Below are 72,089 nucleotides of genomic sequence, written 5' to 3'. Positions count from 1 at the left end.
ACCAGGCAGGGAAGCCCATGGGGAGGAGGCTGTGTGGACACCTGGGACTATGTGTGTGGGAAATTGATCCTACCAGCTCCGTGCTTTAGGGAGAACACAGTACACAGAGGGGCAGGTCCGGGTCTTGGCAGCAGGGGGCGTTGTGACCTGTCCCTGAGGCCTGAACTTTTGTCCCAGTTGGGAGCCCCACGTGGCCTTGTCTGAGCCCTCTGCCCTTTGCTCACTGGGCCAGCAACTGTGTCCTCACAGGCCTCTGGAGCACCAAACAACAGGCCCACCTAGGCCCACCCCTACCAGGATCAGCTTTCCAGACAGTGGTCAGAGGCAGAGCCTGGGGTGAGCTGGGACATCCCAGAGGGAGGCTGGTTTACATTAAAGGTCCTTCCCGCTGCTTGGTTTCCAGATGGACTAAGAGGGGCTGGGGGCTCCAGTGCTGCTCCTTAGGATGCAGAGCTCTGTGGGGGCTCCAGCATGGGTGGCCCCTCTCCTCTCCCCTCTTGATTGTCCAGGCATCAGGCTGGGGATGAAAGGACCAGGGACCCTGACTGTGTCTCTGTTCACTGACCCAGCCCTTTCCCTCTGTGTCCTAAGCTCAGGGTCCTGGGCCCAGTCTGTTAGTCTGTGCTGACTCAAACCCCTGCAGCCACTGAGCCTGGGGGAAGGTGGCCTCCATGTCCTCCTGGAAGCAGCAGTGATGCTGGGTGAGACTTTTTCTATGGGACCAGCAGCTCCCAGGCTGTGCTGACTTGAAAGGCTGTTGTCAACAACCTCCTGTTCTGAGGGAACTGGCTGTGCTCTGACGGCCCATCTGGAGTAATGTCAGGGGGGTTCAGTGACCATCCAAGCCTTCACCCCAATCAGTGCCAACAAGGCTGATCAGGGCAGTGCTCGTGGGAGCTCCTTATACCCCAATCCCTCTGCCTTATTGTGGGGGGCTCTGTGTGGAGCTGAAAATCAACCCCATTTCCAACAATGTGATAAAGAGGGACACGGCCAGTTGTTCACCCCTACAGGACGCCCACATTGACTTTGACTGTGGGGACCTTGGAAGCCAGTGAGGAGCTGAGCACTGAGTCCCACCTGGTGATGAGAGCACTGGACAGGGGAACAGAGTCAGGGTCTCTGTCACTCAGCCGACCCGTCCTCTCCCTGGTTTCACTGAGACACAACAGAGTCCTGTGGGTAGCTAATCTCACATCCCCTCATGAAGAGGTCAACATCTGTGCAAATCACTGCTCCCCTTTCCCCAGGAAGGTGTCAGCAGCCCTGGGAGAAAGAAATGCTACTGGCTCCCACCCAGTCACCAGGATCCCTCCTAGGGTTGGAGCTGTCCTGTCCCTCTCAGGCCCCAGCCAGAGGACGTGGTACTACTGCTCACTACACCACAGAGGTGTTCAGTGAGTGACCCAGATGGGGATCAAGACACGAGCCTGCTCTTAACTGAGCCTGGGTGCAGATATGATCATAACATACCTGGATTACAGGACCAGATGCCTGAACTCTCAGGACAGCCCAAATTGTGACCATCCAAAGAAAAAAAAAAGGTGAGGGGACATGTCTGAACTGAATCCTATGTGTCTTTGAGGCTTAGAGTTGAGGAAATGATGGATGATTTGTGAAGAACTGGTCCAGAAAGCACGGAATCTGGTGTGCTGTAATTCCAACCTGCCTCAGAGTGAGGGGTTGGAGTCAATGTCCATGATAATGGTCTTTGCTGGCCATGTACAAAGGGAAGGGGACTTTCTTTAAAATATCATTAACTTTACATTTTGTTGCATTTTGAAGCAATACAAGTTCATTGCACAAAAGTATTAAAAAATAAGTTGTTGAGAAGTGTTCTTCTTAAATAATACACGTAAATCTTATTTCAGAATTTGAGTGTATTTCTTTCACATTTCTTTTCATATTTCCAACTCCTCTAATCAAATCACATCAAAAACATAGTTAACATAGGCTAGTCTCACTGGAGTTAGATGATATCTCAAAGTAGTTTTGATTCGCATTTCTCTGGTGATTAAAGATGAGCATTTTTTCATAAGTCTGAAGGCCGTGTGCCTGTCTTCTTCAGAGAAGTTTCTCTTCAAGTCCCTTGCCCAGCCTGCGATGGGATCCCCTGTTCTTTTCTTGCTAATGCGTTTGAGTTCTCTGTGGATTCTGGTTATGAAACCTTTGTCGGAGACATAACCTGCAAATATCTTCTCCCATTCTGAGGGCTGTTTGCTTGCTTTACCTACTGTGTTCTTGGCTGTGCAGAAGCTTTTTAGTTTGATCAAGTCCCAATAGTGTATTTTTGAAGCAGCTTCAATTGCCCAGGGGGTCCTTCTCATAAAAAACTCACCCAACCCAATTTCTTCAAGGGTTTTCTCTACAATCTCTTCTAGTATTTTTATAGTTTCATGTCTTAGGTTTAAATCTTTCATCCAGTGAGAGTCTATCTTGGTTAATTGTGAGAGGTGTGGGTCCAGTTTCAGTCTTCTACAGGTTGCCAGCCAGTTCACCCAGCACCATTTGTTAAATAGGGAATCTTTATTACAAAATCCCAAGACCAGAGATGTTGGCTTGGATGTGGAGAAAAGGGAACACTTTTACACTGCAAATTAATACATTCCTTTTTGAAAGAGATAGCAGAACACTTAGAGATCTAAAAATAGATCTGCCATTCAATCCTGTAATCCCTCTACTGGGCATATACCCAGAAGACCAAAAATCACACCATAACAAAGATATTTGTATCAGAATCTTTATTGCAGCCCTATAATTGCTAAGTCAGGGAAAAAGCCCAAGTGCCCATAGATCCATGAATGGATTAATAAATTGTGGTATATGTACACCATGGAATATTATACAGCCTTAAAAAACGATGGAAACTTTACCTCTTTCATGTTTACATGGATGGAGCTGGAACATATTCTTCTTAGTAAAGTGTCTCAAGAATGGAAGAAAAAGTACCCAATGTACTCACCCTTATTATGAAACTAATGTAGGACCTTCACATGAAAGTTATATCCCAGTTACAGTTTAAGAATAGGGAGAAGGGGGAAAGGGAGGGGACGGAGGGGGATTAATGGGATTACACCTGCGGTGCATCCTACAAGGGTATATGTGAATCCTAGTAAATATGGAATGTAAAGGTCTTAGCAAAATAACTAAGGAAATGCTACAAAAGCTATGTTAACTAGTGTGATGAAAATGTGTCAAATGATCTATGAACCAAGTGTATGGTGCCCCATGATCATACTAATGTACACAGCTATGATTTAATAAAAATAAATAAATAAATAAATAAAAGTAAAAATAAAAAAAACAGTTAACCTTCTATTCACTTCTATATTCAGTCAAGATTCACATAAATAATTTTCTGTTTTTTAAAAAGCATATTGTTGACTGTTTTATATTGTCTTATTCTAACTGATAATAATGTATTATAGTGTTCGTCTAACTGTATGTTTTCAAGGACCAATAATGAAGTGGTGATATTGTTAGTATTATTATTATTGAGACTCACTAAAGCTGGGCGTGGTGGCTCATGCCTGTAATCCCAGCGCTGTGGGAGGCTGAGGAGGGAGAATCGCTTGAGCTCAGGAGTTCGAGACTCGCCTGAGTGACAGTGAGACCCCGACTCGTGAAAAAAATGGAAAAACCCAGCCGGGCGCCGTGGCGAGTGCCTGTAATCCCAGGGGCTTCCGGAGGCTGAGGCAGCGGGGTGCCCACAGCCCGAATCTGAGGTTGTGATGAGCTACCACGCGCACTGCACTCTGCTCAGGGGCATAGGGTGGGACCCTGTCTCAACAACAACAACAACAAAAAAGTAAAGAGACTCACTATTATTAACTTATTTTTACTAGCACACTTCTGGTTATTTCTGTGCATTTTGTGTAGTGAAGGGGTGATTTTTGCCATTTTTTTTTCATTCTTACAACTTTTATTTTTTTATTTTTTATTTTTTCCTTTTTTTATTTTTATTAAATCATAGATATGTACATTAATATGATCATGGGGCACCATACACTTGGTTCATAGATCGTTTGACTAATGTAGGACCTTCACATGAAAGATTTTTGCCATTTTGAATGGAGGCAAATGGAGAAACCAGATGTGAGTCTGCGGGGTCTCTGTCTGTGAGGACAGATTGCATCTCAAGGAACAAATCAGAAGCAAATCTATGCTTGCAAACTTTAAAACAATAATCTCGAAATTTAATAAGCACATGACTCTCCTAGGAATCTTTTAAAAGGTGCATTTTGACTCATTGGTTCTTGAGTGTCCTGAGATTTTTAATTTCAAGTAAACTCCCTGACACACAAAATCCACATACATGTTTCCATGTAAACAAAACCATGAGAACAGGATAAAAGAAGGAGGCAGAGAAGATCCAGAAAGAAACTCAAGGAAGGGACCTAATGTCCAGAGCAGTCACACTGTATTACACATTGTATTTTTAGATCTCTGGTTTTCGGTTATTTTTTGAAGTTTTTGGCCAGGGCTGTGTTTGAACCCACCACCTCCAGCATATGGGACGGGCGCCCTACCCCTTTGAGACACAGGTGCCGCCCTAGATCTCTGCTTTTCTTTTTCTTTTTCTTTTTTTTTTCCATTCTCGTGATATTTTACTAAGAAGAATATTTCAGCTCTATCCATGTTAATACAAAAGATGTGAAGTCTCCATCTCTTTTATAGCTATATAGTACTCCATACATATGCCACAGATTGTTAATCCAGTCATAAGCTCATGGGCACTTGGGTTGCTTCCATGTCTTGAGGATTGTGAATTGAGCTGCTGCAAACTTTCTTTTTTTTTTTTATTAAATCATAACTGTATACATTGATATGATCATGGGGCATCATACACTCGCTTCATAGACCATTTGACACATTTTCATCACAATGGTTAACATAGCCTTCCTGGCATTATCTCAGTTACTGTGCCAAAAGATTTACATTCTACATTTACCAAGTTTCGCAAATACCCCTGTAAGATGCACCACAGGTATGATCCCACCGATCCCCCTCCCTCTACCCACCACCCCCCTCCCTCCCCTCCCTTTCCCACTTCCCCTATTGTTAGGTTGTAACTGGGTTATAGCTTTCATGTGTAGATCTCTGTTTTTCAAAGGGTACTTATGACCAGAAGGAAAAGGAAAATGGTTCCCACTCACAGGGAAAAAAGCAAACAAAACTATGCAACAGCAATTTAGGAAAACACAAAAACACACACACATAGACACACACAGTGGAAACTGTCCCCAGAGAAGCACATGCATTAAGGTCACTAGACAAAAACATCAAATCAGATATTATAAATATACTAAGAAAAAAAAAAAAAAGAAAGCCACCTTTAAATTTATAGGAAAACTATGGGAAGAACATCTCATCTAAAAGAGAATATTGGTAAACAGTCCTTGACCTAAATACAGAGAGATTGACATTATCCTCTTTGAGGGGGAGGACAGAATAAGATTCTTAAAAGTGCAGAACCTGAGAGACTTCTGTGATACCAAAGTGCACAAACTTACATATAAAGAAAGTTCCAGAAGGAAAGGAGTGGAAAAAGAGAGAGAAAAATGTACTTGAAAAATGATAAAGATGGGGGAGGCGGAGCAAGATGGCATCCGAGTAACAGCTTCCTTGCATCTGGGCATCATGAGTCCAGGGAGATAGGACTCCAGGCATCTCTGGCTGGTGGGATATGCCTATCATCACTCCTGTGAGGATACAGGGAGTCATCGAGAAACTTCTGGACCCCAAGAAGAAGACTAAAACAGTGGAAAAATGGCAAGTGGTCACATGTGTTCAATCCATCTAAACCCGCCCGCAACTGTAAGTTCAGTAGCAGTGAGACTGCAAACCAGAAAGGCCTTACCTGTGAACTGTTTTGGTGTCTTTGGACTTGGCACTCAGTTGAACTGCCTTGGGGAGAGCCTGAGCGGGAGTGCGGAGAACTTTGGCCATTGTGTAGGGCCCCAGTATGAGCCGCTGAGCCAGACGGAGCTAATAGTGTTTGGCTGTGGGTCACAGGGAGCCATTGTGAGCGATCTGCCCCAGCAAGCTCCGCCCTCAGGGTAGCAGTGCTAGAATCGGGTGGGAGCTGGAAACATAGCGACCAAGTAGCCTAAGGGTGGGGTCTGAGCCTCCTTGCAGCCCTAACGCTCAGGGGCCGAGTGAGACCGGTTTTGGCACACTGGGTAAGTGGATAGCCACTTTAGCAGTGATTCCAACGACAAGCACTTTCCTGGGAAAGCTTCTGCTCAGCAATTTTCAAGTTCAAAGTGCTGTTTAAGTGGGCTGAAGAGAGATTTAGGGTGTCTACCTGCTGGGGCTTGAGAAATTAGCAGCCTCCAGTAGTATCAGAACTGTGATTAACATCTCATACCCCAGAAGACCACATGTTGCTCAGACAATATTCAATAACATATACATACTGCTTTTTTTTTATTTTGATGTTGTTGATGTTGTTTTCTTTTTTAATTTCAACCTTTTCCATACAGATCCTTTTTCTTTCTCAATTTTTCTAGTTTAATTATAATTTCCCATTGCTGCCTTTTTCAATAACTAGAACTTCATTTTTGCTAGTGTTTCTACTGCTATTATTTGATTTTTCATGCAATTTCATCCAGTAAGGTTTTCTGTTTGCTTGTTTTGCTTTGATTTATAGCATTTTTGTCTTTCCTCTCTACTTGGTGGAGGTGGGGTACTGTGTCTGATCAGGTTAGCAAAGAGCTGCTGACCTCAAGAGAACCACCCAACTGGGCACCCCAAGAAGGTGGGGTATTTTTAAGGTTGTGTCAAAGTACCCTACTGCACACCTATATTGCTCTGTCTCCCTCTTTCTGTGCCTCTCTTCTTTTCGTCAATATTCCTTTTACCCACCCCCTCTCCTTTCTCTATTTTTCTTTTCACTCCTTCCTCCTTTATTTCATCCCTTTCTTGCTCTTCAACTTTCTCACAATTCTGGTCCTGTAACCCTTAGTACACAGGTACGAGAACTTAAAGAGCAAGAGGAAGTAAAAGGAAAATTAGGGCAAGGAAACAGATAAAAGAAATCACTCATGAGGAAGAATCAGCAGAAAACTACAGGCAACATGAAGAACCAGTCCAGAACAACCCCACCAAGGGACCATGAGGTAGCTACTGCAGATGATTCCACCCATAAAGAAATGTTAGGAATGACAGAAAGGGAATTTACAATACACATGTTGAAAACAATGAAAGAAATGATGGAAACAATGAAGGAAACTGTAATAAAGTGAAAAATAACCAAAAGGAAATCCAAAAACAGAATCGAATAAGAGATGAACCATATGAAGAATATAAAAAGGACATAGCAGAGCTGAAGGAACTGAAACAGTTAATTAGGGAACTTAAAGATGCAATGGAAAGTATCAGCAATAGGTTAGACCATGAAGAAGAAAGAATTTCAGAAGTAGAAGACAAAGTTCTTGAGATAACTCAGACAGTAAAAGAGGCAGAAAAGAAGAGAGAGAAAGCAGAACGTTCATTGTGGAATTATGGGACTTTATGAAGCGTTCCAACATACGAGTTATAGGAATTCCAGAAGGGGAAGAAGAATGCCCCAGAGGAATGGAAGCCATACTAGAGAATATTATAAAAGAAAATTTCCCAAATATCACCAAAGATTCTGACACACTGCTTTCAGAGGGCTATCGGACCCCAGGTCGCCTCAACTCTAACTCTAACTCTCCAAGACACATTGTGATGAACCTGTCCAAAGTCAAGACAAAAGAAAAGATTCTGCAAGCTGCCAGGAGTAAGCACCAATTGACCTACAGGGGCAAATCCATCAGAGTGACCGCAGACTTCTCTAATGAAACTTTCCGAGCACGAAGACAATGGTCATCTACCTTTCATCTACTTAAACAGAACAATTTCCAGCCCAGAATTCTGTACCCTGCTAAGCTAAGCTTCAAAACTGACGGAGAAATTAAATCATTTACGGATATACAAACATTGAGGAAATTCGCCACAACAAGACCAGCTCTACAGGTAATACTTCAACCTGTTCTGCACACTGACCACCGCAATGGATCAGCAGCAAAGTAAGAACTCAGAAATTAAAGGACAGAACCTAACCTACACACTGATGCAAGAGATGAAACTAAGCAATGGACTCTCACCATATAAGATGAATAGAATACTACCACACTTATAAATTATCTCAATAAATGTTAATGGCTTGAATTCCCCACTGAAGAGACAGAGATTGACTGACTGGATTAAAAAACACAAGCCATCCATTTGCTGTCTGCAAGAAACACCTGGCTTCAAAAGACAAATTAAGTCTCCGAGTCAAGGGTTGGAAAACAATTTTTCAGGCAAATGGACTTCAGAAAAAAAGAGGAGTTGCAATCTTTTTTTCAGATACATGTGGATTTAAAGCAACTGAAGTCAAAAAAGACAAAGATGGTCACTTTATATTGGTCAAGGGAAAAATACAACAAGAAGACATTTCAATTCTAAATATTTATGCACCCAATTTAAATGCTCCCAGATTCTTGAAACAGAAGTTACTCAGTTTGAGCAATATGATAACTGATAATACCATCATAACAGGGGACTTTAACTCCCCTCTTACAGAGCTGGACAGATCCTCTAAAAAGAAATTAAACAGAGATATAAGAGATTTAAATGAGACCCTAGAGCAACTATGCTTGATAGACGCATATAGAACACTCCACCCCAAAGATAAAGAATATACATTCTTCTCATCACCCCATGGAACATTCTCCAAAACTGATCATATCCTGGGACACAAAACAAATAACAACAGAATGAAAAGAATTGAAGTTTTACCTTGTATCTTCTCAGACCCTAAGGCACTAAAGGTGGAACTCAACTCTAACAAAAACGTTCAACCCCACCCAAAGGCATGGAAATTAAACAATCTTCCGTTGAATAACAGATGGGTGCAGGAAGAAATAAAACAAGAAATCATTAACTTCCTTGAGCATAACAACAATGAAGACACAAGTTACCAAAACCTGTGGGATACTGCAAAAGCAGTTTTGAGAGGAAAATTCATCACTTTAGATGCCTAAATTCAAAAAACAGAAAGAGAGCACATCAACAATCTCACAAGAGATATTATGGAATTGGAAAAAGAAGAAAAATCTAAGCCTAAACGCAGTAGAAGAAAAAAAAATCCAAAATCAAATCAGAGATCAATGAAGTTGAAAACAAAAGAATCATTCAGTAAATTAATGAAACAAGAAGTTGGTTTTTTTAAAAAATAAATAAAATAGATAAACTATTGGCCAGACTAACGAGGAATAGAAAAGTAAAATCTCTAGTAACCTCAATCAGAAATGATAAAGAAGAAATAACAACTGATCCCACAGAGATACAAGAGATCATCTCTGAATACTACCAGAAACTCTATGCCCAGAAATTTGACAATGCGAAGGAAATGGATCAATACTTGGAATCACACCCTCTCCCTAGACTTAGCCAGGAAGAAATAGAGCTCCTGAACAGACCAATTTCAAGCACTGAGATCAAAAAAACAATAAAAAATCTTCCAACCAAAAAATGCCCTGCTCCAGATGGCTTCACTCCAGAATTCTATCAAACCTTCAAGGAAGAGCTTATTCCTGTACTGCAGAAATTATTCCAAAAAACTGAGGAAGAAGGAATCTTCCCCAACACATTCTGTGAAGCACACATCAACCTGATATCAAAACCAGGAAAAGACCCAAACAAAAAGGAGAATTTCAGACCAATCTCACTCATGAATATAGATGCAAAAATTCTCAACAAAATCCTAGCCAATAGATTACAGCTTATCATCAAAAGAGTCATTCATCATGATCAAGTAGGTGTCATCCCAGGGATGCAAGGCTGGTTTAACGTATGCAAGTCCATAAACATTATCCACCATATTAACAGAGGCAAAAATAAAGATCACATGATCCTCTCAATAGATGCAGAAAAAGCATTTGATAAAATCCAGCATCCTTTTCTAATTAGAACACTGAAGAGCATAGCCATAGGTGACACATTTCTAAAACTGATTGAAGCTCTCTATGACAAACCCACAGCCAATAGTTTACTGATTGGAGTAAAACTGAAAGCTTTTCCTCTTAGAACTGGAACCAGACAAGGTTGTCCTCTGTCACCTTTACTATTCAACGTAGTGCTGGAAGTTCTACCCAATACAATTAGGCAATTAGGCAATACAAGGAAATAAAGGGAATCCAAATGGGAGCAGAGGAGGTCAAACTCTCCCTCTTTGCTGACGACATGATCTTATACTTAGAGAACCCCAAAGACTCAACCACAAGACTCCTAGAAGTCTTCAAAAAATACAGTAATGTTTCAGGATATAAAATCAATGTCTACAAGTCAGTAGCCTTTGTATACACCAATAACAGTCAAGATGAGAAGCTAATTAAGGACACAACTGCCTTCACCATAGTTTCAAAGAAAATGAAATACCTAGGAATATACCTAACGAAGGAGGTGAAGGACCTCTATAAAGAAAACTATGAAATCCTCAGAAAGGAAATAGCAGAGGATATTAACAAATGGAAGAACATACCATGCTCATGGACAGGAATAATCAAAATTGTAAAAATGTCTATACTTCACAAAGCGATCTACCTATTCAATGCCATTCCTATCAAAATACTAACATTGTACTTTCAAGATTTGGAAAAAATGATTCTGCGTTTTGTATGGAACTGGAAAAAAACCCATATAGCTAAGGCAATTCTTAGTAATAAAAATAAAGCTGGGAGCATCTGCATACCAGATTTTAGGCTGTACTACAAAGCCATAGTGCTCAAGACAGCATGGTACTGGCACAAAAACAGAGACATAGACACTTGGAATCGAATTGAAAACCAAGACATGAAGCTAACATCTTACAACCACATAATCTTCGATAAACCAAACAAGAACATACCTTGGGGGAAAGACTCCCTATTCAATAAATGGTGTTGGGAGAACTGGATGTCTACATGTAAAGACTGAAACTGGACTCACACCTTTCCCCACTCACAAAAAGTGATTCAAGATGGATAAAGGACTTAAATTTAAGGCATGAAACAATAAAAATCCTCAAAGAAAGCATAGGAAAAACACTGGAAGATGTTGGCCTGGGGAAAGACTTCATGAAGTAGACTGCCATGGCAATTGCAACAACAACAAAAATAAACAAATGGGACTTCATTAAACTGAAAAGCTTCTGTACAGCTAAGGAGACAATAACCAAAGCAAAGAGACAACCTACACAATGGAAAAGCATATTTGCATATTTTCAATCAGACAAAAGCTTGATAACTAGGATCTATAGAGAACTCAATTAATCCACATGAAAAAAGCCAACAATCCCATATATCAATGGGCAAGAGACATGAATAGAACTTTCTCTAAAGATGACAGGCGAATGGCTAACAAACACATGAAAAAATGTTCATCATCTCTATATATTAGAGAAATGCAAATCAAACCAACCCTGAGATATCATCTAACCCCAGTGGGAATGGCCCACATCACAAAATCTCAAAACTGCAAATGCTGGCGTGGATGTGGAGAGAAGGGAACACTTTTACACTGCTGGTGGGACTGCAAACTAGTACAACCTTTCTGGAAGGAAGTATGGAGAAACCTCAAAGCACTCAACCTAGACCTCCCATTTGATCCTGCAATCCCATTACTGGGCATCTACCCAGAAGGAAAAAAATCCTTTTATCATAAGGACACTTGTACTAGACTGTTTATTGCAGCTCAATTTACAATCACCAAAATGTGGAAACAGCCTAAGTGCCCACCAACCCAGGAATGGATTAACAAGCTGTGGTATATGTATACCATGGAATACTATTCAGCCATTAAAAAAATGGAGACTTTACATCCTTCGTATTAACCTGGATGGAAGTGGAAGACATTATTCTTAGTAAAGCATCACAAGAATGGAGAAGCATGAATCCTATGTACTCAATTTTGATATGAGGACAATTAATGACAATTAAGGTTATGGGGGGGAAGCAGAAAGAGGGACGGAGGTAGGGGGTGGGGTCTTGGTGTGTGTCACACTTTATGGGGGCAAGACATGATTGCAAGAGGGACTTTACCTAACAATTGCAATCAGTGTAACCTGGCTTATTGTACCCTCAATGAATCCCCAACTATAAAAAAAAATAAAAATGATAAAGATTTCCCAAATTTGATGAAAATGTGTGCACATCTCAGAATCTCAGTGAACTCTGGCACGTGTTGTTCAGCTTATGTCTGCACAACAGGGCCAATAGGAAATGTCATAAAATGATAATAGGTGTTGAATTGGGATAAGACAAAGAAAGACTGTTATGCTTCAATCCATAAGGTAACAAGTGACCACACATCCAGCCCATAAACAGTGGGCGGACACAGCCTGAACCAAATACCTTAGACGAAGCTTTGCAGCTGTGCCACCCAAACACAGGTCAGAACCAGAGTCTGTGACCTCAGAGTAGGGGACTGTGTGTGCACACGGTGGTATAGACACACAGACATACATAGACACAAACACACAGGCCCCCACGGACACACTCATGGGGAGCCCAGCAATGGGCACACTTCTTTCTTAAGCAGATTCTGGGTTATTGGACTGTGCTCCTTAAGCCTTGGGATGGGCCCACAGAGCATCCACAGGGGGGTGTTGCTCCTGTGCAGGAAACACTCGCTGTCATCAGGGAACACGGTGACGTTCAGCACAAGAGGTGACAGCTGCTCTGAGTTACTGTCATAAATGGCCTAGGCCTGGGAAGTTCCACCAGGATAAATGAGGGTGGGTAGGATGACAGAAGAGTTCTTGTGGGGTTGTCAGGGCCACGTTCAGGCCCCACCATCTGTAGGACACTCAGAGGAGGCCAGGGTGTTACAGAAAGTCCCCATGTCAGTGTGGTGTGTACAGTGACAGAGAGCAGCTCTGTGTTACAATAAATCCCCTATCCTCCCTCTGTGAGGACCCCACAGTCAAGGGTCTTACAGGGATCCATGAACACCAGGAAATTTTATCTGAACATTGCACAATATTGGGATTTGGACTGGGCCATCGATTCCAGTTGACATTTTTGATTATCTCTTGAACACAGGAAGGCTGTGTTTAAACCATTTATCCAGGAGGAGACTAAACTCTCCTTCATCACGGTTTAAAATGGAATGACTTTGAGGAAGAGCCCTTGGGTCTCTGTGCATCATGTTCCTCTGATGACCCTCATTAAAGACAACCTTGAATTCAAATGCCACAGACCCTCCAGTCATCCTGAAACCTGGCCAGATGCCCAGGTGACTCTTCATCTCTGCTCCTCGGATGCTCTGTCATCATTCTGGGAAAGGTGAAATGTTTAGGAAAAATGAACAGCACAATATACAGCATGCTCTGGGGAGGCCGAGCCAAGAGGGAAACACGTGTTGACAACAGGGATCACAATTCTGCGTCTCCATTAGTGTCTTTATCATCAGACTGTACTTGGGGAGCTGTCCACAGAGGGCCATGAAGTTTTACCTGCATAGGTTTCCTTGTACATTATGCACAATGAAATAAACATCCCCGTGGGTCAGTGGAACAGGATATGCAGGAGAAGCAGCAGTGAGGAAAGGGCAGGGGTCCAGGGTTAGGAGCCATGTTTCCATGGGAACATCACATGCTTTTGTCCAGGCACAGGAGGGGGAGGTGAGGCCAGAGTCTGGGAAGGAAGGAGGGAGGGAAAAGCTAAATGTGTTGCAGTTTCTTCATGGGGAAGAACATGTGGTATATTTGTAAACAGATAGGGGCATTCACCAGACTCTTCATATGTGGGTTTGAAGTGTCCCTCTCTTTTATAAAGGGATGAACATAATGTGAGGACAAATTGGTGAACAAGTCACACAGAGGGGTTGTGCAGGGCCTAGGTGAGCAGTGACCGGGAGCTGCACTCAGCACCGGGGGCAGAGCAGGCAGAGGACAGAAGGAGGGAGCTGTGCAGACAGTGTGGAACTTAGCACAAGGGGCTCTCAGCTACCCGGAGCAGGGTCCACAGGCCCACAGTGTTAGTGGGGGCCGTGTCTGTTCTCTGTGGGGTTTCCCCACAGGAATTGGAGATGCAGGGGAACACGACATGGGGTTCTTGCTATTTCTCTGCTTTCTCATTTCTGTTTCCATGGAAATCAAAGCACTGCCTGGCACCAAACTCAGCCCATCTGACAAATGTGCAGGTGAGTTCACCTAAATCACAATCCCAGGAAGAGGCACAAGTCTGAGTCCAAGATGACAATTTCTTCTTTGTGGAAATTTTAGTGCAAGATTTGAGTTGATTCAAAGAACTTTTCAATAACAGCTTTGACCTCACAGGCTAGACAACAGAAGATAAACCTTGACTTGAGTCCTGGGGAAGGTGACCAGTACGATGGACTGGACCCCCTGGACTCCTGCACAGACAGTGCAGAAGGACCTGACTGCCCTCCAGGTATCAAGTAAAAAAACACCATAGGGAGCAAGTGGATGGAGGAGCAGGTTCAGGGGACAGAAGTCAGCTGACATGAGCTGGGGTGAATGTCACTTAATATTCTGTTGAACTAAAAACTTGTGTAATACTCATTGTAATCAAAATATTAAATATCAGGCTCAAAATTCACTGCATGGTTCCTGAATGTCATATATTCCACTGTTCAATGCCAAATTCCTCAAAGAACCTCCTGAGAAAACTGGTGAGGAAAATAATGATGGGTTCATGGGCTCTGAATCTATAGGGGTGTTGATTCTGAATGGGTGGGGCAGTTGGAGGATGCTGAGGAAAGTGTGTCTGAGGATGGAGCGAAAGCCGGACTTTATTTGAGTGCAACATGGCACCATGTGAGCTCCCTGGCTGCAAACATCAGGGTCCACTGTGCTTCTCTTTGCTGTGTCAATCAGCACAGCAATTACCACAGCACAAATCTGAAAATCAAAACACCAGTGCACTCATATCAGTTGAGATGGAATATATTTCCTATAAGAACCATGGTCCTGAAAAAGTACATATATATGTATATATTAAATAACATACCAAGGAAGGAATTTTATATTTGTAGCATCTTCTGAGGAGGCTAACAAATTAAGTTGTCATTTATATACAGTTTTTCACCTCTCATAGTCCAGGATTCCTTTTGCCAGTGAGAATGACATTAATTACACACAAAGTGTCAGAATTGACAGACTGTGCCTTATAAAAAGACAGTGACTTGAGAAGTAGCAGAGACAAGCATGGGGCACTGGGGGACTTCCCTGTGGTCCCTACACACCTGATCAGGGAGGACCAGTCACTCCAAGGAGCCTGGGCCTTTGGCCTGGGCCCTATGTTCAGAGATGGGGACTAAGCAGCTGTGTCCTCTCTGGCCTGGCACAGTCCCCTGAGCAGCGACCTTTGTATGGTCTCAGCAGATGCCTCTTTCCAGGGTTCTCCCAAGGGGCAAAGCCAATCCACCCTTCCTCAGTCTGCAGGGAGAGCTAAGTCCCATCCCAGGGTCATGGAGGGGCTGGGCAGTCGGTGCATGGAAACACGTTTGCATGAGCAGCCCCTTCTGTGCAGAGGATGGGGAGAAAAGGGGGCCTGGAGTAGCCCAGCCCCACTGTGGCGACCATGGCTGTGTCCACTATGGCCTGGGCTCCTGTCCTTCTCCTGGTCCTGTCTCACTGCTCAGGTAGGGACAGGCCTCAGAGGCCAGAAAGAGCCCCTACCCTAATTCTGGATCTTCTCGCAAAGATCTCTGAAAAACATTACCCTGGTCCCTACACCAGCACCACTGAGCATTTGTTTTTCCAGGTTCCCTCTCCCAGCCTGTGCTGACTCAGCTGCCCTCCCTTTCTACATCTCCTGGATCATCCGCCAGATTAACCTGCACCCTGAGAAGTGGCATCAATGTTGGTAGCTACAGGATATACTGGCACCAACAAAATCCAGGGAGCCTTCCCCGGTATCTCCTGAGATTCAAGTCAGACTCAGATAAGCACCAGGGCTCTGGGGTCCCCAGCCACTTCTCTGGATCCAAAGACCCCTCGGCCAATGCAGGGATCCTGCACATCTCTAGGCTGCAGGCTGAGGACGAGACTGACTATTACTGTGCCATATGGTACAACAATGCTTCTCACAGTGACACAAGCAAATGGAGAGGTGAGACAAAAACCTTCTTCTGCTCAGGGCCCCATCCTATCACAATTTTTAAACTTTGAAATAAATAATATATATACATACACACACACACACACACACACACACTCTAATTGGAAGGACCATCAGGCACATAAAGGCTGTACCTTCAATTTTCCATTCATTATTCTGAATTTTGAGAAATGCAAAAAGCAAAAATAGAGCCCTCATGATAACACTGAATTATCACCTGTGCAGCCAAGTTTGCTCAGAAGGTCTCTATCTTAGAGCCTTCTTTCCTCTAGAAAGAAGAAAAATTATTCATTTCTATCTTACCTCTAGATCAGAACCTGAGGATCATCCCATAAAGTCAACAGGCCTCACTGCTTAGGGCAACAACCAGCATCAGTGGTGAAATCTCCAGCCATTTAGGGTCCACAGTGAGAGTCTGTGGCCTTTCCAGGGAGCCCCCACTCCTCTTATAGGATGTCTGCACCATCACTAACAGGACACTCTGAGTCATCTCTATGAGAACAGTTATTCCTTGCTTAGGACACAGAATCCTTCCAAGGAAAGAAGAGTTTTGACTGTTTCCGAGTACGGTTAGTTAATTTTCAAAACTTAGTCTGTATATGACACAAATATGGCTGAGAGTATTAATTAGGGATCCTGCAGAAAATGCCAGCATACTGCAATAAGGTAAATTGACATGAAGTTAATAAAGAGGTACATTATAATAGTGTGAGCAGAGTGTCTGGAAAGCCTAAGTGAGAGCTGAAACCAAGGCCTACCACAGTGGGGTCAACTGGAGTCCCTGCAGGAAGTGGAAAGTGCAGGGGTGGGGGATTCAGAAGAACAAATGTGGTTTCCTGCAGTCCCAAGAGACTCTCCATGATGGCACCTGGGGGCAAAAAATCCTACAATACCACACTTCTTCCTCCAGTTGAAAAAAGTCATCAAAGGCAGGTGAACCTGCTAGGACAGTCAGCTGTGTAATGTATAGAAGAGGGATGTGATTCTGTGGCCAGCAGGGGGCATGGCTGGTCTGACTGAGAGAAAGAGAGATTGAGGGAGAGAGAGAACACCAATGTGTCCCCTCTAGTGCAATGGCTGAGCGTCCCCTTGCGGGACTGGGTGTGATGACTCTCCTGCAGGTGAGACTGCTCCAGCCCCATTAAGGTACCTGGTGCATGGACATCCCTTAGCCCATGGGGATGACTCAGAGTTTCTCTTCCTTCTCCACACAATGGATCCTTTCCAACCAAGGTATGGAAAGGAAAGGAATAGGTTGATATTTGCATGAAATTACTCCAAGTATCAGGAATTAAGAAGGACAGGACAGACTCATGTGCCCTGTCAACACTATGGAATTCAGCAGGCTGTGCTGGGCATCCCCAAATGGCTCCATGAGCATTTATTTGTCATCCACACTCCACAGAAGGCCCTGTGAACTATGTGAGCACAGCTCAGAGGCAAGTTCCTGCCCCCACCACCAATGGGCTGACCACTCTTCCCCCCACCCCCAGCCTGTGTGGAACTCCTGAGAGGCTACCTGCTCTTACTGTGGTGACCTGAGGAACAGCAGCAGCAGTAGCAGCAGCAGCAAAGTCAGTCAGCACAATTCATGTCCCTGCCCAGAGTCACCAGAGCACTGAGGAGGGAAGATGAGGACATGGACCTTTTCATGTAAAGGGAGTTGTAGGGTGCCCAGAGAAGAGACCAGACAGATTACAGATAAAAAGCATGTGAGCCCACAGAGCTGCCACTGGACAACACTGAGCTGAGACTGGACTGCCTTTGACCAGGTCAGTCTTCCCACAGATTCTCTGAGTCTATCCAGCTGCCTCCCACCCTCATCCATTCATCCCACCACCTTCTGCAAGTTCCTTAGGCCTCCCCAGGAGGGCAGGGCTCTCTATGCAGACCCCGTGATGGCTTCTCCTCTGCCAAGATCACCCCTCCCTCTCCTGGTATCCTCCCCATGTCACCTTTTCTGCTTCCCCAAGGGACCTGAAATCTCCGCGCTCTTACCCCCTCAGTGTCATTCACCAGCTCCTCCCAGCACTGACACCCCTGTAATTCTCGGGCACATGAGGAGCATCCTGACTTCCCCTGGGGACATTAAAGATGTAAGGCTAAGTTTCCTAGGAGCAGTGGACAGAGCGTTCACACAGTTATGGAGGGCAGTGAAACCAGTGCTCAGAATAAATCTTATACCTATAAATGCCAACATTAGAAACAATATGGATCTGAAATTAACAATCTAACTTTTCACCTTTAAGAAATAAAAACAGACAATTTTACAGCAACAATCTAGTTAAACTACAGGCAATAGACAAATTCCTACACATACTGAAGCTACCATACCTGATTCAATGTAAAATAAAACATCTAGAAAGATGTAAACAGATACGTTAAATGGAATTAGTTGTTAATACATTATATCCCAACAGGGGAAAGCCTAAGACCAGACAGCTTTCCTGGTGAACTCTATGACACAGTTAAAGAGCAACATCCAATCCTTCTCAATCTCTTCCAGGATACAGTGAAGATGATGATATATCCTAACTGATTCCATTAATCCAGCATTACCCTGATACAAAGGGGAGACCAAGATACTGCAAGAAAAATAATTCCAAAGCCAATATCCCTTATGAATGAAGATGCAAAACCTCAAGAAAATAGTAGCAAACTGAATCCAGCAACGTATTAAAAGGATCGTGTGCTATAAACAAGCAGGATGTGACCAGGAATACAAGGCTGGTTCAATACAAGAACATCCGACATCATAATATACATCCATGGAATGATGACTTGGGGAATAGATCATACGAGTGGATGGAGAAAAGAAACTGACAATAATAAACACCCTTTTTATGATACCCCCCCTTGATAGACTAGGGACAGAAAGTAACTTACACAACATTATAATTCCACAATATTATATAAACAAACAAACAAACAAACAAAAACTTTAGTTGGAACTCAGGCAGCTAAAATTATACTCAGTGGTGAATGACTGAAACGGTTTCCCACTGATATTCAGTAGAAAGATAAAAATATTTTTTTTTACCATTTTGATTGAACATGGTATTGAAAGTCATATCCAGAAAAATTAGGCAAGAATATCAAATAAAAGTGACTCATGGTGGAAAGAAAGACATAAAAACATTTCCATCCAAAGATGACAGTTACATATTCCTGCAAAATTCATTTAAAATTAGAGTTAAATGAATTCAGGGAACTCTCAGGTTAATGAACAAACATGCAGAATTGACTTGTATTTCTACATATTAACAAAAAATAATTCAAATGAAGGATTAAGAAAACATTTCTATTATGATACCATTATATAATCCTTAAAAATAATTTTAAGGAAGGAAGATGAAGTCATGCTCCTTGAAAAATATCTGTTAAAGAAATTAAAGATCACTTAAACAAATGGAATTCATGGGTTATATATCTTATTATTGTTAAGTTGTTCCCCTGTATCCATGGGACCTTGTTTCCAGGACTACATGTAAATAGCAAAATCCACAAGTGCTCAAGGGAGAGTATTTACCTATAACCTAAGCACATTCTTTCATATGCTTAAAATCATCTCCAGACGGGTGGCACCCATAGCTCAGTGGGTAGTGCACCGGCCACATACACCAAGACTGATGGGTTCGTACCCAGCCTTGGCCAGCTGAACAACAATGACAACTGCAACAACAACAACAACAACAAAGAAATAGCCAACTGTGTGGCGGGCACCTGTAGTCCCAGCTACTATGGAGACTGAGGCAAGCGAATTGCTTAAGACCATGAGTTTGAGGTTGCTGTGAGCTGTGATGCTGCAGCACTCTACCTAGGGCTATAAAGTGAGACTATCTCAAAAAAAAAAGTCATCTCCAGACTATAATACCTTACCCAGTGTAGAATCTATGGTCACAGGTATGCTGTATTTCATGTGTAGTATTGTGCATTGTTGTGCATCTTCACTGTTTCTTCAAACTCTTTCTGACTGTGGCTGGTTGGATCCATAGATGTGGAGACCTGGACATGGAGGGCTGATTGTGCACCAAAGGCAACCACAGACTCACCAGCGTCTCTACAAGCTCCATGTGCTGTTGTGGTTGCTGCTCCACAGATAAACAGAAAGTGACCTAAAATTGACATGGAATAGCAAGGATCCCAGTTACCATTGTCTTATAGAAGAAGAACAAAATTGCACTTCAGAATTTCAAAATTTAGTATAACCCTACATTAATCAAAATGGTGCAGTACAGGCATAAGGATAGCTGTGTAATTAATTAGGTATTATTGAGAGCTCAGAAATTATACATCTCTAGACAATTGAACATACAGGATGAAATAATAGGTTCTCCAGCTTCTCTGGAAATTCTGCTGAAAGAACTGGATATATACATGAAAAATAATAACTATGGCCTTCCACCTTAGAAAACATTCAAAAACAAACTCAAAGTGTAGTAAAGATCTAAATGCAATAGTTGTAAGTATAAAACACTTTGAACAAACATAAAACTATAAAAGCTTAATAAATATGGATATTGGAATGGGTTATGAGATATGACACCAAAAGTATAACCTACAAAACTTTTGAATTTGATTTGATGATTTTTTTTTTGACAGTGTTTCACTATGTCACCCTCCATAGAGTGACATGGCATCACAGCTCATAGCAACGGGCTTAAGCAATTCTGTTGCCTTAGCCTTCCAAGAGGCTGGGACCACAAGTGGCCACCACAATGCCTGGCTATTTATTTGTTGCAGTTGTCATTGTTGCTTAGCTGGCCCAGGCAGGTTCAAACCCGCCACCCTTGATGCATATAGCTGGTGCGGTAACCACTTTGCTACAAGCGCTGAGCCTTGATGAAAATTTTTAAGTGTTTGTCAATGGACATGATCAAAGAGATAGAAAGTCAAACACCAACAGAAGAAACACATGCTGATCACATATCTGAGAAGGCTCTAATATCTCACCTATAATAGAAAGTCTCACAACTGAACATGAAAAGGCAACCACCCTGTCATGGCGCAGCATGGGCAGAGGGAAAGCAAAGCCAGCATCCTAGGCCTTTCCAACTAACAGGTCTTGGCTGGGCTGTCACTGTCCTTTGTGGTTCTGGTGAGCTGACCCCACAACAAATCCACAGTGGAAGAAATGGCCACAGAGTAAACTACCGAGGAGGCCCCATCACTGAAGTCAGGGCTTAGCCAAGGTCAGCAGCTGTCCTGTGGAGGAGGCACCAGCCAGTGAACAGGTCCCTCTGCCTGAAGAGGGCAGCAGACAAGAGGTGGGGAGCCCAGTGCTCTCCCCAGGGTCCTCTGTTTGGCATCCCAGACCTGAGCAAATCCATACCTGGGACAGCAGGGGGCGCTATGGGGCTGCCCGACTGGAAACCAGCCACCTGCTCTCTGCTGGAGGCCTGGTGCTCACTGTCCCGGGGGACAGACTGGCTGCTTAATCTCAGCGCCAGTCCTGGGGAGGCTCAGGCCAGGCCCTGCCAGCCTCATGCACAGAAGCTTCCGTGCCCAGGGATTGGGAGGCCATTTGAAGGGAAGGGAATGATTTGCATGAAAAGCCCTCTCAGTCCCCACAGTGGGGAAGTAGGTACAAGAGACAGGGGAAGCTCTGAGGCAGCTTTGGGCCCTCAAGAATCAGAGCTGGCAGGAATCTCCACCATGGCCTGGGCCCCTCTCCTGCTCACCTTTCTCACTCTCTGCCAGGTGACAGGCCCTTGGAAGCAGAAGTGCCTGGGTGGGGAGGACACCTGCGGTGATTTCTCCCTTTCATTTTGAGAGCATGTGGTGGACACTGACTCCAGACTCATCTCTCTGTGTCTCCACCTCTTCTGTTCCAGGGTCCTGGGTACAGTCCAGACTGACACAGGAAGCTTTGGTGTCAGGGTCTATGAGACAGGTGATCACTCTGTCCTGCTCTGGAAACAGCAACAATGTTGGAAGGTATGGTGTGAGATGGCACTAGCAGATTTCTCGTGGTGCCCCCAAAACTGTGATGCTCAGCACTTCTTTGCCCTCAGGTATCCCTGATCACTTCTCTGGTTCCAAGTCTGGAAACATGGCCTCCCTGACCATCTCGGGCCTTCAGGCTGAGGACGAGGCTGATTATTACTATTTCACATGGGACAGCAGTCTGAATGTTGACACAGTGCTCCAGACTCATGGGGAACTGAGACAAAAACCTGCCCCTGCTCCCCGGTGATCACCCTCACGACTGCCTGTGACAAACCCCAGCCTAGAGCCTGACTGTGACCAGCCCTGAAGTGTCCACATCTGGGGATCTGATTCTCAGATCACAGACATGTTTAGAGGGTCAGCGACCTTCCCATGTCAGTGACTTGCTGTCTTTCTTATTGTTTTTCTGAAAACATCTTTTAAAGCACATCACAAATAGCATACATTTATAAGCTTCAATTTCTTTAGTATGTACAGTGTTGTACAACCAATGACCATAATATAAATGTGAATATTTCCATTATTCTACAAAGAAACAATTATTATGGTAATAGCCAGTATTATTATAACTTTGAGCTAAAAATCCAATTTTTGTTTTTTCCATAATTTAAGGAAATAATGCATTAAAATGTTTATTGGTCCACTTGTTTGGAATTGTACTTCATAAAATTTTAATTTAGTGGTATCAGCACTTCATTCCTTTTTATTGCCAAAAAACACTCCACAGTATGGATATTCTAAGGTGGTTTAACTATTTATCATTTGGGGATTTGGGTGCTAAGCCTTTTGATTTTATGAGCAATGTCACTGTAAATACTGGTATACATATGTCTTCATTTATCTTGGGTGTCTAGTAGGGGTGAAATTTCAGAGTGACATAGTAACTCTTTTTAGGAAAATGTTTGCTTTCCAAAGAGGCTGCACCAGTTTACATCTCCATGACTAACAAGTGAGTGTTTCAATTTCTCCACATTCTCAGCAACATCTGCTATTATCTGTAATTTTGTTTATAGCCACCCTGATGGGACTGCAGTGGAACCTCATTCTAAAACTTATTGCATTTCCCAGTAGCTGATGGTGTCAGGAATCTTTTCATAATCTTGATTCTAATTATGAATAAGCCAGGAAGGTCTGAGGCTCTTCTTGAGTCCCTGACTTCAAAACACGTTAGATTGAGGTATTGTTGAAATTACACACTGAGCCTGCTCACCTCCATGAGCATAAAATTCATGTTCAAGAACAGATCTCCTTCTAGAGACAATAGAGTGGACAGAACGAGGCCCATCCACCCAGGCCAGGCTCAGGAGACACAGCATCTTGTAGACTTCACCTGTGCCAGTCACAATGCCCCAGGGCTACACTGGGTTCCAGGTCTGTTCTAGAGCCTGTCACTCAGTCACCACAGGGGACACACGCAGGTCCAGAGATGTCCCCTGTAGCCTCTGCAGACAATGTTCCAGTGGAACCAGGATTTGTGGAGGGACTTGCTGTAATGCACACAGGAAATCATCATTATTAACCACAGGCCCACACAATGCCTCTACTGAATCATGTGGCAAAGAGTACAAAACAATATTCCGTGAAAAATTAAAATTCCTTTAAGTGGAATAAAATGAGACAAAATGAATGTAAACAGTTAGCACTATTGCTAGAACACATAGAAGAAACTTTCATTAACAGTTCGGAAAGAACTTGATATTGAGCAGCCTTAGAACAGCTGTCAGGTACCAAGTTGCAAACCCAGTAGGCTCCAGGTCCCAGCAAAAGCATGTGTCGTGCAGAATTGCCTCTAAGTTCTATACATAGTGAGATTCCAGATAAGGAAACTATTTTCATATAAATTTAAAACAACAAACAGCCCAGAACTGACAGCATAGTACAGAAAGCTTTTAACCTCTCATGAACAATCTGAGAACTGGATAACAGCTTTTTAAAACTACTTCAGTCCTTAGGTGTCAAGTGGTGCAAGGCTGGGATCTTTGACAGAAAATAGAAGGTGACATCAGTCTTGTTCTCTGTGACTCTTATTGGAAACGGGACAAGCCAGGGAACCTCCCTGGTATCACCTGAGATGCAGGTGAGTTCCAGGGCTGAGGGTCCCTGACTCTCCCCTGGATCCGGGGAAGCCTAGGCCACTACTGGATGCAGCTCATCTCAGGGCTTCGACGTGGGGATGAGGCTGTAATGAAACAAGCCTGTTTCTCACAGTTTCCTAAGTGAGGTTTTATCTGCAAACTAAAATATTTTGAGTATGGAGCCAGTGATAAGCAGGTGACAGTGAGGGACTGGACAGAGATTTATTCTGTGTGGGGAGGGGAATGGGTGAAAGACAAATGGGCAAGGGAGCTGGCAGAGGAGGGAACTTCAGACCAGAGACCTGATCTGTGAAAGGAGAAGGGGGAGGATGGGCAGGGCGGGGCTCCGACCACCTTGCTGCTCCCTGCAGCTTCTCCTAGGGGGAGGTCTCAGGGGCACCAGCCTCTGCTGCTGTGTCCACCCTCAGGATGGGGCTGTGTCCTCCTCCCCTGCCTGCTCCTCCACTGGAGCCTGAGTGAACTCAACGTTGAGGTGTCTCGAGGCTTTGGAGCCTTTGCCACCCACAGGCCCTGCAGCCACTGAGACACCCCTCTACTGAGCTGTCTGCTGGGAGGCAGGGTCTGTGGAAGACTTGACTCCTTGCACCCCACTTCTCTTGGGTCACACTGAAGTCTTCTGGCCTGGGGCATCCTCTGGAACCATCTCCAACCTTCTTCAATGCTGGATTCTCCTGCTCCAGGGATCTAGGCCTTGTCCCTAAACTGTTCCAACCCTGGCATCTAACACGTGATAGGCCTTCCTAAATATTTGTGTAAAGAATGAATAATTCACCCTACATTCCTCCAAGATCATTTTTTTTTCTGAGTCAGAGTCCCACTCTGTCGCCCTCAGTAGAGTGCTGTGGTGTCACAGCTCACAGCAACCTCAAGGTCTTGGGCTCAAGCGATGCTCTTGCCTCTGCATCCCAAGTAGCTGTGACTACAGGTACCCACCACCAGGCCCGACTAGTTTGAGATGATTATTTTAATACCCACATTATCTATAGGAAAGTAAATGAGTTTCTGTAGCCTTGATTGTTTCAGAATTGTGCTGGGGACAAACTTAGGAGATGCAGTAGCTTGGAAAACTCTGCTTGAGTAAGTTTTCACCATTGTTTTACCTGTGCCTAGGAGTCTTTGGGAACTCAGAAAACTTCCTTGTACTGACACTTGTTCTCAGAATTAACCCAAGGGGGGGCATTTGAAACATGCAGGGACTCAGGCTGAGACAGTTAGGGGCTTTTAGGGGTCCTTATGCTGGTTATTACATTCTCACTTGTCTTCTTGGGAGTCAAATCCTTGATTCATCTGTGTTGCTGTGAAGGGGCTGATATTTAGGGCTGGGCAGGGAACACTTATTTTTTTCAGGCTCAGGTGAGCTTAGATGTCAGATTTTTACTTTCAGGCACAAACTCTCTGAGCCTCAGCAAGGTCATGAACAAAGCAGTTTTAACCATTTTGGATGGCTCCACTCTGGCTAAGGAGCACACACCTCATTTTCCTCTCTAGACAAAAAACTGCAGTAAAGACTTTATAACCTTGTTTAAGGCGAGGGTTTGTATTTAGAACACTTTTTTAGTTTGTAAAGGTATTTTTTTTTTTTATCTACCAAGTTCTGATTAAAATATCTTTTAGGGCCAATTATTTACCCTTAGAAAAAGGAAACTTTTTTTTATTTTTATTTTTTATTAAATCATAGCTGTGTACATTGATATAATCATGGGGCATCATTCACTAGCTTCACAGACCATTTACCAAGTTTCACATATACCCTTGTAAGATGCACCGCTGGTGTAATCCCACCGAATACGGGTAGAAACACTAGCAAAAATGAAGTTCTAATTGTTGAATAAGGCAACAATGGGAAATTATATTGACACTATAAAAATGAAGAAAGAAAAGAAAAATCTATAGAGAAATAGTTGAAATGAAAAACAAAACATCAACAACAATAATAACAACCGATAAAAATGCAGTATATATCTCTTGATGAATATTGTCTGGGCAATAGGCGATCTACTGGGGTATGAGCTGTTAATCACAATGGTGATATGCCTGTATGAGATGGAGCCTGGAGGCCTCTGCTGATTCTCAAACCCTGCAGGGTTGAGAGCCTAAAGTGGAGACCCTAAATTTCTCCTCATCCCAAGTCAAAGGCACTTTCAACTGCTAAACTTAGCTAAGCAGAAGCTTTCCCAGGAAAGTGATTGTCACTGGGATCACTCCTGAAGTGGCTATCCACTTACCCAGTGTGCCAAAACCAATCTCACTTATGCCCCTGAGGGCTAAGGCTGCAAGGCATCTCAGTCCCTGCCTTTAGGCTGCTCAGTCACTAGATTACTAGCTCCCACCTGAACCTTTCTCTGCAACCCTGAGGGAAGAACTTGATGGGGTACTTCTCTCACAATGGCGCCATTTGGACCACAGATGAACACTATTAGCTCAGTCTGAGGCCCTAGACAATGCTCAAAGTCCTCCACACTTTCGTCTAAGTTCTCCCAAAGTAATTCAATTGAGTTCCAAGTCCAAAAAAAACAAAGCAGCTTACAGTTAAGGCCTTCCCTGTTTGCAATCTCACTGCCGCTTTACTTACAGCTGCCAGTAGGATTAGACCGAATGAACACACACAATCACTTGCCAGTTTTCCACTGCTTTTGTGCTCCTCCTGTGGTCCAGAAGGCTCTTGCTGACTCCTTGTGTCCTCGAAGGGATGTTTATGGTCAGATCCCACAAGCCAGAGATGCCTGGAGTCTTGTCTCCCCAGACTCATCATGCCCGGTTGCAAGGAAGCTGTTACTTGGCCGCCATCTTGCTCCTCTTCCCCAGTTTTTATTTTTTTTCCCAAACAGATAGAAATGTTTGATGAAACGTTTCTTTTTTTCCCTTGGTGTACAGCCCTTCACCTTTCTGAGCCTATTCTGCAGTTCACTGTGACCAGGAGACTGAGCTCTGGCCAATGGAATGTGGGTAGAAAGTGGGAACTCCATTTAGACCTGATGCATAAAAGCCTCATGCTGCCATCCTCACTGATCTTTCCCCTTGTGTTTGGTGCAGATGACCATGCACTGGGAAAGCCTGTTTTAAAGGTGGGGCTATGATAGAAGAAACTGTGATCCCCAAATCACTGCCAATCAGGAAAAAAACACCCATTTAGGTTTTGGAGAGAGAGAAATGATCTCCTATTTATGGTGTTAAAACACTGAGGCTATAGATACCAGGTTACCTGAACTAATCTAAGAGAAGATTTTTCCAACATTATTTACTGAAAATTCATCCAGTCACCACTAATTGCAAATGCTTTATTTATGTATGTATTTATTCATTGATTTGTTTTAGACAGAGTGTCACTCTCTTTCCCAGGCTGCAGTGCCATGTTACCACCAGCTGTGGGGGGAGCTTACGTCAGAAAAGGCTGGGCTCACCCATCCAGACAAGTGAGGTCTTCGAGGTGCCCAACCCACCTGTCAAGAAACCTGCACGTGGAGCCACCTCAAGGCCAGGCACACCCATCCAGACAAGCGAGGTCTTCAAGGTGCTCAGCCCGCCTGTCAAGAAACCTGCACATGGAGCCAGGCACACCCATCCAGACAAGCGAGGTCTTCAAGGTGCCCAGCCCGCCTGTCAAGAAACCTGCACATGGAGCCACCCCCAGTGCCACCTTCCATCAGAACACCACCACCACTGGAGTGGGCACAACCGGCAGCAGCATCTCCATTAGAGCATCCTCAACACCCACCCAAGGCTTTGTGGGAGGTGGGCTTGTCGTGTCTCCAGCCCCTGTATTGCCCATTAATGCAGGATTCAAGAATACAGGTGCTTGGCTGCAAATGAAGGTCAGAAGGAGGCTCACCTCTAAAAAGTTGCCTTTGTCCCTTGACTCTGGTCCCCCAGCACCTTTCCCAAATCTGGACCATGGCACCTATTAGAAAGAGCCTTTTACCCTTTGATTTATGTGAAGGAAATCTGCTTCAGATCTTTGGATTCAGCCACCAGCAGGGCAGTGGCATCCCTGGTGCCCTTTGCCTTCTCCTGGGGGAAATACCTGCCTTGGGGGAAGGGAAGGCTGGTTATAGCAGGGCAGAGCCAGGGACCTTTACTTAGACAATCTCACTGGTGAGGCTGCAGAACATTCTGTACATTCAGTTCACTCACTTCCCTAACTCTTGCTTAGTGTGTAACCTTACTCAGGTGGCCTCCATGCCCACCTTTGCCGTGACAGCCATCTTTGCTGGCAGCTGCAAGGTGCAGCCCACTTGGATGTCTGTGCATTTGATAGGATTGGGAAAGACTTCTTATTTCTAAAACATTTCCTTACTTGGCTTGGCTATCAGAAGTGGCTCTCTTCCCTGAGTTCCCTTAGGGCAGTGGTTCTCAACCTTCCTAAAGCCGTGGCCCTTTAATACAGTTCTTGTAGGTCACGACGCACAGGTTGAGAACCACTGCCTTAGAGGACTCTTTCTCCATTTCCTGCTGCTTTGTCCCTTGTAGGATATAATCACAGTGTGTGCTGCCTTTGTCATTTTTTATCCTTTATATTCTGAGTCAATGCCTCATCTCCCAACCTCTCTGCCACCTGGCCCCTAAAGGCTTGCTGGCAAAAATCTGTTAGCATGGCAGAGCCAGGGTGAGCCACTTCCCTCCATGAGGGCAAAGCTCTCATCTTAGAGCAGACAGGACACCCACGCCTGCTGTCAGCTGCCTCCTACCCCACCTCCCTGGTGGCCTCATGGGGCCGTTGTCTGCCTCTCCAAGATGATATGTAGGAGGCCTTGTCCTGTTACTTGTCTGATGCTCCTGCCTATGTTTGAGGAGAAATTGAATTGTATGAGTGGCGGCATTTTGGGACTTAACTGCTTCAAGTTTTCTGGGGCCGAGCTATCTGAAGGTGGACAGTACAACCACTTTCTGGCTGCAAGTGCTGACCCTGAATTTCAAAAGGTTTTTGCCTTTAAGGGCTGGCAGACCTGGACCGTGGGGGTGGGGAGGCGGGGAGTACATACTTTCCAGTGACAGCTGGGTGCCCATAAATTTGAAGCAGGTAAGCCTGACACTTTCAACATGCCAAAACAAATACAATTCAATTCTTCCCCAAACATTCATAGGCATGAGCGTCACACAAATATCACAGGACAAGGCCACCCACATATAATCTCGGAGAGGCAGACAATGGCCCCATGAGGCCACCAGGGAGGTGGGGCGAGGAGGCAGCAGACAGAGGGCCTGGGTGTCCTGCCGGCTCTAAGAGCTTTGCCTTCCTGGAGGGAAGTAGCTCACATCTGGCTCTGCCATGCTAACAGTCTTTTGCCACCAAGCTCTTAGGGGCCAAACTTCCAGAGAGGGCTGGAGATGAGACATTGATTGAGAAATGGCAGGAGGAAAATGGCAAAGGCAGCACATACTGTGGTCTCCAAGATAAAGCTGAACTTCAAGATCATTTTCAAACAATGAAATCCTACAAGGGATGAGGGAGTGTTACCCTCCACTTATGAGACCTCACTGGGGGCTACCTCACCCACACTCTAAGTTACAAAATCTACCCTAATGAGCCATACTTTCAGGCTGTATCTTAGTGATTTCCCCTCCAAGAGCCCTGTCCAGACATTTCCCCTTTCCTGCTTTATACTACAACCAGATGCTTAGGCCCAGGAGCCCCACTGTCATGCCCACCCTCTTTGGGACAAGAGTGAATATGAGTGTCATGCCAACTTTTCTGAAGATGGTTCTACAGTTGGGATTTTGCCCATCACCTGTTAAGAAGACCAACATTTGGGGTCACATACTAATTTAGAGTATAGTTTGTTAACACTATTTTCATTGTTTTAAGGTGTTTACTATATTTCTTTGAAAGCTGAGGATGCTGAATGATCTTAAGTGAAATGTTAATACCTTTTATTTTGATGTATTAGAATTTAGGGTTATAAAATCATAATAGCTGTTGTTAAAACAACAAGAAAAATACCTGTGTTTAGGTTGTCACAATAAACATTTAAGGAGTTTACATTTTTACTACCAAGTGAAAATAGACATTAAAAGTAAATTTGCCACCTTCACAATTTGCCTAGTTTTAGTTCCATTCATTAACATTTACTTCCTTCAAATATTAATGGCAACCCATTACCAATAATGTATTTTCTCTATTCCTTCCCCACTTGCATTCTAGTCTTCCTATTCTTACTCCCACTTCGGTTGGATGATAGTTTAGTGGAAACCCTGACTATTAATTATCCCTTGTCAAAATCATGGAATATATCACAGGCTTTCCCCTTAACATATAATCTTAAGAATTCCTTAGTACTTAAAAAAAAGTTTACCAATATCCTGGATCTTTTATGTGCCATACCCTGAGTTTTGAGAATAAATCACCTATTAAATACATGTTTAATTTTTTAGTCTTTCTCATTTTTTAAAAGTTTGAAATGACTTTTAAAATCATTTTTATTTTTCGCTAAAGGTTTTCTTTTTTTTTGTTTCCTACACAATGTATCTGTCAAAGAATCAAAGCTGTTTGGGTTTCCCACAATCTAAATTTTGCTCACTGAATATTCTTGGTGTAATTCACGAGTTTGCTCCTTTGACCTTGGCATTTCCTACAAACAGGCAGCTGGATCCTGAGGACTGACCAGACAAAGGTTTGATTCCTTTGACAAGGCCATAGTCTAGAGTATACTAAGTTATTTCATCAGGGGGCATGTAAAGTTTTCTTTCTCTCTATTTAGTATTAGCAACTATCGATGTTCAATGTTTAGATATATTAACTAATTAGGGATTACAAGAAGGTCATATTTTAACTTTTTAAACTTTTTTAAGCTGGATTACACCTCCCCTTACCTATGATGAGATAAACCACTGGCACAAGAGTTCATATCAGAAAGGTAAGATAAATGATTGTTTTCTTCATATGATTAATTTTTTTTTAAGAAACAATTCTCATTATGTTGCCCAGGCTGGCCTCACAATCCCAGACTCACGGTATCTTCCTGCCTCAGCCTCTCGAGTAGCTGAGACTACCGCACATCCCATTGTGGCTGGCCATCTGCCTAATTTTTAAGATAATGAACTGGTTATCATCCTTGGATAAGGATAAATTAATTTTAAAAATTATCATTATAAGCTGATGAATTCAAACATTTTTGAGGGGTTTTAAACCATGGTAATTTATATCTTATCAAAGCCTACACTGTCCCATCTTTGACCAAGATAAAATAGCTTAAAATTGTATCCTAAGGCCTTCTGACAAGAATTCATATTAGTCTTTGATAGCTTCACTGAAATATGGAATGATAAATATTCCAAGCTCATTTTATATATTTCCTGCCCCAGACTTGGAATCATCACCTTCTAAGAAGGCATAGTTTTAGTAGAAAACATTTTAAGATCATTATCTCTCTGGGTGCAATCGCTCACAACTACTGTTTTGGAAAACCAAGGCAGGAGGATTACTTGAGGCCAGCAGTTTGAGATCAGCCTATATAACATAGCAAGACTTCATTTCTACAAAAAAATTAAAAACAAAAAAGCAATAAGGTTAAACGTTAACAATACGGAAATCTGGGTAAAGGATACATAGATGTTAGTACCCTGTTTTCCCGAAAATAAGACAGTGTCTTATTTTAAGGTGTGCTCCCAAAGACGCGCTAGGTCTTATTTTCAGGGGACATCTTATCTTTCCTGTAAGTAGGTCTTATTTTCGGAGGATGTCTTATTTTCGGGGAAAGGGGTATTATTTATTTTTCTAACTTTTTGTGTGTTTGAAATTAACTTCTGATGAGATAAATAATATATACAAATACGTAAAATTTTCTTGCTCTGTTTACTGAAAATATCTAAAAGCAATGACTTAAGACAATAGTAATAACCACTACTAGTTTGCAGGTTATGATTTTTCTTTTTTGGGAGACAAGACCTTGCTCTATTGCTCAGGCTCAAGTACAGTGCATGACAATAGTTCACAGCAGCTGCTAACTCCTGAGCTCAAGCAATCCTCCCATTTCAGCCTCTGGTGTAGCTGGGACCACAGGCTACTGATGCACAAAAAGAAAAATAAACAATACTAACATCTATATATCTGTTACCCAGAGTTGCTCATTGCTAATGTTTAACCTCCTTCTTATAATAAGCTTTCTCTCTATAGATAATACACATGTGTATATATACATTTTTCCTGAAGTATATGAGGATAAATTACATGTAGTATGGTCCTATAACCTGAAGTATACTTCAGCATTGTCTAATAAGTATTTCTTAAGACACAAGGATACACTCTTCTGTTACCATGGTACAACTGTCAATTTCATAAATTTACATTTACATTGAAATTTACACTAATCTACTGTGTATATTCCTTGTTAAATGATCTAATAATGGCCTTTATAATCATTTCTCCCTTCCAGTACAGGATCCAGTCCAGAAGCAGGTACTACCTTCATTATCTCTTTAGATTGTCTCAAAAAAAAAAAAAAAGACTGAGTCTCACTCTATCGCCCTGGGTAGAGTGCTGTGGCGTCACAGCTCACAGCAACCTCCAACTCCTGGGCTTATGCAATTCTCTTGCCTCAGCCTCCCGAGTAGTTGGGACCACAGGCGCCTGCCACAATGCCTGGCTATTTTTTTGTTGCAGTTTGCCCGGGGCCAGGTTTAAACCAGCCACCCTTGGTATATGGGGCTGGCGCCCTACTCACTGAGCCACAGGTGCCGCCCACTCTTTAGACAGTCTTAAACATTTCTACCAGCTTTACTTGTCTCTCAACACATGACCATTTCTTAATCTTTCATGACATTTGATTTTAAAAAAAAATTCCTCATGATTATTTACTCTCAGCTGGAATAACACAAAGTGAGATGTCATATCCTTCTCAGGATCACACCTAGGCATACCATGAGCCTTTCTCCCTCCTTTGATAATGCTGATACTGACCATACAGTCTATGTGCCACTACAATTATCTACTAGAGAAATACTGGTTATTCCCCTCACTTTTGATATGAGAAAGCCATATAAATATCTTGGCTTTATAACCAGTATTTTACACTGGTCATAGTAGGATGATTAGGATCCATCATCATCAGGCCTGTTGTTTAGCAGGCCTGGGCTGGGTTTGAACTCACCAGCCAAGGTATATGTGGCTGGCGCCCTAACCACATCATCCTACTATGACTGGTGTAAAATATAATCAGTAGTAGGCGCCAGAATTGACTAGAAAGAGGCATGAAGGCACTCTCTGGAGTGATGGAGATATTCTGTATCTTGATGAGGTTGGATTATACAGGTCTAGCCCTTTAATAAAACTCATAGAATGTCATATTTAAGAATTATGGGGGGCGGCACCTGTGGCTCAGTGAATAGGGTGCCGGCCCCATATGCCAAGGGTGGCAGGTTCAAACCCAGCCCCGGCCAAACTGCAGAAAAGTACAGAACAAGTGGGCATTTGAGCTTAACTAATGGGCATACATCATTTTTTTTTTTTTTTTGAAAATTGCGAAACTTGGTAAAGGTAGAATGTAAATGTTTTGGCACAGTAACTGAGATAACGCCGGAAAGGCTATGTTAACCACTGTGATAAAAATGTGTCAAATGGTTTATGAAGCGAGTGTATGATACCCCATGATCATATCAATGTATACAGTTATGATTTAACAAAAAAAAAAAGAAAATGAGGAAGTAGTTTATTAAATGATAACTTTGTACATTGATGCATTTATGGGGTTTAGGGTACTGCTTCGATATACAATGTGAAATGCTTACATTAAACTAAGTAACACATCAAAAAAAAAAATAAATAAATAACCGGGCGTTGTGGCGGGCGCCTGTAGTCCCAGCTGCTCGGGAGGCTGAGGCAAGAGAATCGCGTAAGCCCAAGAGTTAGAAGTTGCTGTGAGCCGTGTGACGCCACAGGGCGGTACAGTGAGACTCTGTCTCTACAAAAAAAAAGAATTATGGGCAAGGTGGTTCATGCCTGTAATCGTAGCACTCTGGGAGGCCAAGGCAGTTGGAATGCTTGAGTTCACAGGTTCAAAACCAGCCTGAGCCAGAGTAAGATCCCATCTCTAAAAACAGCCGGGCATTATGGCCAGTGCCCATAGTCTTAGCTACTTGGGAGACTGAAGCAAGAGAATCACTTGAGCCTAGAGTTTGAGGTTGTTGTGAGCTATGATGCCACAGTACTCTACCAAGGGCAACATAGTGAAACTCCGTATCAAAAAAAAAAAATATATATATATATAAATTTCAAAACTGCAAATACTACAAAAAAGAATTATAAATATTGAATTCTGGTTAATAAAATGCATCCAAAAGTGTTTAGGGACATTTGTAACTTCTTATAAAATGCACCAAAAAATAAGATGGATTCATGTAGATACGTAATAAAGGAAAAAGAGAAAAAGTTAACAACTGTTAAATGTAGTTGATGGGTACAAGGGTTCCACGTATAATTCCTTGAACTTTGGCACTTTGGAACTTTGAATGTTTTCATAAAAAATATGGAGATTTTAAAAACCAGGAGTATGAGTGGTTATGTTATGAAGAATACAAATAGTAAGTGGGTAATTATAATTTGGATAATTTTCCCATAGTAGCCTCAATACTTGGATTCAAAAGAGCTGTAATATAGAAAAGAGGGTACATGGATGTTAAGATGGAAAACTGTTAGATGGCTAAACGGTGGTTCTGGTGATGATGAAAACAAGGAAGTCAAAATATATACAAACTTTTAAAAAATGTTATCCCCAGTGTTCTGGAATGGATCTGTAGTATCAGCTACTTAGATGGCATTAGAGGCAGAAAGATCCTTCTAGCCCAAGAGTTGGAGGACAGCCTGGGCAACCTAGTGAGACCCCATCTCAAAAACACTCCACAATGACAAATAACCATTTTATAAGTGAAGAGGGGAAAAAATATTATTTCTAAATTAATATGTATGTAATTTCAAATGTGTATATTTAAACTAATACTTTGAATAGAGATCTGTTTTATCTATATCCCTATATAGTTTATTTATTCAACTAGGTCACAAAACCTTTCCTATTTTTAAATTCTTACTGGGGATATGTAGATTACCTTATATTTTGGTATACACAGTACAAAGGTACCATACCATTAGAAAAATTTATAAACACAATGGCTATACAACATAGATATGCCTTTTTATTTTTCTGAGACACACGCTCACTCAGTTGTCCAGGCTGGAGTGCTGTGTTGTCAGCCTAGCTCATAGCAACTTCAAACTAATGGGTGTAAGTGATCCTCTTGCCTCAACCTCCTGAGTAGCTAAGACTATAGGTAAACACCACAATGCCTAATTTTTTCTTTTTTTTTTTGAGGCAGAGTCTTACTATGTCACCCTCAGGTAGAGTACCGTGGTGTCACAGTTCACAGCAACCTCAAACTCTTGGGCTTACATTATTCTCTTGCCTCAGCCTCCCAAGAAGCTGGGACTACAGGCACCCACCACAATGTCTGGCTATCTTTTTGTTGCAGTTATTATTGTTGTTTAGCAGGTCTGGGCCAGGTTTGAATCCGCCGGCCAAGGTGTATGTGGGTGGCGCCCTAACCACTGACCTATGGGTGCCAAGCCGTAGTTTCTATTTTTAGTAGAGATGATGCTCTTGTTCGGGATGGTCTTGAACTGCTGAGCTCAAGGCATCTTCCCATCTCAGCCTCCCAGAATGGTAGGATTATAGGCATGAACCACTATACCTGGCCCATACATATGCTTTTAAAATTATTTCTCAAAAAAAAAAAAAAATTACTTCTCTGCCCATTTGGGCATTTAGGTTATTCTAATTTTTTTTGCATTAATAAGCACTATTATGTTAACAGATCTGTTGATATATACACACACACATATATAAAAACATTTACATATGTGTATGTATATGTAGTTAGTACTTCTGGTTATGTCTTTATGAATTTTTCACACTAACAAACTGTTTTCAGAAAGCACTTTCAACAACTGGATATGATGCCAGCTTCATTGCAAACTCACTGACATCTGAATACTATTTAAAAAATATCTTTACCAATTTGATAGCACTGTTTTCATTGAGCATTGCTGTATGTCAGGTGTGGTATTAAAATGGAAACTGTTCTATAGTTTTCTATTTGTGGCCCTCCTTTCTCAGAGTTCAGTATCAGGGTTTTTCTAGCCTAAATAACTTTAGACAAGCCAGAAGAGCATGGCAATTTGACTATCTTTGCTCCCGTGTCTTCTAAATCTTTCTCCTTTCTGTCTCCTTATTCTTTGTGTACCACTTAAGTTTTTTTTTTTTTTTTTCTTTCAAGACAGGGTCTCCCTCTGTCACCCAGGCTGAAGTTCAGTGGCATAATCACAGTTCACTGCAACTCCAAATTCCTGGGCTTAAGTGATCCTCCTGCCTCATCATAGTGAGTAGTTGTATACCATATTTGGTTAACATTTTTATTTTTTGTGGAGACATGGGTCTTGCTATGTTGCCCAGACTGGTCTTGATCTCTTGGCCTCAAGTGATCCTTCTCTGTCGGCCTCCCACCTTAAGTCTTCCTTCTGTGTCAGCCTCCCAAAGTGCTGGGATCACAGCATGAGCCACCACGTTTTAATTTTTTTTAGATAAGATCTACATACAATATTCTGCTAAAATCTGAAGAAATCTTTTACATTTTGTGGCTTTATCAATTTTCTTACTCTCTAATGATGTTTGTGAATTTGTATTCTTTTTTCCTTGATCAGATATGCTCGCCATCTGTCTATTCAATCTTGTCAGACAAGCGATTCGAGGTTTCATTCTGCTGTTTTGTTTAGAAATACTAGAAAAAATTTTTTTCTAAATCATTAATGTTTACTCTTTATTAACATCTTGCTTTTCTCTTTTGATCAGTTCTTACTTCTTCCTCCTGATTTTCTCAGTACATTTTCATTCCTACTTAATTAATTTATGACAACTATGTGCTTTTACTGAATATGGCAAAACTCTGGCTTCGTACCATAAGTACTAATGGTTATGCTGGTAACGTCTGCAATTTTGAGACTTTCTGTTTAATAAGGAATTATATATGCTAGAAAATCCATTAAAAGTTTTCAATTAGTATTATGTTTGTCAATTTTGCCTTACATTTCTAACAAATTTTGCTCTACATATTTTGACAGTGTTATCTGATGTTAAATAAGACAATAAAATTTTATCTTTGTTTTGTATTATATCACCTTTATTATCATAAAATCTCCCAATTTGAAAGATGACTTTACTATACTTGTCACCTCTCTTCAAATGTTGTTAGTGTCATTTGGTATTTAAATTCCAGGTTACTACTTTTTTCACTTTTCCCTTTTAATGTAACATCTAATATTTATAGTCAATTTGACAATATTTACCAGTTCTTTAGACATCTCTCTTGCAGTCAGTGATCACTGCCAGAACTTTCATTCCATGGCTTCTTTATTCATGTTTAATAATTTAGCATCATTTCTTAATCAGTTAAAGTACATTAACAAACATTTTGTTCAATAAGGCAATAAGGATGTTTTTTTATTCAGGAGGTATGTTTTTTACATGCAAAGATAATTCACCTGTACTATATATTATAAAAGTAAAAGCCAGAACTTTCTACCTCAAAACTAAACATGTTGTTGTTCTATTGTCTTGTGGAAATGGTTGAGTTTAAATGAATATAGTTTGTTTTTTCTCTGACGTATAATGTAATATGAAAGTAATATTTCCTAAGTACCTATAGGAATTTTTAAGATTTTGTGAGGACATGGCTATTTATAAGATTGATAAAATTCTTTTTCATTGATTTTTTGCCTAAAATATGGTTAACTACTCCAATCTGTATAAATAAGACTTTCTTCAACACAAGGAAGTTTTTTTCTGTTATATTTTTAATTATGTTTCTTTACATCCAAATACACTGAAAGATTTCTAAAATATTCTTTTAGATTTTTCTTTTTTAAAAAATTGTCCCCATCCTACAACAGGTTTTTCCAAAGCGGTTAGCTTGCAGTCCTACCAACAGTATAAAAGTGTTCCTCTCTCCATCCATGCCAGCATCTGCAACTCCTGGATATAGTTTGTTGTGATAAGGGTTATGTGATATCTCAGGGTGGTTTCGATTTGCATTTCTTTGATGATTAGAAACAATGAGCATTTTTGCATATTTTTTAGCCATTCATCTGTCTTCCTCAGAGAAGGTTCTGCTCATGTCTTTTACCCAGTGATAAACAAGATTGTTTTCTCTTTTTTTGTTGTTGATTAATAGGGGTTCTCTATCCATCCTGGTTATCAAGCTTTTGTCAGATTCATAACATTCAAGTATCTTTTCCCATTCTGAAAATTGTCTATTTGCTTTAATTATTGTGTCCTTAACTGTGCAAAAGCTTTTCAGTTTAATCAAGTCCCATTTGTGTATTTTTGTTGTGATTGCCACTGACGTCTTCTTCATAAAAAAATCTTTCCCCCGGCCAACATCCCTAAGAGGTTTCCCCATACTTTCTTTAGAGTTTGTGTCACTTCATGTCTTAGATTTGAATCTTTTATCCATCTTGAATCAATTTTTGTATATGGTGGAAGATGTGGGTCCAATTTCAATCTTTTACATGTGGTTATCCAGTTCTACCATCAACATTTGTTGAATGGGAGCTTTTTGCATTTGTTTGGTTTGTTAAAGATCAGATGGGTCTAAGAGATTGGTTTCATCTGTTTATCATTTTCTATCCTCTTCCAAATGTCTATGTTCAGATTTTTGTGCCAATACCAGGCTGTTTTGATCACTGTCGACTTATAATGTAATCTAAAGCAGTGTTTTTATGACTAAAAATTGCCTTGGCTATATGCTTTTATTTCTGGTTCCGTACAAAACAAACAGTTATTTTTTCTAGTTCCACAAAGTATGATGTTGGTATTTTAATCAGGATTGCATTGAATCTGTAAATTGATTTGGGTGGTATAGACATTTTAACAATGTTGATTGTTCCCAGCCAATATCATTGTATGTTCTTCCATTCGTTAGGTTTCATGAATTTCTTAAGGTTTCATAAGTCTCCTTGTAGAGATCCTTCACCTTTTTTAAGGTATATTCACAGGTATTTCATTTTCTTTGAGTGTACTCTGATAGGAATTGAATCTTTGATTAGCTTCTTGACTAGGCTGTTATTGGCATATACAAAGGCTACTGATTTGTGAACACCGTTTTTATACCCTGAGTTGTTACTATATTTCTTGATTACTTCCATGAGTCTTGTTGTTGAGTCTCTGGGGTTTTCTAAGTATAAGATAATATTCTGGTCAACGAACAAGAATTTGATGTCCTCTTCCCTCAATTGGGTGCCCTTTATAGCCTTCTCTTGCTGATTGAATTAGCTACAACTTCCAGCAGCAGTATGTTGAATAGTAGTGGCAATAGTAGTGAACAGAGGACATACTTGTTTGGTTCCTTTTCTAAGTGCAAAGGCTTTCAGTTTTACTCCATTTAGTATATTAGTTGTGGGTTTGTCTTACATGTCATATTCAGCATAGGGTTGTTCTCCAATCAGTTTAAGATATGTGCCACCTATACCTACATTCTTAAGTGTTCTTTTTTTCCCCATTACAAAACTTATTTCTAATTAGAATAGAATACCATCTCAGATCTCTTCTACAAAAATGAAAACAGCCCCCAATATAACACAGCCTCTTCACTCACTTCAAGACCTATATACATGGAAGTTGTTTTCTGTTTTTTTTTTTTCTTTCTTTCTTTTTAATTTCCTGGGTTTTTTTTATTTATTACTATTATTTTTTAAAAAGAAATTCAGTGTTCACATTTCTATAAAGAATTAACCCAGTTTCAGGAAACCCTGCCCTGGCAAGGTAGGTAAGCAGTGCTTTCCCTGCCCACAACTGGTTTGATTTCCTGCCCTGATGCTTCAAGGTGCCCAGAAAGGCAGTAGCCTCTGGAAGAGTAAATCTCTGCATGGAACATGCTTCAAGGCCACGTGGTCAGTTAGCTTTCAAGAAAGCAGAGGGGAAGACTAGCTTACTGTGAAACCTTAAAAATTATATATTCATATACTTCAATGTGTGCCTGATGAGATATCAGGAGAACAAGAGCTTGAAAACATGTCGTCCAGGCTTCAGGAGGCAGCGTCTTCCTCACACCCACCAAACATAGATGTTGGGAGTGTGGGGACAAAGTCCTGGCTCTTCCACTGGAGGCGGGAGACTTGCCCAGCCTCCTAGTTCATGTTTGACTCTTTCCTCTAAAACCTGTGCTGAGTCCTTGATTGCACACAGGGTTGCACAAATGTTCAACTTGTATACAAGAAAAGTACAATAGCAACTGGAATATAAAAGTTTTCTTACTATATGGCCATCTGTTCAAGTCTACCTTGGAAACATGTAACAGATATTTAAATACTACAGTGAAAAGGCATCCGCATATACTTTTCAAAAATCATCTGAAGTCATCTGCTAAGATTAAGTGTGTAAAAAAAAAATCAATTCCCCACCCATTACCCTCCCTGCACCCTGAGTTCCCCCCTCCCTTCTGTAATGGGTGGGGCCACACCCACGGTGCATCTTAGAATGGATAGAGGAGAAAGCTACTAAATGCAGAATACAAATGTCTACATACAATAACTAAGAAAATCCCACGAAGGCTACGTTGACCAGTTTGATGAGAATATTTCAGATTGCATATGAAACCAGCACATTGTACCCCTTGATTGCACAAATGTACACAGCTATGATTTAACAATAAAAAAAGAAAAGAAAAGAAAAAAAATCAATTCCCTTTAAGGGCACTTTGTCCTTTGAAGAAGAAGGGGTGAGGGAAGGAGGGCGACGGGCCAATCAGCTAATTCTCCAGCCATGGGTAGCCTTTGATGGAAGCCTTGCTGCGGTCGGCATGGTCATACAAGAGCTCCTGTCCAGCCTCAATATTTCAGGTGGCGATGAGGATGAGGTGAGGTAATGCCATCCCTGTGTGCAGTTTGGTTTGTCAATTCCCACACTTGCTAGAATTGATCAGCCTTCCCAGGCGATTTGTCTCTCCAGTTACATCCACACAGTAGGTTTTGCTCAGATACTGGAAATAGTACATTTAACAGCCTATGGAGTGGTCTTGCACATACAGAGCCTCCCGCTTCTTGGCATCGGTGATTTTGATGGGGTCCCCGTGGTATTCTACCACAAAGTCACCCTAGGAGAAATGCTCGGTGGCTATCACACCCCTGCCTTTGCCATCAATGAGGTCAATCTTCATGCCTTCTTCTTTCCCACTTTCGATCAATTCATCTATTCTTTGTTTCTTCTGACTGCAGCTCAGCTTTGCTCTTCCTGGAGCTCCTTCGGACAGGGTAGAAATCTGTGAGCTTGCATTTTTGTTGTGTTTTTCCTTGAGCTTTCTCCCGAGGGGTCTGTTTGCCCATGATGGGCTTTTTCAGAGCTTGATTGGCAACTGCTGCATTGGTAGAATCACCAGACCAGGTTGGAGTTTTTGGAGGCTCTGCTGCTTCAGACTTTTGGTTTGGCAAAGGTGCCAGGGGACCTTTTCTGACATCTTTGATCTGTTCTTCAGACTTCATGGTATTCCATATTGCATTTCCAGGATTTCTTTTCTCTTCTCGTCACCTGTAGATTCCATCTAATGGTTTCCCCTGGTATTTGACATCGAGATGTGCAACTGAATTTTCTTCCTGAAGGGGGTAAAGCACTCCAGAGAATTTGTTCGGACTCCTGTAGGAATAGATCTTTGATTGCCCAGGAAATGCGTTCTCCCTGTGGCTGTGGAGCCTGCACAGCCCCTCCGCTCCACCATCTCTAGGCCCTGGGCCGTCGCTGCCACCACTGCGGCCTACACTGCGCTGGGCTTGAACATCTTCCTGCCTGCAGCCCAGCTCAGACTATGGAGGCGTGCCCTGCGCCTTTGCCACTGCAGCCGAGCCACCACCGCTGCAGCTGCCACTGCAGAAGCCACCAGTGGCACCGTGGTGCCCTAGGAACGCAGGCGGCACCGCAAGGCACCCCCTTCCCTCAAGGCCTGCAAGGCAGGCCCTGGCTCCTGTGCACTGTGGCAGCCCTGGGCCTCCTGGAACAGGCTCACAGGGACGGAGGCACTGGTGGCGTGTCCTCAGTGGCCCTCCCGCCGGCTATCCGGCTCCCACCCCAGGAAGATCTTAAGTATTCTTGTTAGAAAAGGCTACTGAGTGTTTTCAAAAAATTTTTTTTTTTTTTTTTTTTTTTTTGCAGTTTTTGGCCAGGGCTCGGTTTGAACCTGCCACCTCTGGAATATGGGCCTGGCGCCCTACTACTTTGAGCCACAGGCACTGCCCTGTTATGAAATGTTTTTTTCTACATTTATTGGAAGGATCATATGGACTTTTTTTTAATTATTAAATCATAGCTGTGAACATTAATGTGGCCTTTGTTTTTGCTTCTGTTAATATGGTGAATTACATTTACAAATTTGCATATGTTAAACCAGCCTTACATATCTGGAATGAAACTTACTTGATTGTGGTATATAATTTTTTTAGTGTGTTGCTGTAATCTATTGGGTAAGAAGTTACTGAGTAGTTTTGAATCAATATTCATTAGTGAAATGGATCTTTAATTCTCCTTTTTATTTGGGTCGTTTTCTGGTTTTGGTATCAGGGTGATATTTGGTTCATAGAACATGTTAGGGAAAGTTCCTTTTTTTCTCAATGTTTTGAAAATGGTTCTATAGCATAGGTACAAGTTTATCTTTGAGGGTTTTATATAGTTGTGGTGTGAAACCACCTGGTCTAGGACTTTTTTGTGTTGGAATATTTTTTATTGTTTCTTTGGTGTTAGTGCTTGATCTGTTCAAGAGATCTATTTCTTCCTGGTTAAGTCTAGGGAGACAGTATGATTCCAGGTATTGTTCCATTTTCTTCTCATTGTCAAATCTGGGCATATAGTTTCTTGTACTAGTCAGGGATAATTTTCTTATATCTCAGTGGTATCTGGTGTTATTTCTCCTTTTTCACTTCTGATTGAGGTTGCTAGAGCTTTTACTTTTCTATTTCTAGTAAACCTGACCAAAAGTTTTTCTATTTTATTTATTTGCTCAAAAGAAAATCAACTTTTTGTTAATTTTCTGAGTGATTATTTATTTTATTTTTTTCAGTTTCATTTATTTCTGATCTAACTTTGGTTATTCTGGTAGATTTGGGATTGAATTGCTCTTCATTTTCCATTTCTAAGATGATTCATTAGATTGTTGATTTGCTCTTTTTCTGTGTTTTGAATGTATGCATTGAATATGACAAATGTCTCTCTTAGGACTGCTTTTGCAGTATCTCACAAGTTTTGGTAACTTGTAGCTCCATAGCTGTTATGTTTGAGGAGTTTGATAATTTCCTCCTGTATCTCTTCCAGATGTTATTCAGCATAGGGTTGTTTAGTTTCTATGTCTTTGTGTGGGGATAATTTTTTGGAGTTAAGTTTTATCTTTATTGCCCCGTGGTCGGAGAAGATACAAGGTACAATTTCAATTTCTAAAGTTTTGTTGAGGTTTGATTTGTGACCTACATTATGATGTATTTTACAATATGTTCCATGGGCTGAAAAGAAGAATGTATATTCATTTGTTTGGGGATGTTTTTTTCTGTATATGTCTATTAAGGCCATTTTTTCTATGATTGAATTTAAGTGCCTTGTTTAGTTTCTGTTTAGATGATCTGTCCAGTTCAACCAGAGGGGTATTATAGTCACCAGCTATTATGGTGTTGCAGTGTATCATATAGCTCAGACCAATCAATGCCTGCTTCATAAATCTGGGAGCATTTAACTTGAGTGTGTAACTATTTAGAATTCGAAATGTCCTCTTGAGGTATTGTTCCCTGATCAGCATGAAGTGACCATCTTTATCTTTCTTAATTTTTGTTGCTTTAAAGCCCTTGTATCTGAAAATATGGTTGTGATCCATCCTTTCTTCTGGTTTCCATTTGCCTAAAATATTGTTTTCCAACCCTTTACCTTGAGTCTTCTTTTGTTGTTCAAGGTTAGGTGTACCTCCTGGAGACAGCATATGGATGATTTGTGCTTTTCAATCCAATCAAGCAGCTTGTGCCCCTTCAGTGGGAAATTTAATCCATTTACATTTATTGAGAGAATTGATAAGTGTGGTGGAGTTCTTTCATCTTATTTAGAGAAGGTCCATTGTTTAGTTTTATCCTTTGTGCTATTGTGGAAGCCAGGCTTTGTCTAGTTTGTGCTTGTTTGCTTTGATGATCCATTGTGAAGTTCGGTGTGCAGAATAGGTCTAAGTATTTCCTCTATAGCTGGTCTTGTTGTGGTGAATTTCCTTAGTATTTGCATATCTGCAAAATATTTTATTTCTCCATTAATTTTGAAGCTTAGTTTAGCAAGATACAGAATTCTGGGCTGAAGATTATTTTTTTTAAGAAGGATAAATGTGGCTGACCATTCTCTTCTGGCTTAGAAAGTTTCAGCTGAAAAATCAACTATCACCCTGCTGGATCTTGCCCTTTAGGTCAATTGGCACTTAATCTGGCTGCTTGCAGAATTTTCTCTTTTGCCTTGACTTTGGACCGGTTCATTACAATGTTTCTTGGAGATACTCTCTTTGTGTTGAGATTGCGCAGAGTTTGATATCCCTCAAAAAGGAGTGTTTCAGAATCTTTAGTGATACTTGGGAAATTTTCATTTATGATATCCTCCACACATAGGACTTCCATTCCTTTGGAACATTCTTTGTCCTCTGCAGGAATACTTGTAATTTGTATGTTTGAATGCTTCATGAAGTCTATAATTCTCTGAGCAAATATTCTGCTTTCTCTGTCCTCTTTTGTGCCTCTTTAACTGGATGGGTTAGCTCAAGAGCTGTATCCTATAGCTCTCAGATTCTTTCTTCTCCATGGTCTAATCTGTTATTGATACTTTCTACTTCATCTTTAAGTTCCATGATTGATTCTTTTAAGGCCTTAAGCTATGCCATATCCTTTCTATATTCTTTATAGCTTTTGTCCTTTTTTTTGGTTCTGTTTTTCCATGTGCTCATCAATTCTTTCTTATTTTTTTTTTTTTTAAAGTTTAAAAATCAAGTTCAGTGTTTATTTTCCTCACGCATCTTGTAAGTTAGAAATATTAAAATGTGAGCATGAAAAGGCAGGATGGGATAATATACGTGTGGGAGGGGAGCCCTCTGAAGAGAGATTTATTTATTTTTTTTTTTTAATTTTTTTATTAAATCATAAGTGTATACAATGATATGATTATGGGGCATCATACACTCACTTCATAAACCATTTGACATATTTTTATCCCAGTGGTCAACATAGCCTTTCCGGCGTTATCTCAGTTACTGTGCCAAAACATTTATATTCTACATTTACCAAGTTTCGCAAATACCCCTGTAATATGCACCACAGGTGTGATCCCACCGATTCCCCTCCCTCTACCCACCCCCCCCTTTCCCACTTCCCCCTATTGTTAAGTTGTAGCTGGGTTATAGCTTTCAAGTGAGAGTCCCAAATTAGTTTCATAGTAGGGCTGTGTACATTGGATATTTTTTCTTCCATTCTTGGGATACTTTACTAAGAAGAATATGTTCCAGCTCCATCCATGTAAACATGAAAGAGGTAAAGTCTCCATCTTTCTTTAAGGCTGCATAGTATTCCATGGTATACATATACCACAATTTATTAATCCATTCGTGGATTGATGGGCACTTCGGCTTTTTCCATGACTTAGCAATTATGAATTGGGCTGCAATAAACATTCTGGTACAAATATCTTTGTTATGTTGTGATTTTTGGTCTTCTGGGTATATGCCCAGCAGAGGAATTACAGGATTGAATGGCAGATCTATTTTTAGATCTCTGAGTGTTCTCCATATATCCCTCCAAAAGGAATGTATTAATTTGCATTCCCACCAGCAGTGCAGAAGTGTTCCCTTTTCTCCGCATCCACGCCAACATCTCTGGTCTTGAGATTTTGTGATATAGACTAGTCTCATTGGAGTTAGATGATATCTCAAAGTAGTTTTGATTTGCATTTCTCTGATGATTAAAGATGATGAGCATTTTTTCATATGTCTGAAGGCCGTGCGCCTGTCTTCTTCAGAGAAGTTTCTCTTCAAATCCCTTGCCCAGCCTGCGATGGGATCCCTTGTTTTTTTCTTGCTGATGCGTTTGAGTTCTCTGTGGATTCTGGTTATTAAACCTTTGTCAGAGTTAAACCCTGCAAATATCTTCTCCCATTCTGAGGGCTGTCTGCTTGCTCTGCTTACTGTGTTCTTAGCTGTGCAGAAGCTTTTTAGTTTGATCAAGTCCCAGTAGTGTATTTTTGAAGCTGCTTCAATTGCCCGGGGGGTTCTCCTCATGAAATACTCACCCAGACCAATTTCTTCAAGGGTTTTCCCTGCATTCTCCTCTAGTATTTTTATAGTTTCATGTCTTAAGTTTAAATCTTTAATCCAATGAGAGTCTATCTTAGTTAATGGTGAAAGGTGTGGGTCTAATTTCAGTCTTCTGCAGGTTGCCAGCCAGTTCACCCAGCACCATTTGTTAAATAGGGAATCTTTTCCCCACTGAATGTTTTTAATTGGCTTGTCAAAAATCAAATAGCGGTAAGTAGCTGGATTCATCTCTTGGTTCTCTATTCTATTCCAGATATCTACTTCTCTGTTTTTGTGCCAATACCATGCTGTTTTGATCACTATCGATTTGTAGTAAAGTCTGAGGTCTGGTAGTGTGATTCCTCCTGTTTTGTTTTTATTTCTGAGTAATGTCTTGGCTATTCGAGGTTTTTTCTGATTCCATATAAAACGAAGTAATGTTTTTTCAAGATCTTTAAAATATGACAGTGGAGCTTTAATAGGGAGTGCGTTGAAAGTATATATTGCTTTGGGTAGTATGGACATTTTGATAATGTTGATTCTTCCTAGCCATGAGCATGGTATGTTTTTCCATTTGTTAACATTTTCAGCTATTTCTTTTCTTGGAGTTTCATAGTTCTCTTTATAGAGATCTTTCACGTCTTTTGTTAGGTAAATTCCCAAATATTTCATCTTCTTTGGCACTACTGTGAATGGGATAGAGTCCTTAACTGCTTTTTCAATTTGACTGTTGTTGGTGTATATAAAGGCTACCGATTTATGAATGTTGATTTTGTAACCTGAGACGCTGCTGTATTCCTTGATCACTTCTAGGAGTTTTGTAGTAGAGTCCCTAGTGTTTTCCAGATACACAATCATATCATCTGCGAAGAGCGAGAGTTTGATCTCTTCTGACCCTATATGGATACCCTTGATCGCCTTTTCTTCCCTAATTGCGGTGGCTAAAACTTCCATTACAATGTTGAAAAGCAATGGAGACAATGGGCAGCCTTGTCTGGTTCCTGATCTGAGTGGAAATGATTCCAATTTAACTCCATTCAATATGATATTGGCTGTGGGTTTGCTGTAGATAGCCTCTATCAGTTTAAGAAAAGTCCCTTCTAGACCAATTTTCTTGAGTGTTCTGATCATGAAGGGATGCTGGATATTATCAAAAGCTTTTTCTGCATCAATTGAGAGAATCATATGGTCTTTGTTTTTTAATTTGTTTATGTGCTGAATTACATTTATAGATTTACGTATATTGAACCAGCCTTGAGACCCTGGGATAAAACCAACTTGGTCATGATGTATAATTTGTTTGATGTGTTGCTGGATTCTGTTTGTTAGGATCTTGTTGAATATTTTTGCATCTATATTCATTAGTGATATTGGTCTATAATTTTCTTTTCTTGTTGGGTCTTTTCCTGGTTTGGGGATCAGGGTGATATTTGCTTCATAGAACGTGTTGGGTAGTCTTCCTTCTTTTTCTACATTTTGGAACAGGTTGAGTAATACAGGTACTAATTCCTCTTTAAAGGTTTGGTAGAATTCTGACGTGAAACCATCTGGTCCCGGGCTTTTCTTTTTAGGGAGGTTTTGTATAGTTGATGCTATTTCTGAACTTGATATGGGTCTGTTCAACATTTCCACTTGATTCTGGTTAAGTCTTGGAAGGTGGCGTGCTTCCAAGTATCGGTCTATTTCCTTCAGATTTTCATATTTCTGAGAATAAAGTTTCTTGTAATATTCATTAAGGATTTTTTGGATTTCTGATGAGTCTGTGGTTATTTTGTCTTTGTTGTTTCTGATTGATGATATTAGAGATTTTACTCTTTTTTTCCTGATTAGGTTGGCCAGAGGTTTATCTATTTTATTGACCTTTTCAAAAAACCAGCTTTTTGATTTATTGATCTGTTGTATTATTCTTTTGTTTTCAATTTCATTTAATTCTGCTCTAATTTTGGTTATTTCTTTTCTTCTACTGGGTTTGGGGTTGGAATGTTCTTCCTTTTCCAGTTGCGTGAGATGTCCCATTAAGTTGTTAACTTCCTCTCTTTCCGTTCTCTTGAGGAAGGCTTGCAGTGCTATAAATTTCCCTCTTAGAACTGCCTTTGCAGTGTCCCAGAGGTTCTGATAGCTTGTGTCTTCATTGTCATTTTGTTCCAAAAAATTGGTGATTTCTTTCTTAATCTCATCTCTGACCCAGCTATCATTCAGCATAAGGTTATTTAACTTCCATGTTTTTGTATGGGTATGCAGATTCCTGTTGTTACTCAATTCAAGTTTTATTCCATGATGGTCCGAGAAGATGCACGGAATAATTTCTATTCCTTTAAATTTACTGAGGTTAGACTTGTGACCTTAAATGTGATCAATTTTGGAGTAAGTTCCGTGGGCTGATGAGAAGTATGTGTATTCAGTTTTGTTGGGATGAAATGTTCTGTAGATGTCTGCTAAATCTAAATATTGGATGGTTAGGTTTAAATCTAAGATTTCTTTGCTCAGCTTCTTTCTGGAGGATCGATCCAACACTGCCAAGGGAGTGTTGAAATCTCCAACGATTATGGAGCTGGAGGAAATCAAGTTACTCATGTCTGTTAGAGTTTCTCTTATAAATTGAGGTGCATTCTGGTTGGGTGCATAGATATTAATAATTGAGATCTCGTCATATTGAGTATTACCCTTAACAAATATGAAGTGACCATTCTTGTCCTTCCTTACTTTTGATGGTTTAAAGCCTACTGTATCTGCAAATAAAATTGCAACACCTGCTTTTTTCTGATTACCATTTGCCTGAAATATGGATGACCATCCTTTCACCCTGAGTCTGTATTTGTCTTTTAAGTTGAGATGTGACTCTTGTATGCAACAAATATCTGGCTTAAGTTTTTGTATCCAGTCAGCTAACCTATGCCTCTTTAGAGGACAGTTTAAGCCATTCACATTGATGGAGAGTAAGGATAAGTCTGGTGGAATTTTGGTTATCGAGTTTTTCAAAGGTCCAGTGGACATTTTTAATCCTTTCGCCAGTGTGGAAGTTGGAGTTTGATCCGAAGTTTCTGAGTGAGTTTACTTTTGTGGTATAGGATTGGGTTGGTCATTGTGGAGGATAGGTCTGAGAACATCCTGAAGAGCTGGTTTACTTATGGCAAATTTTTTCAACATATGAATGTCCTTGAAGTATTTAATTTCTCCATCATAGATGAAACTCAGTTTAGCTGGATACAAGATCCTGGGTTGAAAGTTTTTTTGCTTTAGGAGATTAAAAGTTGATGACCAGCCTCTTCTTGCTTGAAAAGTTTCAGCAGAGAGATCTGCAGTTATTCTAATATTCTTACCTTTGTACGTTATAGTTTTCTTTCGCCGGGCTGCTTTGAGAATCTTCTCTTTCATGTTAACTTTAGTGAAGCTAATTATGATATGTCTGGGAGATGGCTTTTTGGGGTTGAATCGTGCTGGGGTTCTGAAGCTGTCTGCTATCTGAATTTCAGATTCTCTAGGCATGTCTGGAAAATTTTCTTTCATAATTTCATGTAGAAGGGCCTCTGTGCCCTTGGCTGCCACGTCATCAGCCTCCGAAATTCCTATAACCCTTATGTTATGTTTTTTCGAATTATCTGAGAGCTCTCTGAGTGAGTGATCCGTTTTTGCTCTCCATTTCTCTTCCTCTTTGAGAGATTGGGAGCGTTCGAAGACTTTATCTTCAATGTCAGAAATCCTTTCTTCTGCTTGCTCCATTCTGTTACTGAGGGATTCTACTGTATTTTTCATATCTTTGAGGGCTGTAAGTTCTTGTTTCAGTGTGTCTAAGTCTTTGGTGGTTTTGTCTTTAAATTCGTTAAATTCTTGAGACAGTTTTTGAATTTCTCCACGAATTCCTAATTCCATTTTATTAATCTTGTCTGCAAACCAAATTCTGAATTCGACTTCTGACATCTCGGCCAGTTGTTTATGAATGGGATCTTCAATCACATCTGCCGTATCTTTTCTTGGGGGGGTTGATCTATTCTGGTTATTCATGTTACCAGAGTTTTTCCGCTGATTCCGCCCCATGGTTTACTCCCTTTGGTTTTTCCCCTGGGGTTTTATCGAGGGCCCGTACAGTGTTGTGGCCTGAGAAACTGGGGCCCTGTCTGGTGTGGTGGAGCAAAGTGGTTCTGTCTTGTTTTCAGCTGGTTTCTGTTCTATCCTATTGCAACTTCTACTCTGGCTTGAAGTCTCAGCTGTGTGGAAAAATCAGCAATTAAGTCACCCCGCCTGCCCACCTCTGGCCCCAGTTGGAAAAGGAGAATCAAACCTTCCTACAATCGCACACCCAGGGCACCACCTGAAAAGTCCTCAGTCTATTAGCCCAGTTCAAAAGGTCCGAATCAACTGTCTCAATCGGCACTTGTCTCAGGTGGAAGGGTTCAAGAGGTCTCTGGGAACTGGATCACAGGGGCCTGGTGACTCCTCTGAGACAGCTCACTCCAGTGCAGCGTGGAGTCAGGAGGAGCCACCCCGCAAACAGAGCAGTCTGGGAAGGTTGACGTCTCCTTCCCCACTTTGCCCCTCCGTCGGACCCAGTCACTGGTATCTCTGCAGATGGCTAACCCAGTTGCCTGCAGTGAACAGACACTCCAGGGGTTTGCACCTGCCTGAATCGCGAGGAAGTCTGCCAGGCCCCCGCAGACTGCCGCTATCTAGCAGGAGGAGATGGGGCCTGACATCTTTGAGTGTTTGATGCAGGTGATGGGAAGGAGGTGTTCACTCAGGCTTAGCCCCGTCCCTGATGGATGCTGCTAACAGAACAGAACAGAACAGACAACTTTGTGAGGTTCTGTCTCTGTTCCTGTCGTCGCCTACAGGAGACGGGCTGTTTTGAGTTCAAACGTCTTTGCTGCTGGAGAATTGCGTCTGAACACCTCTCTGGGTCGGCCCCGCCCTGGAGGCTTCTGGGTTTGTGAGTCGTGACACAGGTGGCCTCCTCTGGTTGCCCAGGGAGACAGGGGGTGTGGCCTCAGAATATCCAGAAGTGAGCGTTCTGCCGTTAAAGAAAAAACGGCTGTTGATCTACCTCCAGGGAACTGCTGCTCTGGTGTGGGCACTCAGGCGACCCTTTTCTCCTCTGTCCCGCGCCCCAGAGTCAGCACTGAGCGGCCGCAGTTTGTGCTGGGTCCACACCCCTTAAGAGATCCCCCAAGAATCAGAACTCTTGGGGGATGGGCGCCCAGACCCGGATTGGGAGTGGGGCGGGGGGAAGCTAGAGTTTCATTCAGTTTCACGCAATACTACGGTCCGGGGAGGGCTCCTGCACTGCACCGCAGGGAAGTGCCGCCAAGGCTTGATTTCCCCTCAGCGGAGTGCCCTCTCCTCGCTCACGTATCCCAGAGTCAGCGCTGACCTGACGCAGCTCCGGCACTGTGCACTCCCCTCGAGAAATCACCCAAGGAGCCGAACTCCGGAGGGATAGGCCCTCAGACCCCGAGTGAGAGTAGGGGCTCTCAGCTCTCAGCGGGGAGGCCAGAGTCTTATTCAGTCTTGTGCCGGGGAGGGCTCCTGCACTGCACTGCAGGGAAGTGCCGCCAAGGCTTGATTTCCCCTCAGCGGAGTGCCCTCTCCTCGCTCACGTATCCCAGAGTCAGCGCTGACCTGACGCAGCTCAGGCACTGTGCACTCCCCTCGAGAAATCACCCAAGGAGCCGAACTCCTGGGGGATAGGCCCTCAGACCCCGAGTGAGAGTAGGGGTTCTCAGCTCTCAGCGGGGAGGCCAGAGTGTGATTCAGTCTTGGGCCCCGTATGCCCGGGGAGGGTTGGTGCACTGCACCGCAGGGAAGTGCCGCGAGGCGTGACTCCCCCTCAGCCCGGTGCCCTCTCCTCACTCGGCGCGCCTCAGAGTCAATGCTGACCAGACGCAACTCGGGGACTGTCCACTCCCCTTGAGAAATCACCCAAGGATCCGAAGTCCTGGGGGACAGGCCTCCAGACCTCAGTGGGCGGGAGGGGAGCGCCGGGGATTCAGGGTTGCCGGCAAAGGATTCCCAAAGTTTTATTCAGCCCTATGTCCGGCAGGAGAACGCCACGGCACCCCAGTAGGGGAGGTAGGTCCAGTTTTTAGAAGGTCTCTCCCGTGGAGTGTAGTGGGAGGGGCTTTAATTTCTGCCCACTTGTTCAATTGTGGGGCTACAGAGCCGGTCTCATGGGGGAGGGGGACTCCCGTCCGCTTGGTGGTGGATTTTGTACCTTTTGTTTGCGTCCTTGTGATCACAACTTGCCTCAGCGGTGTTGATGTGCGTTCTTCAGCCTTCTCTCTTGGTGAGGCTCAAGTCCACCAGGATACTTACTAAATTCCTGTCCCTTAACTCTCCTTCTGGACGGGAGCCTTTGTTGAAAGCTGGCTTCAGTCCGCCATCTTGTCTCTCCTTAATTCTTTCTTATTTTTGCCATTCATATTTTAACTTCCATTTCTTTCATTTCCATTAATTCTTTCCTTGTGGAATGCCCTGTGTTTTCTACCTCATGTTCCTTTGGGGGATGCAGTTGCTGTATTCTGGTTTTTTGTGTTGCCAAAATTTTCCTGTTTGTTCCTCCTAATGTTTTCTTCTCATTAACTCTTTCCTTCTATTTTTTTTCCTGTTATCTCTCTCTTTTGCTATAAATTCCTTGTCTAGGCTCAGCACCTGTGGCTCAAGCGGCTAAGGATTCAGCCACAGGTGCTAGCTAAGAAAATAAATGAGCTGGTGGGTTTGAATTCAGCCTGGGCTCACCAAAAACAATGATGGCTGCAATTCAAAAAATAGCCAGGCACTGTGGCAGGCACCTGTAGTCCCAGCTACTTCAGAGGCAGAGGCAGGAGAATCGCTTGAGCCCAGGAGTTGGAGATTGCTGTGAGCTGTGATGCCACAACACTCGACCCAGGGCAACATATTGAGGCTCTGTCTCAATAAATAAATAAGTAAATGATTTGTCCCAGAGTTTAGATGTTGAAGTGGCCTTTGGTATAAGGCCAAGAGGAAGATGAGAAAAAAGTAAGAGGGAGAAAGAAAAGAAAAAGAGAAAAATAAAGAAGAGGGAATGGAAGAAAAAAATTAAAGAAAAGGAGAGAAAAAGGATAGTAAGAGTTAGAGAGTGGCAGGAGAAATCGTGGTGGTTGTTGGAGTCCTTTAACCAAACCTACAGCTCCAGGAAGTTGGTGGGCTGGTCTGTGTGGGTTCCTTGAAGTCAAGAGCTCCTTACCAGTCTGCACAAAAGCAAGACCCCCACCTGTGCTAAATATAAAGAAATCCGGAGTATGTTACAAGAAGGATTTACCAATGCCTTCTTTCCAAAGGCTGAAGCTGGAACCGTACACAAGGCTATGAGTTAGTGGCCTCCTTGGCTCTGCCTGTAATCCTAGTACTCTGGGAGGCTGAGGCTGGTGGATTGCTTGAACTCAGGAATTCAAGAACAGCCTGAGCAAGAGCGAGACCCCATCTCTACCAATTATTTAACTGCTTTTGTATGATGGATATTTGTTTGTTTATAAGGTTTTATTTGTTGCATACAGAAAACAGAAAATAGAAAAACTAGCTGGGTGTTGTGGCAGCCACTTATAGTCCCAGATGCTTGGGAGGCTGAGGAAAGAGTATTGCTTGAGCCCAGGAGTTTGAGGGTGCTGTGAGCTATGATTACACCACAGCAATCTACCCAGGGCAACAGAGTGAGACTCTGTCTTAAATATATATCCATATAAAATCAATTTTACTGGCTCATGTTTTTAAAATAGTATGAAATTTTCTCTTATTATTATATAGAAAAGCATAAAGAACCTAACAAAATATTGTACCACATTCTCCCATTCCTGATACCCCTAACTGAGCAATTTATACAATTAAAAGCAACACATCTGTGAAATTAGAAAATTCTTGCTACAAAAAAGTTAGAAACTGAAAAGTTGAAAGCCACTCTCCCTTACCTAGTTCTTCTCAAGACTGAATTCCTTTATTCATTTCCTGGAAATGTTTGAAAATATATAAAACTATGGCATATACTTATTGCTTTTCAATTTCTGTTTCTTGCTTGAAAAGATTACAATTATTACAATTGTAATAATTAATTAATTACAATTAATTACTATATGCAATTATTTACTTTGCTTTTCTCGTTTTATGTATCTTGGGGATCATTCTCTAAATGCAGTATAAATATATCTTTTTCTTTTTAACAGCTTGCATAAAAAAGTCACTTGTGAGGATGTACCACCAGTTATTTAACTGCTTTTCTACAATGGATGTTTGGTTGTTCATAGGATTTTATTTGTCGCATATTTTGTTTTTACTATTACCAATTATGTTATTGCCTTCATGTCTATAGGGAAATCTTTAAGTACTGGGAACTGGGTTAAAGGACATATGTGTTTTATATATTGATAGAAACACTAAATTGTCATCCAGAAATGTTGCACTAAAAAACATTTGAACAAGTTTTTGAGAATGCTTGTTTGCCAGAATTCCTCAAGCACTGGTCATCAAGCTTTTTAGTAATTACTAATCGAATAATTTGAGATTGTATTTTGTCTTGATTTGCATTTGCTTCATTATGTGTGGAGTTACTTTTAAAATGTTCGTTGGCCATTTGAGTTTTTTCCTCTAAACTATCTGTTCATATACAATGACTTTTCTGCCTCCTCTGCTGTTCATCTTTTCCAATAGCTAACAGTAGAATGTCTATGGATAATTAACACTGATTAATTAAAGTATTACATTACTTGGTTAATTTATTACAGTAGGCATTAAATAATGAACATATTTACAGTATTATCCTACACCTGTAGGCATATATCTTTGTACTCTGGACTGAATGCCTCTTTAAAATTTGAATTCTAGAAGCGGAGTTGCTGATTTAAAGTTCAATTTTTTGTCCAAATATTCAAAATGGCATTTTTTGATGGGGAAATTATTCAAGTGTGGGAGCAGGAGAAAAATAAAAAAAAAAAGAGGAACTAAATAGTTAATCTGAATTACAACATCAATGAGTTCTTAAGTAGAATTCAACTAGCAGGCTAATTGATGACGTTATTATCCTAGTGGCTTTCATCAATAAGCTTATTAAAATCCTAACTCTCCTTCTCTATTTGAGTACCCAGAACTTCTGGGAATCTGCAAATTCTAGGGTAAAAAAAATGAAATTAATCATTTTTGAGTGAATAGGAGTATTAAAAATGATTATAAGCACATTCTGTAACATTTTACAGCCACAGAGTTTCAGCATTGGATTTATATTTCTGTTTACAGTTGTCTGATTTGGTGCACAGCATTTGAAGGAACATTTGGCACTATGGTAATTCACGAATTTTAATTAAATGAGGACAAGTAGTAGGAGAATTGAGTCAACTTCCTCTGGGGCCAATGGACTCCTGGGCAAGTGGTGCTCCAAAGAGACTGTTCAAAGCAATACATTACATTAGAATAATGTAGGAAATAATTTAGGAAGGGATGAATTGCACAAATCCTGTCTTTATCTCAAACAACTTGTTTATTGGCAGTAAGTACAGTAGGAAATATAGAGTGCCATACTTTTACATTTTTTTTATTTGAGTTATAGTTGGGATAGGACACTAATTGAGGCCAAACTGCATTAATGGCCATAATGCATAACTTAGTTTTTTAGAAATTATCAGCTGACACTGTATTAAACTAGGCATTCCAGGATTTCTTGGGGGGAGTAGTTTTATCTGCTACAAGTACAAGTAGTATGTTGTCTGCCTTGAGTTAGCAAACTACTGAAGTTACTTAACATCAATTTTCTACAGAATTATCTGAACATTTTTTGCATTCATATTATTGATAAACAAAGTCAAACACACAAAATTGATGTGCTCTTATTTTTGTTATAATAGGCATTTGAGTAATGATATATAGAACATTAATCTTGTGAAAACAGACATCCAAGTCAAAAATGTAAAACTCAAGTCTTCTGTTGTCCTAGGTATCATTGTATGCATATGCTGCTTTACATACTTGTAACAATATTGTGGCTAGAGTTTCGGTTTATACATTTCACTTAATGTATAATGTAAATACTTTCTGATTTTTATAATCTGTTTTTATTTTTGTGTCCCTTTGTGCTTTTGACTTATACATTTTTCCTTGACCAGACAGGGGTGTCCAATCTGCTGCCTGTAGGCTGCATGTTAATTTTGTGAGGACTTTTTTTGCTTGTATGTGGTGTCTGATGTCATGAAAAGTATGCATAGATTATTTATTTATTTATTTTTTTGCTAATCAGCTTTTGTTAGTGTTTGTGTATTTACTGTATGGCCCAAGACAACTCTTATTTTTAGTAATGTGCAACAGGAAACAAAAAGGGTTGGGCACCCAGAAATGTTGTTTGCCTAGGTATGTAAGCCCATTCTTCTTTCTCCATATAAGCATTTCCAACGATAAATAGATACATGCATACATGCACGCACGCACACACACACAAAAACACACACATAAAGATATATAAAAGATTGTGAATTTGTCATTTGCTTTTACTAAAGTGAGATAACGAACTATATATATATATTTCTCAGCTATAGTAATTTTGCTTAAGTCACTATGGCAGCCACCAGATCAACAGCCTCAGATTTTTAAATGTAATTTTTTGATAACATAATTTTTAGGTGACAGTTATTTCTACCATATTGGTACATATTTATTTACCCTTCCTCCAATTCCGCATATTCAAGTTGCTTTCAAGTTTTTTGTCATTACAAATAGTGTCACAATAAGTATTGTCATACATTCATCCATAGATTGTTAAAATTAAACTCACTAGATCAAAGGATATGTGTATTTTTGTTTTTAGTGTATAAGGCCATATTACTTTAAAAGGTTGTGTGTCATATCACCTAATATAAATGAGTGGATTTTATCTGAATCATGATTCAAACAAAATATACAAATAAGTATGGAATTTATAATACAATTAGACATTTGAACAGTAAGTAGACCTTTCACTAAATTAAGGAATTTTTATGGTTTTGTAGATGAAGTAATGGTAGATATACATACTAAATATCTATGGATAAAATAATTTGCTTCTAATTGGCTTCAGAAAGATACTCAAGGGAAAGAAGTGGATGGAAACATGGATGAAATGAGAATGGCTATGAATTCATAGTTGTTGAAACTGTTATTATGGAAGTCCAATTGTGTATCCATTGTCTTATCCTATTTTTTTTTTTTTGAGACGAAGTCCCACTATGGCATCCTCTAGAGAGTGCTGTGGAGTCACAGCTCACAGCAACCTCCAGCTCTTGGGCTTGGGGGATTCTCTTGTCTCAGCCTACCAAATAGGTGGGACTACAGTTACCCACAATGCCTGGCTATATTTAGTTGCAATTGTCCTTCTTTAACTAGCCTAGGCTGGGTTAGAACCTGCCACTCTTGGGTTACATAGCTGGCACCGTAATCACTGTGCTATGGGTGCCGAGCCAGTCTTCTTTCATATATGTTGGAAATACTCCATAATAATAACATTAAAAACTTGTAACAATTCATTCTCTGTCTTCAGTGTATGAGAAACATCATTTCCTTACATTTCCCTTAGCAATGGGTATTACCATTTTTTAAATTTTTGCCAATCTACTGTAAGTTGAAGGGTATTTATTGCTGGAATTTGCATTTTCCTTACTGCTATGGTGGTAAATCATCTTGAGATAGAATGAAGCTTCCTTTTTAGCAGGTAGCAACCAGTTCATGGTATTCTCAAATTGACATAAAGAATACTTTCTAGAATATAAATAAGATACAGACAAGGCCACTTTGTGACTATGTTTGGAACAAGACAGAGATAAAACCATTTTGCAACCATGGAAATAATAAAACATCCCTATCTTCTGAGTAACCTGAGTGACTACTGTTCCTTTACCAATGACAACTTTAGTCTTGGTTTAATCCTATATCTGATATAAAAGTTGATAGGTTATGTAGCCATTTAATTTCCCCAATTTATTGAAAATCTCAGTCCTCAACTGATCCTCACTTTTTTAATTTTTCTTGGGATAATCTAGCACAAGCCCAAATCCTGTGAGAAGCTCCTTTCAGCTTCTTTTTCCTGAGGGAGTTTCTCTAGACTAGTCATTTTTAACTAGTGTACCAGGAGATTATCTTCGGTATGCTGTGAAAATTTTTAAAAATCATTAATTAAATTATTTTTGAAAGAAGTTCAAAGCACAGTAAGAATAATCTTTCTTTCTTTCCTTTTTTTTTTTTTTTTTTGAGACAGAGTCTCACTATGTCGCCCTTGGTAAAGTGCTACAACAACCTCCAACTCTTGGGCTTAAGTGATTCTATTGCCTCAGCCTCCTAAGTAGCTATGCCTACAGGCACCTGCCGCAATGCTTGGCTATTTTTTGTTGTAGTTTTAATTGTTGTTTAGCAGGCCTGGGCCCGGTTTGAACCCACCAGCTCCAGTGTATGTGGCCGATGCCCTAACCACTGAACTACGGGCAACAAGCCCATAATCTTTTTTCTCACTCTTGTTTTTCATCAACATAATTTAAGAATTTTAACTATAGGTTCAAGTGTGATGTGAGATAAAAAGTGTTGAAAAACACTGCTCTAGAGTATTTTCTACCTTGCTGCAGCAAGATAAATGAACCAACTTTTTTTATTATAGAAATGCTCCTGGTGGCCTTTGTTCAGTGGACTTTAAAACAATCTTTTTAAAATGAATTGTCTGTTAGGGTTTCTTCTTATTTGGAACATTTTTCCAGTTCAATGGGTAGTTCTGAAAATTTCCCTTTAGTCTGAGAGTCATTTTCATTTTTTACCACCTCTATTCTTCTCTAGGAGCTATATATACTGTGTAGTAAGAAGAACTAAAAGATAAAGATTCTCATTCAGTTTACATCACTTCAGGTTTGATGACATTAGCCAGCATTTTCAGGATTTTATCAATTCACCAAGGAGGCTATAGGGCAGATAGGCTAGAGATAGATATTGAGCCAAGCTAGACCTCTCTATTTGTGTCAGACCTCTCTGGTTCTTTTCTTGGCCACCAGTCTAGTTGGGCTGATTTCAATAATGTCTGTGGACACATGTGTGCACATGTATGTGTATGTATATGAATTTCAGTGTTTACAACTTATTGCTCGTTTCTTATGTATTGAGGGAGTAAATTGTTCTAATGTAGTTTCATTTCATCATCTTATCTTTTAAGAAACAGAGGGACTTGTGACTGCTGCTTTCCTCTACAATCCCTTGTATCCTTTCTTTCTAATTTGAGCCCAGCAAGCTGGCTCCCGCAAAGAAGGGTGATGAGAAGAAGGGCAGTTCTGCTATCAATGAGATTGTGCTCTAGGAATACACAGTCAACATTTACAAGCACCTCTATGGAGTGGGCTTCAAGAAGTGCTGACCTCAGGCACTCAGAGAGATCCAGAAATTTGCCATGAAGAAGATGAAAACTCCAGATGTGTGCATAGATACCAGGCTCAGCAAAACTGGGCCAAAGGAATAGCAATATCCCATACCACACCCATGTCCAGTTGTCCAGAAAAAGTAATGAGGATGAAGATTCATCAAAGAAGCTCTACACTTTGGTTACGTATGTACCTGTTACCACTTTCGAAAATCTATAGTCATATGAATGAGAATTAACCAGTGATGGTCAGATACATCAATTACATTTATAAAACCAGACAAAGAAATATAGTAACTGAGGCAAGATATGTGTGGGGCTGTGTGCTCTATCCTGTTTTGTCTTCAAAGCATCCCTCAAGAGAGCTGCACATTGTCATAGAGACAGAGGCTTTGTGAAATTATGTAGGCAAACATAAATGAGCAAACATGACTTCTTACATTTGCTACCTTGTCTCACAACCATAATCTAGTTTTGAAATATTTTGATCACTCTTTTTTTTTTTTTTTTTTTTTGCAGTTTTTTGGCTGGAGCTGGGTTTGAACCTGCCACCTCCAGCATATGGGGCCGGCGCCCTACTCCTTTGAAAGATACCTTGTGTTCATTTGTCGTCAATCCCTGTTTCTACACTTACAGTTTGGCAGCTACTAATCTGCTTTCTGTCTCTAGATTTAAGGCCTTATCTGGACATTTCATATATATGAAATAATTCAATATTATTAATAATACACGATGTTTTGCATTGGGTTTCTTTCATTTAACATAATGTTTTTGAAGTTCATCCATGTTATAGCATGTATAAGCAGTAAAAAGTATTCCTTTGTATGGATAGACCATATTTTACTTCTCTGTTTAGCAGATGATGAATATTTTGTTCTTTCTATTTTTTGGCTGTACTGAATAGTGCTGCTGTGAACATTCCTATGTAAGTCTATCTGGACATGTCATCTCATTTCTCTTCATTACTTAGGAATGGAATGGATATATAATATGGTAAATTTATGATTAACCATTTAAGAAGCCACCAAATTGTCTTCCAAAGTGGCCATAGCATTTTATGTTTGCATCAGCAATGCTGAGGTGTAATTTACCTACCACGAACTCACAAACACTTTTATTTTTTCTGTAAAGGGCCAGATAGTAAATATTTTAGAATCTGTAGTCCACTACGGTCTCTGTAGCAACTCCCCAACTTTGCTATGATACTATGAAAGCAGTCATAGACGGTACAAATGGGAGTGGCTGTGTTGTGGTAAAACTTTATTTATAAAAATAATGGCCCAGTAATCTGCCAACCCCTTAACTGCTTACAGCCATTCTAGTACGTGTGTGATGGTATCTCATTGTAGTTTTAATTTGCATGTCTCTGATGACTAATGATGTGAAGCATCTGCTAAGATGCTTATTAGACATTTGTACATATTCCTTAGTGAAAGGAAGATATTTGTTCAAATATTTTACCCACATTTTAATTGAATTATCTTCTTATCATTGAATTATGACAGCTCTTCATACATCTAGATAGAAGTCATTTAACAGATATGCACATATGTGAGTTGTGTTTTTCCCCACAACCTGTGGCTTTCTTTTCATTTCCTACATAGTGCCTTTGTAATAAACAATCTTTTTTAATGTTGATGCGGATTAATTTATGAAAGTTTTCATTTATGGATTAGGGTTTTTGAATTCTATCTAAGGACTCTTTGTCTAATCCTAGGTCACATGAATTTTCTTCTATGTTTTCTTTCAAAACATTTGTAGTTTAGCCCTTACTTATAGGTCCATGATTCATTTAGAGCAATTTTATTTATTTATTTATTAAATCATAACCATGTGCATTTATGCAATTATGGGGCATCATACACTGGTTTTATAGACAATTTGATATATTTTCATCACACTGGTTAACATAGCCTTCCTGGTTTTTTCTTAGGTATTGTGTTAAGACATTTATATTCTACATTTAGTAAGTTTTGCAAGTACCCTTGTAACATGCACCGTAGGTGTGGTCCCACCAATTACCTATCCACCACTCATCTCATCTTTCCCCTTTCCCCATATTCTGAGGCTATAACTGGGTTACAGCTTTCATGTGAAAGCTATAAATTAGTTTCACAGTAGAGCTGAGTACACTGGATACATTTTTTTTCCATTTTTGATTTACTTTGCTAAGAGTAATTTTCCTCTTAATTTCCCCTATGACCCAGCTATCATTCAGCATAAGGTTATCTAGCTTCCAAGACTTTGTATGAGTATGGAGATTCCTGTTGTTGTTGAGTTCAACTTTAATTCTGTGATAGTCCGAGAAGGTATAAGGAATAACTTATATTCTTTTACATTTTCTGAGGTTAGACTTGTGACCTAAGATGTGATCAATTTTGGAGGAAGTTCCATGGGCTGATGAGAAGAAGATGTATTCAGTTTTATTCGTATGAAATGTTCTCTAGATGTCTCTTAAGTCAAATTGTACTATGGTCAGGTTTAAGTCCAAAATATCTTTACTTAGTTTAATCATGGAGAATCTGTCCACCACTGCCAAAGTGGTATTAAAATCTTCAACTATTATGGTGCAGGAAGGGTCTGTTCAGGTCTGTTATGGTCTCTTTTACAAATTGAGGAGCATTCTGGTTGGGTGCATAAGTGTTAATAGTTGAAATTTCTTGATGTTGGGTGTTTACCTTGACAAATATGAAGTACCCATCCTTATGTTTCCTTACTATTGTTGGTTTAAAGCCTATTGTATCTGCAAATAGAAATGCAGCCCCTGCTTTTTTTCTGTTTTCCTTTTGCCTGAATTATAGATGTCCATCCCTTCTGAGTCTATTTTTATTTTTTATGGTAAGGTGCGCCTCTTCTATGCAACAAATATCTGGTCTGGGTTTATGTATCTAGTCAGCCAATCTATGCCTCTATAGAGGACAATTTAAGCAATTCACATTAATTGAGAGAATTAAAAAGCATGATAGTGTTTTTGGTGTCAGTTTATCAAATGTCTAGTGTTTATTTTTAGTCCTTACCCTCCTGTGGAAAAGTTAGGTTTTATTCAAAATTTCAGGGTGAGTTTATTTTGCCCCAGGACCATTTGGCTGGTCATGATGGAGATGGGACTGAGAATATCCTGGAGAGCTTGTTTGTTTCTGGCAAATTTCTTCAACATCTGTATGTCATCAAAGTATTTGATTTCTCCATCATAGTTGAAGCTTATTTTATCTGGATACAGGATCCTGGGCTGGAAGTTATTTTGTTTTAGGAGATTGAAGGTTAAAGACCAACTTCTTCTGACTTGGAAATTTTTGTCTGAGAGATCGGCAGTAATTCTGATATTTCTCCCTTTACATGTAATGCTTTTCTTATGCCTAGCTGCTTGCAGAATTTTCTCCTTAGTCATAACTTTGGTGAAGTTAATTACAATGTGCCTAGAAATGTGTTTTTTGAATTGAGACATACTGGGGTTCTGAAACTCTCTGCTATCTGAATTTCAGTATCCCTTGCAATGCCTGGGAAATTCTCGTCCATAATCTCTTAGAGTAAAGAATCTGTGCTTTCTAGAACCATCCTCTTTTCCTTAAGGAAATATTACAGGGTGAAGGTTTGTTCTTTGGAATATTCCACAACACTCTCAGGGAAAGATCAGTTTTGCTCTCCATCTGTCTGCCTCTTTGAATGTTTGGGTGGGTTCATATGTTTTGTCTTCGATTTAAAAAAATCTTTCTATTATGGAGGTATTCTACTGACTTTTGGAGCTCCTTGAATAAATTTTTCATTTCACTGAGCTCTGCTATCTGATTTCTCATTACATCCATATCCTTGATAAATTTGTCTTTGAATTCATTTACGTCTTGAGACAACTTTTGTACAACATTTTAGATTTCTATATCCATCTGTTCCTCCAATTTATTCATCTTATTTTCAATCCAAATTCTGAATTATACTTCTAACATTTTGACCATTTGTTTATAAATAACATCTTCTGACATATACCTTTTGTCATTCCTTGGTTGAGTTGATTTTCTCTGATTATTCATGTTGCCAGAGTTGTTCCTCTGGTTCTGCTTCATGCTTAATTTCTGTATTGGGGTATTAAAACTGGAAGGGTGTGATTGAATTTGGGGTTCCACGAATGTCGTTCACTAGCCCTTTACCAAAGAGCAGTGATTAGTGCTTGTGGTTTTTCCTTAGCTTTACAAACGTCCCTTTCAGACCTGCAGCTAGAGAAACTGAGAAGCAAATTGGTGTGATAGAGCTAGCCGGCTCTTACTTGTTGTCTTCTATGCTACTGACTCATAAGAGAAGGATAAAATCTCAGCTAGGGGGAGGTACCGGAACCTAAGATCCCTCACCCCTCTCCAGCATGTATTGCAACCTATTGTAGGAGGGGTCAGTCCCTCTCAGTTCAACACAACCTCTGTTCAATTTTGGATGGTCTCCATGTGGACTGCCCAAATCCATAGTTCCAAAAGCAATTATCCCAGGCAGTACAAAACACTGCTGAACTGTGAGAGTTTGATTAGTGATCAGTAACCTGGTGGTAGGTTTCCACAGGCAATTTGGACCCAGAAACCCAAAATGCTGGAGTTTGTCTCTCTCTGGTAGTCAAGGGGATGGGAAGGTTCACTCAGGCCAATAGTCAGGCCAGAGGAATTGGTGCCTCCTTCCCTGCCCTATGCTGCAGCCTCACCCTGCCACTGGTAGGCCCACAGGACTACAGCCCTGGTCCCTTCACTAGGTGGAAGCAACAGGGATATGGGTCTGCCTGAGGAAAGGAAGATCAGAGTCTCCTGTGTGTTATAATCTTCCACCAGAGTAACCTCATGGGTCTGAATCCGGGCTCCCTGGTTCCCTGTAGCGTTCAGTAGCTTCTCTGCCCAAGGCTGGTGCCACTGCCATGAGTAATCTCATGGATTTTCTGACTCTGTCTCCACTGTGCTCTGTGGTGGGCTGGGTGTAACTAGAGCTCAGAGAAGGATACATCTCTGTCCCAGCCACACTCCGGGCTGGTGCTGCTGTCATGTGTATTCTCGTGGAGTTTGCAGTTTCTGTCTCTAGTGAACTCTGCAGTGGGCTGGGTGCAATTAGAGCTCAGAGAGAGTGTCTCTGTCCCAGCCCCACCCAAGGCTGGTGCTGTCACTGTGTATTCTAACAGAGTTTGAGATTCTTTCCCAGCTATGCTACACTGTGGGCTGGGCATATTTTGATTCCACAAAAGCTGTGACTCTGCCTCAGCCCCGCCACACTGCACAGTGAGTGCCAAAACTGCACGGGTACTCTTATCTTAGTCCCAGCTTCATCCTGCCCAGGCAGGTACCACCGAAGGCATATTCCCAGTTCACAGAGCCTGTGTTTTTATCCCAGTTCTGCTTGACATGTGGCTCCCTTCAGGGTAGAGGCCTGGCTCCCTCTGATTGCCAAAAAAAATAGGAAATGTTTCTCCAAAGTATGACCCAGGGTGTGAGCCCTGTTGTCACTGCCACTGCCTCATTCTGCTGTGGGCCACATTACTCCCTCTCCTGCTTGGTGCCCTTTGTCTGCAATCCCGACTTCATGCCCATGTAGCTGTTTTAGAACAGACATATAGAGCCCAAAGCCATGACCATACCTCTCAAGAAATTGCCCAAACAATCTGAACTCCACAGGGGATAGACTTCCAAAACATGGGGTAGGGATGGAGGGGTGGGCTGGGAGTTCACAATTGCAGGTATGTGTTCAGTTTTACGTTGGGCAGGAGGAAGCCGAGGCTCACATCTGGGATCTCTTTAGGGAAGGAGATCCTGTTAATAGTGGCTCTCTCCCGTGGGGTAAAAATGAGATTGAACTCTGTTCTCTTTTTTGTAGAAAGTTCAGTATGAGTCGTTCTCATGGAGGACAGGACTCAGGTCAGCTTGGCGATGGGTTTTGAACCTATAGCTTGTTTCCGTGGGGTTGCAGCCTGCCTCTGCAAGGGTGATGTGCATTCCTCAATCTTCTTTCTTAGATCAGCTCCAAACCATCAGCTTTCTTGAGAATCTTCTGTTGTTTATCTCTCCTTCTGGATGGAGCCTCTGACCTTTAATCTTTTAAACAAAATAAGTTTCATCCCAGGATGCTGTATCTTGCTAAACTGAATTTCATTTGTGATGGAGAAATCAAATACTTTACTGACTTCCATATGTTAAAGAAATTTGCCATAACTAGACTAGCCCTCTAGGAAGCACTCAGACATATTCTTCATAATGGCCAGCATGACAGTCCTCACAAAGCAAACTTACTCAAAATTTAAACAACAAAGCCTGGCTTCCACTATGTTGAAAAGTTTAAACAATATGCATTGGATCTCTGAAGAACAAGATGACAAAAATTCTACCATAGCTATCAATTCTCTCAATCAATGACAATGTCTTAAATTCTTCTCTAATGTGACACAGGTTGGCTGACTGGATTAAAAAAAACTCAGGCCAGGTATCTGTCCTCCTCTAGGAGAGATAAAGGATAAAATAAGACTCAGGGTGAAGGGATAAAAAACAGTAATCTAGGCAAATGGAAATCAAAAAGAAAGCCTGGGTCTGAATTTTATTTTCTGGTACAATTGGTTTTAAACCAACAAAAAATAAGAAAAGCCTGGGATGGCAAGCCAAAGACACAACATGAAGAGATTTTGATAATTAACATTTATGTGCCCTACCTGAATGCTCTCCTTGATTTCTAAAATAAACCCTAACTGATCTGAACAATATGGTATCTTCCTGCACTATCATAGTTGGAGATTTGAACTCCCCGTGGCAGTTCTAGATAGTTTCTCTAAGAAGAAACTAAACAAAGAAATAATGGACTTAAACTTGACCCTAGAACAAATAGACATAGACATATACAAAATATTTCAGCATAAAAAAGTTTGCATTCCTCAATGCATGCCTTCAGGACATGGATCATACCCCAAACTAACTATAGTTTAGGACACAGTCTAATATCAACAAATTTGAAAGAATGGAAATTATTCCTTGTATCTGCTTGGATCACAGAATAAATCACACAATCACAGAATAAAATTTGAAGTCAGTAGCAACAGAAATCTTCATATTCCAATAAAGTCATGGAAGCTAAATAACTTTATGCTAAATAACCAGATGTCTGGAATAAAATGCTAATGAAGACACAAACTATCAAAACCTGTGGCATACTGCAAAGGCAGAGAAATTCATAGCAGTAGAAGCCTTCCTCAGTAAAACAGAAAGAGAGGAAGTCAGCCATAACTAGACTAGCCCTCTAGGGGTTTTAATGCAACTGGAAAAAGAAGAGCAATCTGATCCCAAACCCAGCAGAAAGTAAGACATAGCCACAATCAGAGAACAATTGAATGAAATTAAAAGCAAAAGAATCATTTTGAAGATCAATAAAAAAAGGGTGGTTCTCTGAAAAGATTAATAAAGTTGATAAAACTTTGACTAATCAGAAACAGAAACAAAAGATCTTTAATAATTTCTATAATAATTTCTTCTAGAAATTATTAAGGGGAAATAACAACAGATACCACAGAAATATAAAAGATCCTCCACAATTACTATAAAAAAACTCTATTCTCAGAAATACAAAAATGTAGAAGAAATGGGCCTATACCTAGAAGCACACCATATTCCTAAACTCAACCAGAAAGAATGAGGAATTTTAATAGACTTATATCAAATAGTGAAATAACATCAAATATACAAAATCTCCTCCAAAAAGAAAAGCCCTGGACTAGATGGTTTCACATAAAAATTCTACCAAACTTTCAAAGAGGAACTATTACCTATAATACATAATCTATTCTCAAACATAGAAAAGGAAAGGGTCCTCCACAACACATCTTACAAAGCAAATATCACCCTGATCCCTAAACCAGGAAAGAGCCAAGAAAGAAAGAAAACTGTAAATCAATATCATGAATGAGTATCAATGAAAAAAAATTCAGTAGGATCCTAGTAAACAGAATACAATGACACATTAAGAAAGTGGCACAACATGATCAAGTTGGTTTTATCTCATGGTTACAAGGTGACTCAACATATGTAAATCCATAAATATATTTCACCACATAAATAAAATAAAAAACAAAAACTTTATGATTCTCTCAATTGGTGCGGAATAGTCTTTTCATAATATCTGCATCCTTTCATCATTAAAACACTTAAGAAAATAGACTTGTGTGCAACATTTCTTAAACCTATAGAGGCCTTCAACAGCAAACCCACAGCCAATATCATATTCAATTGAGTAAAAATGAAAGCATTTCCACTCAGATCTGGAAGTAGACAAGGATATTTATTGTCTCCACTGTTCTTGAACATAGTGCTCGAGGTCGTAGCCATCGCAAACAGGCAAGAGAAGGAGATCAAGGGTATTCAAGTGGGATCAGAGGAGGTCAAACTCTTGCTCTCTTTGGATGACATGATCTTATGTCTGAAAAACCCAGGAGACTCAATCACAAAGCTCTTTGAAGTGGTCAGGAGCATAGCAGTGTCTCAGGACACAAAATCAATACCTTCAAATCAGTAGCCTTCATATATACCAACAACAGTCAAGCTGAGAACATAATAAAAGACTCTTCCTTTTAAAGAAGTGATAAAGAAGATAAAATACCTAGGAATATATCTAACAAAGGACATGAAAGATCTCTATAAAGAGAACTATGAAACCCTGAGAAAAGAAATAGCAGAAGATGTTAAGAAATGGAAGAACATATCGAGCTTATGGTTGGGATGAATCAACATTGCTAGAATGTCTGCACTACCAAAGCAATCTAGAGATTTAATGCAATTCCCATCAAAACACCAATGTCATACTTTACAGAATTTGAAAAACAGTACTTAATGTTATATGGAATCAGAAAAAAATCTCACATAGACAATACAACTCTTAGAAATAAAAACAAATCTGGAGGCATCGTGTTACCAGACTTCAGGTTATACCACAAATCTATAGTGATCAAAACACCATGGTACTGGCAGAAAAATAGAGATGTAGATATATGAAATACAATAGAGAATATAGAGATGAATTCAGCCATATATCATCATTTGATCTTTGATAAGTCTAACGAAAACATGCACGTTGAAAAGAGTCCCTATTTAACAAACTGGGAGAAATGGTTAGCCATGTGTAGAAGAGTGAAACAGGATGTACACCTCTCACTTCTGACAAAAAATGATTCTTGTTGGATAAAAGGTTTAAATTTAAGATGTGAAAACAAATAAAAATTCTAAAAGAGAGTGTGGGGAAAACACTTGTAAGTATTGGCCTGGGAAAATATTTTATGAGGAAGAACCCTCTCCCCCCAGCAATCACAGCAACACCAATAATAAATAGGACTTGATTGAGCTAAAAAGCTTCTGCACAGCTAAGGGTACTACAGTCAATGCAAACAAATAGCCTTAGGAAAGGAAAATTTTTACATTTTATGAATCTAGGAAAGTCTGATAACTAGAATCTACAGAGACCTCAAATTAATCCATAGGGAAAGAGCAAATACCCCATTTTTATAAGGATAAAAGACTTGTACAAAAAATTCTCTGAAGATGACAGAGAAAAGGCCAGCAAACACATGGAAAAATGCTCATCATCTTTAATCATCAGAGAAATGCAAATCAAAATCACTTTGCGATATTACCTAATTCTAGTAAGACTATCCCCACAACACAAAGTCCCACATTGCAGATGTTGGCATGGATGTGGAGAGAAGAGAATACTTTTATACTGCTGGTGGGAATGCAAACTAATACAATCTTTTTGGAAAGAAGTAAGGAGAATTCTCAAAGAACTAAAAGTTGACCTTCTATTTGATTCTGTAATTCCATTACTAAGTAACTACCCAAAAGAACAAAAATCATTTTACCACAAAGTCATTTTTTACAACAGAATGTTTATTGCAGCTCAATTATTAATTGCCAAGTTGTGGAAGCAAACCAAATGTTCATCAACCCATGAATGGATCAACAAATTATGGTATGTGTATACTATTCAGCCATAAGAAGATGGAGACTTTACATCTTTCATGTTTATCTGGATGGAGTCAGAACACATTCTTCTTAGTAAAATATCTCAATAATGAGAAAGAAACCAATATATAAGCATTTAACATTCATACAAATGATCAAACACAAATATAGTCCAGCAAGGGACAGAAATGAGGAGGGAGAGGAAAGGGGAGGGAGTAGGGCGAGCAGAGGGAGGAGGAAGGGTATTTGGTAGGATCTCACCTACTGTGCACAATGCAAGGGCATTGATCATGCCCCTCCCCATCATGGTGGATGCTCTCCTACACCTTGAACTTTACCTTGGCAGTGTGAACAATGTAACCTAAAGATTTGTTTCCTTGAATTAATTTGAAATAAGTAAACAAAACAATGAAAATTTACATGCAATGAAATGTGAAGATATTAGCCTACAATTAAATTTGTAAAATCAGTCTTCAATATGCACGAATTCTTCACCTGTAGAGTCATCCAAACTTGGATTTGAAATATTTGGAATGAAAATTTCCACAAAGCAGGGTGGAAGAAGATGGCAGCCGAGTAAAAGCTTCTTTGCAATCAGGTGTGGTGAGAGTGGGGAGAGAAGACCAGGCATCTCTGGATTTTGGGATCTGCCAAGAAACTTTTGTTTTGGGATACAGGGAAACAGCGCGGGACTTCTGTACCCCAGAACAAGGACAAAAGCAGTGGAGAACTGGCAAGTGGTTGTGTTTGTTTGTTCTGAGGCCACCTGTAGCTGTAACTACAGCAGCAGGAGATTGCAAACAGGGAAGGCCTTCCTTGTGCACTGTTTTGATTTTTTGGATGGGCTCTTGGTTGAACTATCTTGAGAGAACTTGAGTGAGATTGTGGATGACTTTAAGTATTGTCTAGGGCTGTGGACTGAGCCACTGAATTCCAATGGAGCTAGTATTTGGTTGTGGGTCACCCATGCCGGCATTGTGGGAGAACTGCCCTCGCAGTCTCCACCCTCAGGGTTGCAGAGGGAAGAGCGGGCTGTGGAGAGAAAGGAACACATTTACACTGCTGGGGGGACAGCAAACTAATATAACTTTTTGGGGAGGAAGTATGGAGAGCCGTCAAAGAACTCAAACTAGACCTCACATTTGATCCCTCAATCCCATTACGGGGCATCCACCCAGAAGAAAAAAATTTCTATTACCACAGAGACACTTGTACTGGACTGTTTATTGCAGTTCAATTTACAATTGCAAAAATGTGGAAACAAACAGCAATCCAGGAATAGACTGACTAGTTGTGGTATATGTATACCATGGAATACTATTCAGCCATTAAAAATGATGTAGAGTTGTAACTTGGTTGTGTTATAGTGGGAGGGTTGGATTCTCCACTGAAATTTTGAAAAATTTTACACCTAAATCACTACTAGGCTTATCAATTTTTTCAATTAATGTAAATGGTTTAAATTATCCTCTAAAGAGGCATAGGTTGGCTGACTGGATACATAAACTCAGACCAGATATCTGGTGCTTACAAGAATCTCATCTATCTTAAAGAATAAAAATAGACTCTGGATAAAGTGATGGTCATCTATAATTCAGGCAAACGGAAAAATGAAAGAAGCAGGGATTGCAATTTTATTTGCACATACAATAGGCTTTAATCCAAAAAAGGTAATGAAAGGCAAGGATGGTCACTACATTTTGTCAAGGTAAATACTCAACATGAGAAATTTCAATTGTTAACATTTATGCACCCAACCAGAATGCTCCTCAATTTATAAAGGAGACCATAACCGACAGGAATGATTTGATATCTTCCAGCACCATAACTGTTGGAGACTTTAACACCCCTTTGACAGTGTTGGATAGATCCTGCAAGATTAAACTAAGCAAAGAAATTTTAGACTTAAACCTGACTGTAGAACAAATTAACTTAACAGACATCTACCAAACATTTCATCCCAACAAAGCTGAATACATATTCTTCAATGAGCCCATGAAACTTCCTCCAAAATTGATCACATCTTAGGTCACAAGTCTTACCTCAACAAATTTAAAAGAATATAAATTATTCCTTGTATTATCTTGGACTATCAGGGAATAAAATTTGAACTTAATAACTATGGTAATCTTCATACTCCTACAAAGACATGGAAACTAAATAATCTTATGCTGAATGATAGCTTGATCACAGACGAGATTAAGAAGAAAATTACCAATTTTTTTGGAACAGAACGATAATGAAAACGTGAATTATCACAACTTGTGTGAAACTTCAAAGGCATTCATAAGAGGGAAAT

General features: G+C 40.6%; 1 pseudogene and 1 gene segment (V, D, J or C); one reads left to right on the top strand and one right to left on the bottom strand.

The window, feature by feature from the left end:
• Positions 1-15,611: 15,611 nt before the first annotated feature.
• Positions 15,612-22,332, top strand: LOC128579062 (immunoglobulin lambda variable 5-39-like). The segment is given in 3 exon segments: positions 15,612-15,657; positions 15,780-16,127; positions 22,151-22,332. Coding segments are annotated over 3 exon segments (576 nt in total).
• An 18,631-nt stretch (positions 22,333-40,963) lies between these two features.
• Positions 40,964-65,700, bottom strand: LOC128579061 (N-lysine methyltransferase KMT5A-like; annotated as a pseudogene).
• Between the last annotated feature and the right edge of the window lie 6,389 nt (positions 65,701-72,089).

This window comes from Nycticebus coucang, chromosome Y, assembly GCF_027406575.1.
Source record: "Nycticebus coucang isolate mNycCou1 chromosome Y, mNycCou1.pri, whole genome shotgun sequence".
NCBI classification, from domain to species: Eukaryota; Metazoa; Chordata; class Mammalia; order Primates; family Lorisidae; genus Nycticebus; species Nycticebus coucang.
This window is presented reverse-complemented; position numbering and strand designations above follow the sequence as displayed.